This window comes from Podarcis pityusensis, assembly GCF_964106645.2.
Source record: "Podarcis pityusensis genome assembly, chromosome: 6".
NCBI lineage: Eukaryota > Metazoa > Chordata > Lepidosauria > Squamata > Lacertidae > Podarcis > Podarcis pityusensis.
Genome location: NC_138030.1, coordinates 11,831,999 through 11,904,087, shown reverse-complemented (window position 1 = coordinate 11,904,087; position 72,089 = coordinate 11,831,999). Strand labels below are relative to the sequence as shown.

The 72,089-nt window shown below is 44.7% G+C and overlaps 2 long non-coding RNA genes across 3 annotated transcripts; one reads left to right on the top strand and one right to left on the bottom strand.

Annotated features, from left to right (window-relative positions):
- Positions 1-25,952: 25,952 nt before the first annotated feature.
- LOC308480265 lies at positions 25,953-48,181 on the bottom strand. Of its 2 annotated transcripts, none has more exons than XR_013987971.1 (4): positions 47,931-48,181; positions 28,887-29,071; positions 28,352-28,486; positions 25,953-26,122 (listed from the first exon to the last, which is right to left on the bottom strand). It is a non-coding gene; the product is annotated as an uncharacterized lncRNA (long non-coding RNA). The 2 variants fall into 2 exon arrangements; XR_013987972.1 differs by having other exon boundaries at positions 48,063-48,181.
- A 13-nt stretch (positions 48,182-48,194) lies between these two features.
- Positions 48,195-50,499, top strand: LOC308480291. The gene is made up of 3 exons (XR_013988000.1): positions 48,195-48,287; positions 49,152-49,274; positions 50,032-50,499. It is a non-coding gene; the product is annotated as an uncharacterized lncRNA (long non-coding RNA).
- Positions 50,500-72,089: the final 21,590 nt, after the last annotated feature.

The window sequence follows — 72,089 nt, the reverse complement described above, 5'->3', positions numbered from 1 at the left end:
GGAATGCACATATTTCAAGGAAGGAGGGGAGTAAAGACTGCTATAGAAGAGATCTCTGATAAAACAAGACAAGAATAAAACATGAGAAGATACGCCAAGACACGGTATGGCAAATGACTGATGGGGGAGGGGAAAAAAAAACTTTCCTTTCTTTTCTTATGTGATTAACAAGAATCCCCTCCCCTCACGAGTCACGAGTCAGAAATGTCGTTTTAAGGACTTAAGCTGTGGATTTAAGGCTGTGTGGAGATAAACTTTCAAACCAAAGCATGTTTTAAGAAGAGCGAGGAATGTATAAGAGCTTGGGAATGACGCAGTTAAAAATGCCGTCGCCATATTGGGAAGTTCTGTTGGAGGTCTTGAGTCTGGGAGGAGAAAGAGAGAAATAGAGCTGTTTATATATTGTGGGTGAAACTCCTCAGAGGGACTTAAGAGCGACAGCTTTGCAAGATGGAAAGAGCGATGTTATCTATGAAGGCGATGATATATGGAAACCATCTCGATTTGAGGAATGGAAGAACGGAAAATTAACACAGGATTATTATTATTATTGGTGTTTATCGGCTTAAGGAGACTATCAGAAGAGATCCTAAAAAAAAGAGAAAATATATAAACAAGATGTGATGTGGAAACAGCAAGATAAGACTGGATAGAATTATGAACTCTGTTTGGACTGATTTGGACTGATTTGGACATTAACGCAGTAGCAAGAAGATGATCAGAATCCCCCTTCGGATCTTGAAATATGGGTCCCCCCAACAAAATTTAAAATTCAGCTTTGTAATTCGGAATTTATGTGATGTGATTTAATTTGATTTGATTGGCCGGTTAATAAAAATTATTTTTTTAAAAAAGAGAACAGCAGTCTTTCCTCAGCTCTTGGATGTGACTCCTCCATTAACAGATGATGGAGGACCAGTGGAAGTAGGACCTTATGCAATATTTAAGGAACACCTTGAAGAAGAGCAGATCTGTACCACAAAGGCCAGTGGTGTCCAAACTTTATTCAAAGAGGGCCAGATTTGATGAAGTGAAGGGCCGTGGGGGCCAACCAAAGGGCTGATCAAAATTGTTGACCTTTTTTAGGGTTGAAGTTGTTGAGGTCTTTTTTAGGATTTTACCCCAGGAAATAAACTGCCACAGGGGCTGGATTAAACTGACCGGTGGGCAGCAGACCTCTGAATACCATTCACTGGGGAACAACAGTGGGAGAGACTGCACTCATGCCTTGCTTATGGGCTTCTTTTGACATCCCATTGGCCATCTTGAGAAACACATGTTGGATAATATTTGTCTTTGGTCTGATCCAACAGACCTCTCCTTGTGTTCTCAATGCTAGGTTCTTAAACTGTGATATAGCTATATTAATTTTTTTTTTAATGTAACCACAAGAAATGCTGTTAAAAAGACATTTTTGTGTGTGAGAGAAAGTGTGCAATCATTAATATATCAAAGAGTGGGCCTTTAAGCTGTGCTGTGAACCTTGACATTTCTCTTCCCTCCCTCCAGCACTGAAATGTCATCCCTGGGACTTGGTTTTTGCCTGGAACTATACTGTGGTGAATATTCTTTTTTCTCTAAAATAGTAGAGGAAATGAAGTGAGACTCCTCCCCCACCCTATAGTCAATTTTCCTTACCCCAGTGCAGCACAATTGAAGATGCTAACATGGGAATAAAAGGCATCTTTCTATTTCTGTAACATCCTTCGGAGGCAGGCTAGACCTGCATACCAGCCTAGTATATCACTGCTCCCAATTCCCTAGCTTGCAACAATATACTTATGTCTCCTATTATAAAAAGAAAACCTTGAATTGGCCTAAATCAATCCAGCCTTATAGATTAGTTAAACAATTCATATTCACAGTGAATGCTATTTTTAACTTACTTCTAGTATGCTCAGATGTGAGTCAAACATATTCTTGAATCATTTAGACTTTGTAATTTGTCTGAGTAACTTCTATCCAGATTCACTTTTTTTAAAGAAATAGGAATTGTTTGTATTTCATGTAGTTCCATTAGACGGTGCTAAAATCGTTTTGTTTTGATGATGTTAAACTTTGTTTAATCAACATTGTTGCAGAAGTTGCAATGTATGTAATTTGGCCACCTGATTTATCAAATCCTTCCTTGAAGTTTGAAATCTTGTGAAATGCAGTATTTTTTCCCTGGAGAACTGACATAAGTTAGGGAAGATAATTATTCTTGCTGGTTTGTGCATTGCTGGTTGGCAACAACCATTTTGGGTCAGAAATCATGGAGGGAGGGAGATGGAACAAATCAAAAAGCAGGAGATCTCAACAAATCATTTCTTCCCCTTTGTCTCTCCCTTGTTGGTTGGCTGCAGCCATTTCAGGAAGAAACCATTGAAAAACAGGGGAGATAGGTAAGAAAACTGCCAGATCAGAAATGTTCCCAGTAATATAAATCATGGACTCATTATGTGAACACTTGTGTAAGGAACAATTTCCAGCAAATGGATTGTGTTTATTAAGCGGGATCTAAATCTGTGGAGTCTGTCATGAAGTTAGGGCACAATTCTTTATGTTCAGATAAGTGAATTTTTGTACTGTGAGCAGGCAGATAGTGGAACCTGTGCGTACATCATTTGGCAGCCTGGTTGCCATATTTCAAAAAGTGAAAATCTAGACACAAAAGTTGTTGAGTTTCTTTTGGCAAAAGTTGTTTTTTGGGGGAGGGGAAAATTTGAAGGAAAATTGGCAAATACTACATACATCCAGATTTCGTTGGGCATTTTGCTGATTTCCGCCTGGACATTGCTTCCGACTGCAGTATTCCAGATATGTCTGGGAAATTCCAGATGTATGGCAACCCTAACATAATAGCAATCATGGGTTGACTGCTCAGGCTACCAATTAATTCCTAGGCTCAATCCAAAGTGCTGATTTTGACTTATAAAGCCTTATACAGCTAAGGATATGAACTCCCCATGTGACCTGACCCAGACCCTGCTATCGTCACCTGAAGCCCTTCTCACAGTGCACAAGAGGTACAGAAGATTCCAACAAAAGAACAGGCCTTTCTAGTAGTGGCTCCCCGTCATGTATCAAAATGTTTGTGGCCTCGGCTAGACCTGCCTTCTATTTTTATAGATGCATTTGTGTGTTAGGGTTTTTTTTTATCGTAGTTCAATTTTAGTGTTTCTGGACTCAGCTTGACTGGTAAAAAAAAAAGCGATTTATATGCGTTGTAATGCGATAGAACATTGTGCCACCAGATGGCAACGTGGAGCCCCCTTTGTCTCTACCTGTTTTTCCTGTTTAAATTTACAACACTTTTAACTGAAACGCTTATTTGATGTTTCTAGATCTCCGAAGAATGGATGCTTTTGAATTATGGTGCTGGAGGAGACTCTTGAGAGACCCATGGACTCCAAGAAGATCAAACCAATCCATTCTTAAGGAAATCATTCCTGAGTGCTCCCTGGAAGGACAGATCCTGAAGCTGAGGCTCCAATACTTTGGCCACCTCATGAGAAGAGAAGACTCCCTGGGAAAGACCCTGATATTGGGAAAGATGGAGGGCACAAGGCAAAGGGGACAACAGAGGACGAGATGGTTGGACAGTGTTCTCAAAATGAATTTGACCAAACTGCAGGAGGCAGTGGAAGACAGGAGTGCCTGGCATGCTCTGGTCCATGGGGTCACAAAGAGTCGGACACAACTAAAAGACTAAACAACAACAAGAACAAGATCCAGCCTCTGTTTGCATTTGTAAGTTGTTTTGAGTAATTTTCATGAGTAAAGCATCATCATCATCATCAACTACCTCCAGAGCTTTCTAGGATTTCAGGCACCAAACATGTCCCATACATGTAAGCTCTTGGGTTGACTTCTTTTGCCATCTCCTGTTAAAAAGCTTCCAAGTAAGCATTCAGTTTTGACTCGGGAAAGCTGTGCTAGTGCCCCGAGTCAAACCAAACCTCCTGAGCCATTTTGGCATCATCTCTGCCAGACAGACAGATGTTGCTTCTTATTAAATTTTGAAGCAAAAAAGAACATGTGTAATTTCATTATCTTCCCTGAGTAGATGCCGATAATCTCATTCCCTCAAATGGAGAGTTGAAGCTGGAGGTATAAAAGGAGGAAAAAATGTATGACTGAGGGCACTGCTGAAGTGAGAGATATTAATTATCCTTCCTAGGTGGATGTTTGTCAGTTTCTTTGACTCACTTAATGAGGTGATAAGGATTTGTACAGGAGCCTTTGCTGAGACATATGCAATATTTCATACGGTAGAGATGTCTGCTAAAAACAGATCAATTCTGATTAGCAAAATGGAAGGAGCTGGGAGAGGAAAGAAACCAATTTGATCCTTCTGTTCCATTCCTTCTCCCTGCATGTTCTTACTTTTCTCTCTCACCTTAACAAAGATAGGTGATGGGGGAGAGAATGAGAATCTGATTTGGGGTAAAGCCAAAAGGAACGGTTGCTGTTGGAATAGTGAAAAATCAAGTCTTCAGCTCAGGAAACTTGAAGTTTGACCTGTGTAGAATGAGCAGAAAGTCTCTTTAGGAGGTCGTGCTTGCTGCACAGTATGAGGTGACCATAGAAAGGCAGAGACAACATGTTAATATTCCACACATATAAAGCATCGGAATTATAGTTCTGATGGGGGAAAATATCTAAAAGAGAGGACGTTTCCTCAACCTACGGTGAAAATTATTGATCGGAAATTTATGTCATGGAAGAAGATAAAAGCTAGAATGGGAAAAAATATGTTTTGCTCCAGTTTCAGTATTTATTTTATTATTAATTAAAAATAACTAGCCATTTTGGTAGAGTAGGTTTCGACACCCCCACGTCTTTTTCACACCCAGCCTCACGCTGCTGCCGTGGTACTTTTGCTTCTTTCCATGAACAAATATGGCTACTCCCCCTGATTCAGGGATCACATGGTAAATACATCACCACACTAGTTAGCCAATCAGATTTGGGTATGTCACGAGTCAGCTGGAAGTAACTGAGGGAAATGAAAGGCAATTGATATGAATAAGTGACTATATTTTTTCCAAACAATGCCCGAAAAGGAAGTTCATTGTGGGCCACCCTCGCTATATTTTTAAAGTGGGATTGTATCATTTTAAACAGTTTTGGCTTCCCCCAAAGAATCCCAGGAGCTGCAGTTTGTAGATGGTGCTGGCAGTTGTTGAGAGATCCCTATGCCCCCAAAGAGATACAATACCCAGAGTTCCCTGGAGAGAAGGATGGGTGGTTAAGAGCCAGTGTGGTGTAGTGGTTAAGAGTGGTAGTCTCGTAATCTGGGGAACCGGGTTCGCGTCTCCGCTCCTCCACATGCAGCTGCTGGGTGACATTGGGCCAGTCACACTTCTCTGAAGTCTCTCAGCCCACTCACCTCACAGAGTGTTTGTTGTGGGGGAGGAAGGGAAAGGAGAATGTTAGCCGCTTTGAGACTCCTTAAAGGGAGTGAAAGGCGGAATATCAAATCCAAACTCTTCTTCTTCTTCTTCTTAAGCCACTGTGAGAATCGTAGCTCTGCAAGGTGAACCCTCCTGTGGTTTTCAGCAACGGATATTCAAAAGCACACTGTTTCCAGCAGTGAAGGTAGAACATTGCTATCATGACTGGTGGCTGTTGACAGTCCTATGTTCCATGCATTTATCTAATCCACTTTTAATACCATCCAAGTTGGTGACCGTCACTGCCTATCCCGGAAAAGAATTCCAAAGTTTAGTGAAGAAGTACGTCAAAGTGCAAGTAGATAAATAGGTACTGCTCCGGCGGGAAGGTAAACGGCGTTTCCGTGCGCTGCTCTCGTTCACCAGAAGCGGCTTAGTCATGTTGGCCACATGACCCGGAAGCTGTACGCCGGCTCCCTCAGCCAATAAAGTGAGATGAGCACTGCAAACCCAGAGTCGGTCACAAATGGACCTAATGGTCAGGGGTCCCTTTACCTTTACTTACTTTCTTTTGTCTCTCCTAGATCTTCCACTCTTCCGTAGATGTTCTATAGGTAGGTCTAGTGTTATGAGAGTGTTAGAGAGCCAGTGTGGTGTAGTGGTTAAGAGCGGTGGACTCGTAATCTGGGGAACCGGGTTCACATCTCTGCTCCTCCACATGCAGCTGCTGGGTGACCTTGGGCCAGTCACACTTCTTTGAAGTCTGTCAGCCCCACTCACCTCACAGAGTGTTTATTGTGGGGGAGGAAGGGAAAGGAGAATGTTAGCCGCTTTGAGACTCCTTTAGTGATAAAGCGGGATATCAAATCCAAACTCTTCTTCTTATGAGGGAGGGAGAAACACATTTTTCTCCATAGTCTGATCATTTGGAGGGGGAGTTTGCTACGCTTTCATTCCCCCAAATAAATTATTTCACAGTATACTCTTACTCATTCCCCTTTTCTCATTACCCCCCTTTTTTTCCTGGCCATGTCTGTCCTAAGAGTTTTCTATGTATTAAACTGAACTTGCATAATTTCTGTTGCCTGTCCTAAGAATCAGGCAGGAATGGAAAGCTGTGAATAGTCTCAACTTTCTTGGCCTTTGGTGAAAATATCTCCACAAAATCTCCATTAGCAGGAAAGTACGGAAAAAGAATAATTCTACAGGTAGAGTTACCAGCATAAATAACCGAGCGAGATGGACCATGCATAATTCAGAGTAATTGAGTTACAGAATTAAAATATCATTTCCCCCCTGCTGTATAATGATATCATTCTCAGGAGATGTCACCTTAGCGAAAGGTGACAAATCCCTTGGCAATTCTAGGTGAGAACAGATACATTCATTTAACAGAATGAAGGAAGAGGAGAAAAGAGGCAGGGTCAGGTGACATTTATGAAGTTGGGGGTTAAGCAAATGATGAGAGGTGGCCCTGAACAGTATGTTAACATTCAGGATATAATTTTTACTTGAGAACAAGTGAAGGTTAAACTTTGTTTAATAATGAAGAATTCCAATCTGCAGAAAATGTCATTTCTGCAAGTAAGCCTACATAAGAGAAAGGGATCAGACAGTTTAAAAGATTTGCAATTAGATGCTGAGTATTTTGAAACTGTTGCCCCAGTCAAAAGCATATCTACAGTATTTGGAAGTCTTCTTCTTCTTTGGCGATCACTCATAGCTGAGTAAGATTGTCTTCCATAAATGCAGTTTTAACAGTGAGTCTGTAAGTGTCTGTGGAGGCCAATTCTGGATCCACATGCCCTTCCACAGTGGAGACAATAGGTTTCCAGGCAGGAGTTGATCATGGTGAGGGTTTGCCAAACGTGCCTTCCTCTTAGCGTGTTTCCCTCTTTTGTCCTGAGTTTGAGCATCTTCAAAGTCCACAACATCATTGGTAAAGCCTGTTCTCCAATTGGAGTGCTTGCAGGCCAGTGTCACCCCGTTGGTGTTTATACTACATTTTTTTAAAGATTTGCCTTGAGAAAGTCTTGAAACCTCTTTTGTTGACCACCAGCATTACGCTTTCCCTTTTTAAGTTCGGAATAGAGTAGTTGCTTTGGAAGACGATAATCAGGCATCCGCACAACATGTCCAGTCCAATGAAGTTGATGTTGAAGAATCATTGCTTCAACATTGGTGAGCTTTGCTTCTTCCAGTACACTGGCATTAGTTCGCCTGTCTTCCCAAGTGATGTGTGAAATTTTCAGAGACACCTTTAATGGAATCTTTCAAGGAGTTGGAGATGGGATTTATAAGTGGTCCACGTTTCACAAACATACAGTAAGGTTGTTAGTACAACAGCTTTATAAACAAGCATATCTACAGTATTTGGACTCACCACTTCTTCTTCTTCTTCTTCTTCTTCCTCCTCCTCCTCCTCCTCCTCCTCTTCTTCTTTAATGAACTTGCCCCTGTTAAGGCTCCAGGGGCACCAGGAATGACCTCATGTTGTGCTTCTTGCTGCTGTTTTGTGAACTGCTTTGGGACACATTACGTGGAAAAGCAACCTACAAACTGAAATGATAAATAAGGACAGGAAGATGGGCATTGTGAATGTATACCATTCACAGATGTATGATGACGCTCAGGGACCAAAAAAGGTTACATTGATACAGGATACCTCCAGATCATATCAAGTGGGATGCCACAGTGTTCCTCATCATCCTGATGGGTGGGTATTGAACCTAGATGGCACCCCAGAGGAACACAGGCCAACCTACAGAGTCTTTGCCACAAGTATGACTCTGGTGACATGGAAGGCAAAGTGTTGGAGCGTGGTGTCAGGAGCCAGGCTGCCATCTTGATAACACAGCACGCAAGTCGTAATTAGCTAGAAGATTTACTGCAATACAAACACTCAGCCTCAGACACCTATCCGCATGTCCATGACTTATGAATCAGTTGACCCTTCTGGGGAGTGATTCCGGGTAGGGCAGAATAGCCAGAACCTATGCCATTTCTGTTTCTGGCTTTGTTTTCTATCTAAGACCTTTCCTATATGTCTGCTCCTTGGATGAATTAACTCCTCTTCCAGTGTCAAACTGCTTTCCCTCCCACCTTCTGACATTGCTTGTGTCATTTGAGAGAGTTGGTTGCTCTCTAGCGCACTCTCTGCATTCCTGTCATTCTCACAGCGAGGGGGAGTTAATAAACTACCATTCACAGCTGTCTGGGAAGAATGCAAGCCTCTCTCTTGTTGGCTGATTCCTGACTCCTCTGGAGCTCTTATACCTTGGGCAGAAGTGTTCATGACACTTGGCCAATGGAAGCACAGAGAGAAACTAGGTTGGTCAGTGCATATCTTCTATGTGATATCTTTCTGCTTGGTGACTGGCAGCTGACTGAGTGAAGAATAGGGGTGGGGGAGAGACTTGATTCAGTTTGCATTTAAATGTGAACACCTAACTTTCACTTACTTAAATACTATGTGAACTGAAACACAGCAATCCCTAAAAATTCACACTTCCCTGAATTTTGCAATGCAGTTTGCCAACAAAATAATTTGTACAAAAATGCAAAAGCTAAGGTAAAGTCCTCTTTAGAAAAGAAAAATGCACATATCATTGAGAATAACATACACAAATTTATTTTGTTAGGGGAAATATAAACATTGGAGAAAATATGATTTGAAAAAATATTTATTTCATAAAATTTATACAGCACTCGGTTGTAAAAGATACTGGTTTACAAAAAGATAAAACTGGAAAATCAAGGAAAAAGGGCAATACTTTACAACATGTAAATGACCTTGCCATGGACCAAATCGGCTGCCATGTTCTAGGCCAGGCAGAAATTTTTCCACTTGGCAAATTGGCACCGGCCAGCTGGTTTTCGCCTACCTCATAGCAATAGTCACAACTTTGTAAGCCAGTTAGGCATTGGGTAAGGCTAGGCTTTGAATGGAACCCAACTTTTAGTGTATTGGCCCATTCCTGTGGAACACCCTGCCAACAAATTCAGCAGGCAACTTCCGTGCCAACTTTTAAATGTCTGCTGAAAACTCTTCTGTCTGCCAGGCCTATGCAGGCAATTCAGAATACATCTTTTCACAATGGTTAATGAATGTCTGTTTTTAGCCCTTTTAACTTTTATTTTTTTTATGCTTTATTGCTTTGTTGTTGTTTTTTATGACAAAGCAGTATACAAATGTTTTTTTAATAAATAAATAAATATTTGTATTGATTTTCAGATTTTAATTGTGTTTTTTTTATTTTTTATTTTTGCTTTTTTATTCTTTATATTTTACTTCATGGCATTACAATTTGAATCCACAGAATGAATGAAATTCAAATTGCAATACAATAAAGTACAATGTATATAGAAAACAAAAGAAGCAATAAAACCACAACTGGAAACCAAACAGCATATAGCATCGCGTATTACAATTGCTGCAGCAGGCAAAAAAAGTCATTAAGTTGTCCAGCAATTTTCAAGCAGTTTGTAGGGCAAAAAGTTTGGGTACCAATAACGTCACCATCTTAATGGTCAAACCATTAAGTTCTGAATCTAAAATCACCCAAATCTGCTTCTGTCAATAGGGAGTCTCTGCCAATCTTTGTTCCTTGTTGAGCAGGAGTACTATATAGACAGTGGTTATAGTCACACAACATTTTAAGATGTACACTTTAAAAATAAATATAATGTTAGGGGAAACTGGAGAGAGACCTGTTGGAATGTAATGTAAAAGTGCTGTCTAAAATGTATAAAATATTATTTGAATGGGAGACAAAGGATGAGCAAGTAAAATCCTCAATGATACGTCGGGCAATTGATATTGGTCATAATATAGACATGGAAGCATGGAAACGATTGTGGAATATGGATATAAAAATTACAGCATGTGAAGCGGGTGGCGCTATGGGTTAAACCACAGAGCCTAGGACTTGCCGATCAGAAGGTCGGTGGTTCGAATCCCCACGATGGGGTGAGCTCCCGTTGCTCGGTCCCTGCTCCTGCCCACCTAGCAGTTCGAAAGTGCAAGTAGATAAATAGGTACCGCTCTGGCGGGAAGGTAAATGGCGTTTCTGTGCACTGCTCTGGTTTGCCAGAAGCGGCTTAGCCATGCTGGCCACATGACCCGGAAGCTGTATGCCGGCTCCCTCAGGCAATAAAGCGAGATGAGCTACGCAACCCCAGAGTCGGCCACGACTGGACCTAATGGTCAGGGGCCCCTTTACCTTTACCTTTTATGGTCTAAGAGAAAATTATATGAAAATGATGTATCGATGGTATCTAACACCGAGTAAATTGGCAAAAATGTATAAATCTAAATCAAATAAGTGTTGGAGGTGTAAAGAGAAAAAAGGTTCTTTTTATCGTATGTGGTGGTCTTGTAGTAAGGTTAAAGCTTACTGGGAAATGATATACAGTGGTACCCCACAAGACGAACGCCTCGCAAGACGGAAAACCCGCTAGACGAAAGGGTTTTCCGTTTTGGAGGCGCTTTGCAAAACGAATTTCCCTATGGGCTTGCTTCGCAAGACGACAGCCCATAGGGAAATCTCAGGGACAGCGGGGAAGCGCAGCGCGTCTTCCCCACTGTCCTCGGACCTCCTCCGAAGCCTGGCGGCGGGGCGGGGACACCTCCTCCCGCCGCCGCCGGGCTTCGGAAGGCTCCTCCGAAGCCGGGCGGCGGGGTGGGAACACCTCCCGCCGCCGCCGGGCTTCGGAAGGCTCCTCCGAAGCCGGGCGGGGGGGAGAGAACACCTGCCACCACCGCCCGGCTTCGGAACGGTGCTCCGAAGCCGGGCGGGGGGGAGGGAACACCTGCCGCCGCCGCCCGGCTTCGGAACGGTGCTCCGAAGCCGGGCGGAGGGGAGGGAACACCTGCCGCCGCCGCCCGGCTTCGGAACGGTGCTCCGAAGCCGGGCGGGGGGGAGGGAACACCTGCCGCCGCCGCCCGGCTTCGGAACGGTGCTCCGAAGCCGGGCGGGGGGGAGGGAACACCTGCCGCCGCCGCCCGGCTTCGGAACGGTGCTCCGAAGCCGGGCGGGGGGGAGGGAACACCTTCTGAAGGCGGGCGGGGGGCGAAAGTCTTTGCTCCCCCCTGCCTGCCTGTCCCGGAGGGCTTTTGAAGGCAGGGGGGGAGCAATGACTTTCGCCCCCGCCCGCCTTCAGAAGAGGTCCAGGACCTCTTCTGAAGGCTGGCGGGGGGCAAAAGTCTTTGTCCCCCCCTGCCTGCCTTCCCAGGGGCTTTTAAATTGCCCCGGACAGCGGAGAAGTCCTCCGCTGTCCCGGGGTTTTTTAAAATGCTGGGGGTGGGAAGAAAAGCCCTTGCCCCCCCCCCCCAGCCTTCAGAAGAGGTCCGGGGACAGACTGTCCCCGGACCTGGTCTGAAGGCGGTTTCCCTAGGAACGCATTAATTGATTTTCAATGCATTCCTATGGGAAACCGTGCATCGCAAGACGAAAAACTCGCAAGACGAAGAGACTTGCGGAACGAATTAATTTCGTCTTGCGAGGCACCACTGTATAATGAAATGAAAAGGATGTTTAAAATAAGTCCCAGCAAAGGAAGAATGGATACAAAAACTTATGGAACATGCAGAAATGGAGAAACTTACTGGAAGAATAAGAAATCAAGATAACATTTTTTTTTTTTTTATGTAAGAATGGAAATGGTTTATTGACTAAGTACAGATAAATTGTAAACAGATAAAAACATTGGCAGGATTACTGTAATAACCTGCAGTTTCATAAGTGTATATATTTAAAGAAGATAAATGGGCAACTTAAGTTAATTTGGATATGCAGAAGATATTAAAAACAAATTTAAGGAACCACAGAAAGAGGGGGAAGGAAGTCAAGTTTTGAAATGTCAAAATGATTGTAAAATTAGTGAAATGTATAAACTTGAAAAGTACAAAATAAAAATACATTTTTTTAAAAAAAAGAAAAGAAACGGCTCTGTTAGATCAGACCCAAGGTGGTATTTGTTTGTTGTTGTTTAAAAGACACACACATTTATGTATGCATTATTGGGGTGGGGGGGGTGTGCAGTTTATTCAAAGAAGAAATGCCATCCACCTCATGCCACAAACCAAAACTCCCTTTGCAAATGCAAATATTTGTTGATATTAAACGATTCACAGAAACAACCTGCCACCTTTCGTCTCCACTGAAGGCTAAGGCAAATGAGATTTTCAGCTGGTTGGCGGCATTAATGGAAATGTTAGCTTCTTGTTACGTGTTGCCTAATAGCGGTGGATGTTTTCGTTTCTCTCACAGCCCTGGTACCAAATTCAAGAAATGATGATTTATGGACCACAAAAGGAACCACGGTGTAAGCTTTTCTGATCAGAGAATTCCCTGAGCTTGCCTCGTAACTGCTATTCCACACCACCAAAGGATATTGATGGATGGTTTTATGACTCATTTGGCAAGATCTATGAAGGCAATTACTTCATAAGGTGGCATTTTATCACAGTTGCTTTCGACCTGCTGTAGCTGACTCATTGATTGGAGTTAGTCAGGGAGAGCAAACGTTATAGACTTAAAGGTGTAAAACTGCTGATATTTGTATCTAAATTTTGAGCCTCAACGTTTTTGACAATTTGCATCTGATCTTCTCCTCTATGCTTAATTACTCTTTCATTAGGTGAGGATTCGTAACATTTCCTGGCTGTTGAGTCTAATATTAATAGAGGCTTCCAAATCTCGTTTACACTTTCAACCCTTTTTAAAGCGCTTGTTTGTCCATGCGTTCGGTTTTGCACGTACATAAAATGAGTGGAACTGAATTTTAAATTGATATAACTTGATGCTCCATTTCAACAGTCTATTCAATCAGAACTCACTGAACCTGTGCATATATGTGTGTGTGGTGTCCACAGCTGCAATGTTGTGAAGTGCAATGTACAATTGTGGCACTAGATGGCAACAGTGAGCTATGAACAATTCCGTGTATTTTTCAAAACTTTTTTTAAAAAAGCATTTCCACAGCTTTTAAAAAAAATATGTGTGTAGATGCCATCTATGTGTGTACATCAGACCTTCCCCCCATAAACGGTAAGGCATATATATTTGCCATCTCTGTGTGTGTATTTGGAACATTCCTCTTGGAGGTTGGAGGGCAGGAGTTGTTTAAAAGGAGTGAACAGCTCCCTCTTCCTGCAATAGCAAGGGTAAGCACCATGCTAAAAAAAACCTTCTCCTCTCTTGTAGTTGCATGATCCCAGCTTTGAACAGAGGTCAGAGTTTTCTTCCAATTGTAAAATTTAGTGATTCTTCCATCCCGATGGCATTTCACAATTCCCCATACTATAGTAGACTCCTTACAACAGTGGCCATGTAAGGAAGCTACTCTCTCTTGGTAGAAAACTAAGAAGAAGAATATCTGTTGGGTATATTAAACAAAATATATCACAGCACTTCACAGACGAGATAGGAAATTTGCATAGAAGCAGAGAATATATTTATGTTGTCAGGGTTCATAATTGCCTGGTTTGGAAAACAAATTTGTTTTCAAGCTTACAATGCTTGGGTGCATCCTATATTTTGATAAATTTTATGCCTACTGGTTTTTAAACTTTGATTTTATCGGTATTTTCATTATGAATCTTTTATGTCGTTTTACCGAAGCTGCTTAGAGGGGTTTCTTTCGTTAATTAAGTGGTATATAAATCTTGGGAAAGAAATGCATAAATAAATCCTGAGTAGAGCATTCTCCCAAAAGGTTTTTATCAGGGTCTGACCCTGCACCACAATTGGATAATTCTGTTCCCTATGGATATTTATTTATGGTAAATGGGAAAGGACCCCTGGATGGTTAAGTCGAGTCAAAGGCGACTATGGGGTTGTGGCGTTCATCTTGCTTTCAGGCCGAGGGAGCCGGTGTTTGTCCATAGACAGCTTTCCAGGTCATGTGGCCAGCATGACTAAACCGCTTCTGCCGCATTGGAAACCAGAGCTCACGGAAATGCTGTTTACCTTCCTGCCACAGTGGTATCTATTTGTCTACTTGCACTGGCCTGCTTTCGAACTGCTAGGATGGCAGAAGCTGGGACAGAGCAATGGGAGCTCACCCTGCTGTGTGGATTTGAAATGGAACAACGACATATTATTATTATTATTATTATTATTATTATTATTATTATTATTCAGCCTAAGCTGACAGGAAGCCAAACTACAGCAAACTGCTACGGGTGTTTCCTCCAAGGTCAGTGCTCAGTGGCAGCCTCTTCCAATATTGCCCAATCCCTCATGGACCACCATGGCTTGTCAGTCCCCTGGCCATTCATTGACTTACAACATAGCTCATGCAGCAGGTATATAAATAAAGCAAGTGTGTGATATCCCTGTTCATCGTGAAGGGATACTGCAAGTATTTGATAAAAGAACCAATTTGTCCTTTTCCCCAGTGGGTTTAGATTTGAGTTAACAAAAAGCCACAACAGAAGTAGTTGGTCATACATCAAAGAGTTTAGATCTAACGGGCCTTTGAATAGATAGTGTAAACATGTGGGAATAGAGGTTTAAAGCAGCTATGCTCTTTTGGAACAAGAGTTGCCTTTCATGAGTCTAGGCAGTGTTTAAATTTTAAATTGTTTATAAATCAATACTTTGAATGCAAGCTTCTCTGTTTGTTGATCCTCATTAGCCAGCAGATATACCCAGTGAATTTATATCTGCATGAGGACGGGGTGGTTTAGATCAATGAAAATTCAGCACATCGCAAAAGAAAGTTGGGTCTTAAAATACCATCTTCATGAAAATGCCTGCCGCAAGTCTTCTGTGAACTCCTTTCAACTTTATCCAAGGTAGCTAACTAAAAGTTTTCTGTGGTTAGAACAAGCGAGCAGTAAGAATGGATTTCTAAAGGTTCATTTTTCTATCCAGTGAAATAATTTTTTCTATCCAGTGAAATAAAATGTCTGAAAGCAGCTTACAATATAATCTGCCATTTTTGAAGTACATTGCAAGTATGAAAATACTACAGAGGGTGTTGTCCGACTTAGGCCTCATCTGCAATATACATTTAAAGCAGCAACAGACCACTTTGAAAACTCATGACTTCCCCGAGGAATGCTGGGTGCTGTAGTTTGCTAAGCGTGTGGAAACCTGTTAGGAGACCCCTATTCTTGTCACAGAACTACATTTCCCTGAGTGCTTTAATAGTCAATCCATCTTCCCAGGAAACTGTAGGAATTGCAGCTCTGTGGGGAAAAGAGGGGTTGCCTAACAACTTTGGGATGCAGGTGGCGCTGTGGGTTAAACCATGGAGCCTAGGACTTGCCGATCAGAAGGTCGGCGGTTCGAATCCCCGCGACGGGGTGAGCTCCTGTTGCTTGGTCCCTGCTCCTGCCAACCTAGCAGTTCGAAAGCAAGTCAAAGTGCAAGTAGATAGGTACCGCTCCAGCGAGAAGGTAAACGCCGTTTCCATGCACTGCTCTGGTTCAGCAGAAGCGGCTCAGTCATGCTGGCCCCATGACCCGGAGGCTGTACGCTGGCTCCCTCGGCCAATAAAGCGAGATGAGTGCTGCAACCCCAGACTGCAGTCAGGGGTCCCTTTACCTTACCTAACAACTTTCAGTGCCTTTTTCATGCTACAGTTCCCAGGCTTCTTTTGGTGGTGGTGGTGGGGGAGCCATGCCTGTTTAAAGCAGTAGGATACTGCTTGAAAGATATAGTACAGACAGGGCCAAAGTCATATTCATAAGGCTGGCCATAGACATTTGGCAGCCTGAGGTGAAGGGAAACATGGTGCCCTGTTTCAGTTCTTGTACAAAAGCCAACTGGACCAGCAGCTGAATCTGATTCACCTGTGTTTAGAGATCTCATCTTCCACTGCACCTGATGTCAAGTTTGGAAGTGGGCAGGATAGCAAATCTGGCACAAAGGACTCTCCTCCAACAGACAGGAATGACTGAGCAGGCTGTGGTGGCATAATCATGGGGCTGCTGCTATTAACCCATATAATCTGGTACTTTCGGTGATTGCCTAACTTTGCCTAATAGTAGAACAAACTCTCCTTTTAGGCCAACTGAAGTCAGAGGACTTTTGCTAGCCCAGTACCACCTACAGCATTGTGGCATCTTAAAGTCAAGCAGATTTATTGTGGCAAAAGTATCTCTAGATTAGAGCTGACTGTATCAGATTCATGAAGTGATATCTGCCTTTGGCATGTGGATGTACCTTACACACAGGTATAGAGAGGAGAAATGTAAATCATGGGGCCAAACTGCCATAGAGTGCAAGTCCTGTCTATGCTGGCCTTGCCAACCTGGTGCTCTCCAGATATTTTGGACCACAACACCCATCAGCCCCAACGAGCACAGACAAAACATCTGGAGGGTACCAGTGAGGAATGGCCTAGCTACAATTCTATGTAAAAGCTGTAACAGGAAAAGCAAAGTGACTTGTGCTGGTCCCGGGGGTAACCCGTGAAACACGGTCCAGGACCGGTCCATAATCCAAAGGTTCCACTGGGAGTCAGTCCGACAGGGCCAAGGCAGGAAACCAGGCAAGGACAGGTACAGGATCTCAGGCAGGATCTAGCATACAGCAATGTTGCTCCCGTAACCTGGGGCGGGGATCTACAGCCTTTTATCTTTGATGGGGTAACGGCCAGTCCTGATCCCCCGGTGACTCACCTCCCTGTTTCACCCGAAGGCGAGCACTCCTCCTGCGAGTACTCAGTTCTCTCCTTCTCTCAGACCTGAGTCTCTGAAGCTCGGGAGATGTCGGTGGGTTACTAGACCCAGTGGCCGCCTCAGCTTCTCCTGACCGAACCGGTAGTGGAGCAGCTGTAAGTGATTGCCCGGCTGAAGGCAACGAGGTAATCCCCACATCTGGAGCCAGGGCAGGCTCAGGCCCCTGACTCAGCCCAGCTGGTGCTTGTTGCAGGGGAACCTGTGCAGGCTGGGGCTCTTCAGAATCAGGCCCCAGACTCAGTTCAGATGATGCTTGAGGCAAAGGATTCAGTGCAGACTGAGTCTCCTCTGGTTCCGAGTCCAAGCCTGAGTCCCAGGCCATCACATGACCCTTCATGATAGCACTGTTTGATGCTAACATATTTAATTTGGCTATGTTAATAAATACCTGTTAATTTGGCTATGTTAATAAACACCTGTCATGGAACAGGACAATGGTTTCCTTCCAGTCTCACTCCAGCCCTCTTTGGTAAGAATCATAGAAACGTAGTGTGGGAAGGGACCCCGAGGGTCATCTAGTCCAACCCCCAGCAATTCAGGAATCTCAACGAAAGCATCCATGACAGATGGCCATCCAACCTCTCCTTAAAAACCTCCAAGGAAGGAGAGCCCAACACCTCCCGAGGGAGTCCATTCCACTGTTGAACAGATAGTAGTACTGACCTCAAAAGGACATAAGGAGAACCCTGTTGGAGTAAATGGACCAGCATCCTGTTCTCACCATGGTCCCCAACCATGTGCCCATGGGAAGCTCTCAAGCAGAACCAGCAACTGGTATTCAGAGGAATACTACCTCAACCACTATCAATAACATGTAGTGGTCAGAGTGCTGGATTAGGACCTGGGAGACTAGGGGTCAAACCCCACTCAACGATGAAACTCATTGGGTGACCTTGGAAGAGTCAATGCCTCTCAGTCAAACCTACTTCACAGGATTGTTGTGGGGATTAAATGAGGAGGGGGGAGATCAATGTGTGATGCCTTGAGCTATACTGGAAGGAGTGTCTCCACCCCCATCGTTCAACCCAGACACTAAGGTCCAGCACTGAGGGCCTTCTGGCGGTTCCCTCACTGCGAGAAGCAAAGTTACAGAGAACCAGGCAGAGGGCCTTCTCGGTAGTGGCGCCCGCCCTGTGGAATGCCCTCCCATCAGATATCAAAGAAATAAACAACTATCTAACATTTAGAAGACATCTGAAGGCAGCCCTGTTCAGGGAAGCTTTTAATGACTGATGTTTTAATGTATTTTTAATCTTTTGTTGGAAGCCACCCAGAGTGGCTGGGGAAACCCAGCCATATGGGCGGGGTATAAATAATAAATTATTATTATTATTATTATTATTATTATTATTATTATTATTATATAAAAGCAGCTCTCTGGAATGTGCTGGATTCACCAATGCATGTACCATTCAACATTACATCAGTAGCTTATGGAAACAGAACCCTGGAATATATGGAACTTGCTTCGGGTCAAGCAGGGTTCTTTTGAGTGTCAACTAGGAGAAAATACCTTTTACGCTCTTAAGCAGCAGAGCAGAGGAATGTTTTGTGCCCATTGTCCCGAGAGAACCAGCCCTTTAATTTCCCCATTTATTCGCTTTTATTTCTTTTTGTGCCACCTTTAACAATACTCTCTCCTTTCTGTTTAATGCACTCTGTGGAAGTCTATTTGCATATTGCTTGATTTTCTTGAAATGCAACATACCTGCCTGGCTCTGGAGACGATTAGTCACAGAGAAGGGAAGGAGAAACAGATTACATGCCTGAGTGTAGGGTGGGGAACTTGCTATGCAGAGAGGAAGAAGAGGTGGGGAACATCATATCTGAGCCCTTTTAAATTACAAACTTTAATTTCAGGGAGCAAATTCAGTGTGAGATATTTTTAAAGTGAAATGCATAATTACACACAACGCCTGAACTGACAGGGAGGGTTGAGAATTTGGCTAATGTCATCAAAAATTGTTCTTTTCCTTTATATTGCCAGTGAGGAGAGTTTTCTGTGCTGGAGTCTTGTGAGCTAAGGGCAGAGTCAGCGAGAAAGAGCTCTCTCTATAACCCTGTTCATGTACCCAGAAGACTTCAGGCAGGCATAAAGCTGAATATGGGGAGTGAGCACACTGCTCCTGCCCATAGGGTCTCCATTCCTGACCCCATAGAAGCGGGACCTCTAATGGGTCTGGCTGAATGCACGTCAAAGTCTCCTTGAGGCCAATAACTCCACCTTACTGGGTCCTGGAGGAGGCTGCTGAGTGCATTGATAGAATAATAGAAGCGTAGATTTGTTAATGAATTATGGTGCTGGAGGAGACTCTTGAGAGTCCCATGGACTGCAAGAAGATAAAACCTATCCATTCCGAAGGAAATCAGCCCTGAGTGCTCACTGGAAGGACAGATCGTGAAGCTGAGGCTCCAATACTTTGGCCACCTCATGAGAAGAGAAGACTCCCTGGAAAAGACCCTGATGCTGGGAAAGATTGAGGGCACAAGGAGAAGGGGACGACAGAGGACGAGATGGTGGGACAGTGTTCTCGAAGCTACCAGCATGAGTTTGACCAAACTGCGGGAGGCAGTGGAAGACAGGAGTGCCTGGCGTGCATGGGGGTCCATGGGGGTCACGAAGAGTCAGACACGACACGACTAAACAACAACAACAAGATTCGTAAAGTTGGAAGGGACCCCACTGGGCATCGAGTCCAACGCCCTGCAATGCAGGAATCTCAGCTAAAGCATCCATGACAGATGGCCAGCCAATCTCTGCTTAAAAACCTCCAAGGAAGGAGAGTCCACATCCTCCAGAGGAAGACCGTTCCACTGTTGAACAGCTGTTGCTGTCAGAAAGAACCAGAAACCAAGATTTGTGCTAGGATTTCAGAGCTAAGGGGTTAAGTCAGGAACCAGAACAGAGGAGCAAAGTCTACAGGAAAAACAAGAACAAAGAGCCAGGATGTTCATCCTTGCTTGGGCAAAGGCCTAGTCAAAACTGCAAAATTCTTCAAAACTGCAGTTCTGATAGGTTTACCAAATGCGGCAAACGGTCCCTAGATCCATTCGTGGTGTCTTCTGATAGTTATTCCCCCCTTTTCTCTGAACAAAAAGCTATATTCGTTCCCCTTCTGTGCCCAAAGAAGCTATGGGACATTAGTGTGCACACTGATAACAAATAAGGCAAATGAGTTACAGTATATATATATGGCTGTGTATGAGTTACACTTTGTGTTTAAGTGATCACAGGAGAATGAATACTTCACAGGCTGATCAAATCCTGAGTTAACAGTGGGGAAGACCAGTGTACAAACAGAGCAGATGCGGAACTGTCCAAAAGCTGAAAAATACAATCTTTTTTAAAAAAGAAAGTCCTAGTGCAGGAGTAGACTGATCTACTCCCAGTATAAAAAAAACTGGCAGTGATCTACCCATTATCATTGGAGGGAGGAGGAGCGTGCTGGGGAGGGGGATGGATTTCCCAGAGTTGTTGAGCTTTATAGGGGGAGGATTGCACAGAGTTTTTTAGCTTTGCCTCCGTAACTTTTTGTACATGATAAGGATCCCGCAGTCTACCAGCTGGCGATCTACTGTTAGATCACGATCTACTGGTTGGACATCCCTGGGGGATCTTCACACAGAAAAAAACAAACAAACTTTAAATAAGTCAGAAATTAAATTGATATAACAAAAGGGGGGAAAAACCACTATGGAAAATCACAAAGACATTTTTTTTTTTTGCTCTCCAGCACCATCTGGTGTTGCATGTTTATAACGCATTCAATGCACTGTTTTTTGACTAATGTAGCCGAGTCCCTAGAATGGCATGTAGGAGTGTGAGCTTATTTTCACAGCTGCAAGATAGAGTATATGGTTTGTGTGCATAAAATTCTGCACGTGCCAGTCTAGATGCATCATTGCATTGGCTGTGTAGCAGGAACACCAAGAACTGCATTTTCTTTAAATGCTCTTCAGTGACGATGCCTTCAAAAAGTCCCTGTTGATTGGTGAACAGGCACAAAGCACAGACTGCACCTTCTGCAGATGGCTCCGGTAATAGAAGATATCCTCCAAAGACTTTTCAGTTTACCTCTTTAGGTACCAATGTGACAACGAAACGACCATTTTCCTACTACTTGTTCTAAGTTATTGTAGGGCTGATTCATGAATTTATCTCTCAGGCATCATTTATATTACCAGTTCCTTTTGCAGTAGGCTTGGAAGTGCTGAAGCAGTTCTGCGAACATTTTTAGTTAGTACTTCATATTACAGCTGCAAAGTATGTCATTGCAAACCCTGGGTGGGGTGAGGGGAATCAGAACGAGGATGTAGTAAATAATGACCTGCCTATGCAGTGAAACATTCACAAGACGGACTCAGCACATGAAAATCCACTGAGTAAATCAGCACCCACTGACTTTTAAATTTCACCAAATGTTTATATAAATCATCCCGGTCACTTTTCAGCAAATCTGTTTATTTCACCGAAGCCCGGCAAATTACTCGACTAACTTTTATTCAAATTATTCACACCACTTTGCTCAGTGAGGCTCCGCAGGCCTCCAGACTTGATCATGTTTGAAATAAAAACCTTTGCAATTTGTAAACTGTCAGGCTTAATATGGGATCTTGGCATTAATAGGTTTTTATTGACTTCTAGCATCAGCAGAAGAAAAGGCTGATAGAGTGCCGTGAAGGAAATGAAGATACAATACTCATTTTGCTTATGTCTCCAGAGTCATATAAATTTGGTTGTTGAATCTGAAATACTCCAGCTTTATTGGCCTGCTCTTTCCTCCATGTACAGTGAAAAGAAGAAAAGGTGGTGAGTGATTTTTACTGAAGCTATTAAACCAGCAGGTTCTGGGCAATTTTTGAGTGTGTAGATGGATTAAAGGTTTGGCGTCCAATTATATGTCTATATAGATATATAGCGATTGATATATATACAGATATAAATTAAATCTGCAAGAATACACAATACACCCCCCACCCTCCATCACTGTACTTCTGCCAGTTTAGACTTCCTCTGTTTCTGCCTACAGCTCCACTTGCCCAGGTGTTTTCTCTCCCTCTCCCTCCAGACAAGTATTTCCTAAACTTGGGTCTCCAGCTGTTTTGGGACTACAACTCCCATTATCCCTAGCTAGCAGGACCAGTGGTCAGGGATGATGGGAATTGTAGTCCAAAAAGCAGCTGGTGGCCCAAGTTTGGGAAACACTGCTCTAAATGATGGTTGACTGAGAAGAATGAGCCAACAGAGTATTCAAGGAACATATTGGAAGCCTGGGAGAAGGAGTCTTCTGTTGAGGTCCACTGAGAGCCAGTGTGGTGTAGTGGTTAAGAGCAGTAGACTCGTAATCTGGTGAACTGGGTTCGCGTCTCCGCTCCTCCACATGCAGCTGCTGGGTGACCTTGGGCCAGTCACACTTCTCTGAAGTCTCTCAGTCCCACTCACCTCACAGAGTGTTTGTTGTGGGGAGGAAGGGAAAGGAGAATGTTAGCTGCTTTGAGACTCTTTCAGGTAGTGATAAAGCGTGATATCAAATCCAAACTCTTCTTCTTCTACTCTTGCAAACCATTTTTGAAAAAGCTTTTGCTAAATAAACAAAAAGAAAACACCCCCCCACACATAGATCATAACTCAAGAGCAGGTGGTTCATAAAGGAAAAGGGGGTTGAGGCCCACCAATATCCTCACAACACCCAATCCCTGGCTTAACCATAGCTGTCTCTATTCCATGCCTGTCTGCCTGCTTGGAGTCTACACTGCTGCTACCTGGCCCCATCCCCATAGAGTGAGTGAGGGGGGTGGGAATCAGCTTTCCCCAAGCAATTTCCAATAGAAAAACAATGTCCAGGCAGGGTGACGAGTCCCACTTGACTTCCAAATAGCCTTTCCCCCTTGAGATTGGAAACACCTAGCCCAGCCTTTCTCAACCTTGGGTCTCCAGATGTTGTTGAACTACAACTCCCATCACCCCTAGCTAGCAAGGCCAGAGCTCAGGGATGATGGGAGTTGTAGTCCAACAACATCTGGGGACCCACAGGTTGAGAACCGCTGACCTAGCCAATCAGAGCATGCTGATGTGCTGTGATTTCCATAGGATGGTTTGTTCCAGACCACACACTCAGAAACACAGCCTTCGCTGTTCTCCATCCAGACTACCAAGAAGCACGATCAGAGCTCAAGGACACATTCAGCCAGGCAAAAAAACCCAAGGAGGCAGCAAAACAGGCCCAGTAAGGAGTGTGGTCGTGGGGCAACGTGCCGCCTCTGAAGCTGATGTTCCCCAGCCCTATCATAAAAGGTTGGCAAGAAATAGTAACAATAACTGATCTAGCCCCAGAGAGAAGATTCCAAATAAAAGGCTGCTTGGTTGGATGGTGTAGTCATGTTGTTTACAGCGATCAATGATATTTTTCAGCGAGAGTAAGGGCTTCCCATTAAAGAAATTTTCCACCTGCACCTACAAAGGAGCTGTTTTGTAGTTCACATCATTTTGCAGCAATCAATGAGTGTTTCAGCAAGAGTCAGGGGTTTAAACATTAAAGCACTCTGCTGCATGGGTCTATAAGGCAGCTGACTTAGGGCACTCTGGGCTGCAAATTGCTGACCACGCAAGGCCAGAACCAGTGCTTTGTTTCTAGAAAAAGAGGTGCAGGAACTCCCAGCTTTTTGGGATGGGAAACCCTAAGTTCAGCTTTTTTTAGGGAGTGCAACATCCACAGGTACACCATCGCCCTTTAACGCTGCGGTAATCACAGCACTGTGCAGATTGCAAAGCTATGAGTGCCGTTCCGGCAGCAATGCTACAAAGGTGAGGGAACACATCAAAGAGGTGCCGGAACTCAGTTCCGGCAAGTCATGGCTGAAAAACCCCCAACCCTGGACAGAACCTAGTTTTGCACTCTCAGTAAGAGAAGTAAGGTAAAGGTATCCCTGACCATTAGGTCCAGTCATGACCGACTCTGGGGTTGCGGCGCTCATCTCGATTTATTGGCCAAGGGAGTCGGCGTACAGCTTCCAGGTCATGTGGCCAGCATGACTAAGCCGCTTCTGGTGAACCAGAGCAGCGCACAGAAATGCCATTTACCTTCCCACTGGAATGGTACCTATTTATCTACTTGCACTCTGACGTGCTTTCAAACTGCTAGGTGGGCAGGAGCAGGGACCGAGTAACGGGAGCTCACCCCGTTGCGGGGATTCAAACCGCTGACCTTCGGAGCAGCAAGTCCTAGGCTCTGTGTTCAGGTCACAATATAGCCGAGCATCATGAGCTGCTGAAAATCACATGCCAAACTAGGTAACGATGAGCTTTAGTGACATGACTGTATTTGATCTTTCCAAATGGCTTTTGAAAATGTGGCAGCACCATGGCACTTATCCACTGTTTTAGGGTTGATTCCCTGACTTCTTCTTCTTCACCTTCTTCTTTGGCAATCACTCGTAGCCAAGTAAGAATGTCACTCAGAGGATGACCTCCAAACCATCCTAAATATGTTCACACAAGTTTACAGAAAGGCTCCCTGACACTGTAACAGCTGCAATTTCAATGCTTTTTTTTTTTGCATGTGTGGATTATGGATCGCAAAGATTTTGTTTGGCTCACTTTGTGCAGTGCACTGACCTGCTCTGGTGTCCCCAAACTTGCTTTTGGACCAGAATGCAGTCAGATTGTGTATTTTTCCATTCCAAAATGTATACACAAACAATGCATATTTTACATTAACAATACATGCAAAATGCATATTTTAGTGGGGTAGGGGATACATTGAGAAGCAATGCAAGGCAGTGGAATATGTATTTGGCAGAAAGTGCATGTACAAAATGCATACAAAATGTGTTCAACTTACATGTGAATGTTTTGGATGTTCATCTTGCACATCCACCAGCACAAAATGCTTGTGACTGAATGCTAGTTTAACTGGCATGGAACAGACTTAGGCTGGTATGCCCACCCCCTAGTGTGAATGAACCAGCACATATTAATCACCACAGACAGCAGAGCATTCAAATGCAATGTTTCACTTGCCCATAATTATGTCCATTTCATTTACGCTTCTCAGCCTTCAGCAACAAATTGTCAAGGGTACAGTGATAATGTGTGTGCGTCCATGAGTGCACTTCTGAGATAGCATCAGACATGGCCCAACACACAACTTCTTAAAATGGCAACTTGGAGCTACTAAGAAAAATCTATTAAGGTGCAATCCTATCCACATAAAGCTGGGTGAGAGACACTGATTGAACTCAATGGGCCTTACTTCTGACTAGACATGTGCAGCTTTCCACTGTCAGAAAATTTAAATGCTCATTGATTTAATCAAACAAGAAACTTTCCTACAATTAGCCACATTGAATTGTAAAAGTAAAAGGTAATGGAACCATGGATGTTTATGTCCTGTCAAAGGCGACTATGGGGTGTGGCGCTCATCTCGCTTTCAGGCTGAGGGAGCTGGCGTTCGTCCACAGACAGCTTTCCAGGTCATGTGGCCAGCATGACTAAACTGCTTATGGCACAACGGAACACAGTGATGGAAACCAGAGCACATGGAAACACCATCTACCTTCCCGCCGCAGTGATACCTATTTATTTACTTGCACTGGTGTGCTTTCAAATTGCTAGGTTGGCAGGAGCTGGGACAGAGCAACGGGAACTCCCTCCGTTGTGCGGATTCGAACTGCCAACCTTCTGATCGGCAAGACCAAGAGGCTAAGTGGTTTAGACCACAGCGCTACCCACATCCACTGATTGTAAAAGTACCATTGAAGAGCACCATAGTGCTCTCATATATACCTAATCATTTCAATTGAGTCATGCAGGATATATTCTCACTGGACTGCACCATTTCAGTACAAGAAAGTTGCTGAAACAAACACGCACGCACACATCAGTGTCATATTTCAATATCGCATATCGAACAAGCTGCTGCAACTCTGAAGAACTTCAGAAAATGCACATACACACACTTCGCTGACAAGCTGGTTTTTCTCAAGTTCTAACAATAATCGTAATAATAATTTCCCATATTTATGAGACTTCCACTCCTGATCTCCAGTCCTGGTGAAAAGAAAACATATGTTACATAATTCATTAAACCCCAAAGGCTTTTTACATATATTACCATGCAAAAAAAAAATGTGTTAACACTCAGGGCAAACGATTTTCAAGATAATTAAGAAAATGAATTGTGGCAACGTTACTGCAAGACTTGAATTACAAAAATACTTTCCAATGATATTTCCTCATATTCGTGTAGGGTGTTTTTCTCTTTCCTGTTTGACTCAGAATTTGTAATAAAGAGCAATGCGATAAAGGAAGCGCTATCAGAACATTAAAACTTTTCCATTTCAATCAAAGCTGTTCCTGGTTACCAAATTATTTATAGGATACGCTTATTTTATAGCCCATCATAAAACCTTTGCAAATAAATACCATATATGTCTAGATAAAAGAGGTGCAAGAAGATTGTAAATGATGCGTGTGGAACTCCCAGCCCATATCTCATTAACTTTTTTGGCTTGTAATCGTTTTTTGTGTGTTAAGGTATAAAGTCCACCAGCCAGGTAATATATGAAAATGGGTGCATATTTCATCTTAAAAGTGACTAATTCAATGTATGGGGGGACAGGATCCAGAAAGTGCTACAATGAAGATTTGGAAAGAACCAGGGATGGAATATCTGTAGCTGATAAACAGCTTCCGTGATCAGCCAGTTTTATATAGCTATTGTGGACTTTTCTGGCAGGACTGCAATGCCTCAAAAATTTAAAGCTTATGCCCTTGGAAACACACATGGCTTCCTAGCAGTACATGTGAAAAGGATCTAAGGGTCTTGGTGGACCACAAGCATAACCTGAGCGAACAGTGTGATGCAGCCACTAATAATTAATTTCCATGAGGAATTTTTTTTTAAGGGAAACTGATGTGGACATGTGGAGAGCTGAATTTAAGACTGAAAAAAATGTGAAACCAAGAGAACATGAAATGGACAGATTCACTCATCCCTATACCCTGTGTATTAATACATGTAGCTGACACTTTTCAAAGAAATCTTTTCTGGCAAAGAAACATGGTTTGTCTTAGTCAAGCTAGAAGAGCTCGCTCAGGATAGTTTCTCCAGGGAGTGGTGACATAATAGATCAATCCCCTTAGGGTTTGGGGTTTTTGTCTTCATCATTATTATTTAATCAGTGCTCATTAAGCAAATCTCATTTGGTCTTGCTGACCTTGGCAGCATTACAGAGTCTCGTTTTCACATGGCTGAAATGGTGCTCTTAAAAAAACAAAATGAAATCTCCTCTGTATTAGTAACCAAGAAAATGATTCCAACCAAATTGTGTGCATTCTTCCCACTGTTCATTCTTTACCTGCTTTTATATCTCTTTTTGATATATTCTCCTTTTGATAGAATTAAAACTTGGTAGATCAGGGTGCTGTGGACATAGTGTATCTTGATTTCAGTAAGGCATTTGATATAGTCCCCCATAGTATTCTTGCAGAGAAGCTGGTAAAATGTGGACTGGATGAGATAACTGTTATGTGGATTTGTAGCTGGTTGACTGACCGAACCCAAAGAGTACTCATTAATGGTTCCTCCTCATCCTGGAAAAAAGTGACAAGTGGGGTGCCACAGGGTTCTGTCCTGGGCCTGTTGTTGTTCAACGTCTTTATAAATGACTTGGACAAAAGAATTGAAGGGATGCTCATCAAATTTGCAAATGTCACCAAACTGGGAGAGGTAGCTAATGCCACATAAAAAAGAACCAGGATTCAAAATGACCTTAACAGGTTGGAGACCTGGGCCCCAACTAACAAAATGAATTTCAATAGGGACAAATGTAAGGTTCTGCATTTAAGCAGGAAGAGCCAGCTGCACAAATATAAGATAGGGGACACCTAGCTTGCCAGAAGAGAATATTGCATATTTTATTGAAACTCTTTTAGTTCTCTTCTTAGTTCCTTGGGAAATTATACTTTGATTTCCTCCTGCCAGCTGAAGGCATAACACCTCCAGTTCATGGGACGAATTAGGCCTCCCCATTTGACTTGTGAGGTCATTTCAGTCTAGTCAGATCCACCTTCTCTACACCTAGCATCATAAAATAATGATATCCTAACAACAGCAACAGCAACAACCAAGTTACTGCTCCCTGTATTGAGTATGGGTGTATTTGGTTTCGCATACGGCTACTGGAAGTTTATATCAACTGTCCTGAAACTCTGGAACAAACTGAATTTCCCATGGTAAAACTGTACATTTATAAAGGTTGGTAAAACCAGTCTTACCTGATAAGTCTTCATCTTAAGCGGGTGTAGTTTATTTGCTGAGTTCTGCTTATTGCATTTTCTTCACAGGGTTAGGTTCATATTTTATTTTGTAGCTGTTTCATTTGTTTTACTTCATGTGCCGCACATCTGATGCTGTTGGAAGAGACAGCGAACAAATGATTTTGATAAGTAAGTAGCAACTGTGGGTTTGTCTCTCTCTCAACATGGCCACAACAGCCTGTACTGATTTATTAAGGAGGAGTGGTCTGGACTCTTGAGTTCTAAAGAAGTAAGGACCTCTGGCATGGTGGACTAATTCTTTCCATATGCTTTGAACTGTTTCAGCGAATGTGCCTGCCCCAGACGTTGTCGCATTGCGAGTAAGATCTGAGAGATGCCAGAGTGTGATCTTTTTTGTCAGCCACTTAGCTTTGGGGCATTCATTTTATTCCAGTGTAACTTTGCTGATGTTACCTGCATGTCTGAACTCGAGAATGGGCTTTTGCCACTTTAAACGGAAAGAAAGAATGCAAGAGACTATCAGAAAACTTACCAAATGTTTTATTCTCTCTGTAGTAGTCCCAACAGAATCAAAACAAGATCAGACAAATATATCCTTGTACTTTTAAGTGTTTCAAGGTTTGAGTTAGTCAGAGTCTGACGATCGCTGATGGTTGCAAAACTGGAAAGCTATGTTCTCCATGGACCCTCACTCCATCCCGGGCACTGTGACATCATCTGTCAGGGGCCAAAGTTATGGAGGGAAGCAAAAGAAGGAGTCATGACCACCAGCTCAAATGCCAGTTGCTGGGAATTCCAGGTGAGGAGAGTGATGTTGTTAGACCCTCCAAGTGTCCCTATTTTCCAGGGACCATCCCGGTTCCTGATTTGATCCCGGAATGTCCCACTTTCCTTTAGGACGTCACTATTTTCATCAGAGAATATGGAGTTATGTGGAGCCAAGGAGATAAGTAACTTTAAGGGTACCTCGGGTTACATACGCTTCAGGTTACAGACTCTGCTAACCGAGAAATATTACCTTGGGTTAAGAACTTTGCTTCAGGATGAGAACAGAAATCGTGTAGCGGTGGCACAGTGGCAGTGGGAGGCCCCATCAGCTAAAGTGTTGCTTCAGGTTAAGAACAGTTCAGGTTAAGAAGGGACCTCCAGAATGAATTAAGTTCTTAACCTGAGGTACCACTCTATACAACTTTTAGAAGACATCTGAAGGCAGCTCTGTATAGGGAAGGTTGTTTTTTTAACAAAAAAAATGTTTAATGGCTTATTATGTTTTTATATGTGTTGGAAGCCACCCATAGTCAGATGTAAAGGTAAAAGTAAAGGGACCCCGGACCATTAGGTCCAGTCGCGGACAACTCTGGGGTTGCGGTGCTCATCTCACTTTATTGGCCGAGGGAGCCTGTGTACAGCTTCCGGGTAATGTGGCCAGCATGACTAAGCCGCTTCTGGCGAACCAGAGCAGCGCATGGAAACGCCGTTTACCTTCCCACCAGAGAGGTACCTATTTATCTACTTGCACTGTGGCGTGCTTTCGAACTGCTAGGTTGGCAGGAGCAGGGACCGAGCAAAGGGAGCTCACCCCTAGTTGTGGGGATTCGAACCGCTGCTGTCGCGAATTCCTCGCGGCACTTTTAGCAGAATGCTCAGAGTCCCAGGTTCTTTAGTGCAGTATTTATTATTGTGAGCTAAATATATATACAAATACCTACAGAAGCAGTTCATATAATCACTGCATTCCATCGTAAGTCCATTCCCTCCCATTTTCTGTAGATCACTTTTTAAAGCCACCCAGACACCCACCCACATAATATTTAAATTGTATGCATTTTTATACACTCTTCCCTTTAAAAAAAAAAAAAGTCTTTTCTATTTCCAAGGTTTGGGAACTGTGAATTAGGTCAGTTAGCTTCAAAATATGTTCTGAATGAAATCCTCCTCCATCCCATTCCCTGCTTCTTATGACTATAAACTACACCATTTCAGATGCAAGGAAATCACATTCACCTTTGCAGCTATTTCTTCTTTCATTTTAGCCATGGGACGATAGTGCTCAAATAGAACAAAAGGACACTGGATTGTGGTGTTGTTGTTTTTTTCATGCAACACAATTGTTTCAATGGTAATTTCCTGCTGCCCCCTCTAATTAGCTTTCGATGGCAATTAATTCCACACAATGTGAAGTTCTCCTTTCGCAAACTTTTCCTCCTAGCAAATGATGGCAGCAATTCCGAGCAGGTGGGTGTTTTGTGCATCCTGTACATTTGAACTCATGCCTAAGTCTATGTGAATTGTACCAAACATTTGAAGAGTTATTCATTGGAAACAATGTTCAGTGCGTGCACAACTATTTTATTCCTTCCCCCCACCACCCCCGTGCAAATTCTTCACGGAATCATCCTGAGTTTTGCTGATATATCTGTCATTTTTAAGTAGTGGCTATGTACTCTGGCTTAACAGCATTTACAAACATGCTTTGTGTTGCTCAAAGGATATGCTTACTGTATACCTAAGTGGTATTTATACCATTTAAAATTGCAGCCCATTTCACAATGCAAGTCTCGTTGTTCCAGCATCTCAGTTTTAAAGATGTGTAGGAAATCAGCCCTGAGTGCTCACTGGAAAGACAGATCGTGAAGCTGAGGCTCCAATACTTTGGCCACCTCATGAGAAGAGAAGACTCCCTGGAAAAGACCCTGATGTTGGGAAAGATGGAGGGCACAAGGAGAAGGGGACAACAGAGGACGAGATGGTTGGATAGTGTTCTCGAAGCTACCAGCATGAGTTTGACCAAACTGCAGGAGGCAGTGGAAGACAGGAGTGCCTGGCGTGCTCTGGTCCATGGGGTCACGAAGAGTCGGACACGACTAAACGACTAAACAACAACAACATAATATGGAATGTCAGAAAGGCTTAAAAGTGCCAGGGCCCTCATATACAGGAATAATTCTCCTCCTGTGAACTTCAGTGTTTCATCTACTCTAGAAGGGTTTCCTTCTCCCTGCTCTTTTGAGTTTATGAACTGAAATTTCTCCCTCCATGATTAGGAACATTGGAAGCGGCTTTGTATCGAAATAGATCTGTGTTGTTTGCACTGACTCACAGCAAGCCTCCAGAATTTCAGGTAGGAGTTTCGCCCAGCTCTACCTGGAAGTCATGAGAATTGCAGTTTATGAACTTAATCCATTCCGGATGTCCGTTCTTAAACCAAAGCATTCTTAAACCAAGGTGTGCTTTCCCATAGCAGCAGGGGGTTTAATTTACAAATGGAACACACTCAACAGGAAGCAGAACATGTTCTGCTTCCAAGGCAAAGTTCACAAACCAAAACACCTACTTCCGGGTTTGCAGCGTTCTTAATCCAAGTTGTTCATAAACTAAGCTGTTCTTAAACCAAAGTACCACTGTATTGTTTTTTTGATCGTGTCTGTGAACGGCTCTGAGTAAAAAAATATTTATAGAAAGTGGTGTGTATGGTTTTAATCAGCAGATCACAGGCCTCCTTGTCACCTTTGACTAGAGATTGGATTTGGGGATTTAGGCATACTAAGCATGTGAGCTCTTTCTCAGTCTCTGACATCAGCACCGCAAAACCAAGAAAACAACTCATCCTGCTATCTTGTGCCAGTTCTAAATTTCCCTTCCCAAACCCCTTTCAATAGAAAGCTGGCTGGAAGGTTAACAGTTTGATTTCATGAATCGATTGGATTCTTCAAGTACTGAAGATTGTCTCGTTCACATATCATGAATGCTAGCTTGCACCAATTAAAATGGGATGAAATTGCATTCATCCGTAGGATCGTTGCATGCTTTGGGATACCTGTACATTCTAGTAGCACACTTCACCCTAAGGCAAAGTGCTCTGATGAGGGAAAGTCTGTTCACGTGCCCTTTGGCATGTGGAGAAGCGTGTTGGGTTTGCTTTGCATGTTTTGAAATGTGCTGCATGATATAAACAACTTCCAGAACCTGGAGTGTGCACATGGTGCTGATTCTTTCTAGACTGTGCATACATCTCCAAATGGATGGTCAGCCTGATGTGGTTTGACAGCACCAGTCACCTGTCTGGACCAGGAGGGGATGGAATCTAGGTCATTTGTTCTCCCTTTCTGCCTCAACATGCATTTTCAAAGCTGGCAGTCATCTGTTTGGCACATGAAGGAACAGAGATGCTCTAGATGGTTAGTTGCATTGTTTTATCTTAAGTTTTTATTTAGGGCATCACTTTATTGATTCTGTTTACATCAATTATATGCTACATTTCCAAAGCAGTTAGTGAAGCAACACACACACACACACAAATACAAATCCAACCCTTTGAAGTGGATGTTGTTGGACCTAAATTCCACCATCCACAGTCAGCATAGCTGGTGGTCAGGGATGAAGAGAGTAAATTTTGGAAGAATGTTCTTGTTGTTGTTCAGTCGTTTAGTCATGTCCGACTCTTCGTGACCCCATAGACCAGAGCACGCCAGGCACTCCTGCCTTCCATTGCCTTCCGCAGTTTGGTCAGACTCATGTTTGTAGCTTTGAGAACACTGTCCAACCATCTTGTCCTCTGTCGTCCCCTTCTCCTTGTGCCCTCCATCTTTCCCAACATCAGGGTCTTTTCCAGGGAGTCTTCTCTTCTCATGAGGTGGCCAAAGTATTGGAGCCTCAGCTTCAGGATCTGTCCTTCCAGTGAGCACTCAGGGCTGGTAAAATGCAGTCTTGACTATGCTACCACTCAGTGGATTTGTAACTGGCTGACTGACCGAACCCAAAGGGTGCTCATCAATGGTTCCTCTTCATCCTGGAGAAGAGTGACTAGTGGGGTGCCACAGGGTTCTGTCTTGGGCCCGGTCTTATTCAACATCTTTATCAACGACTTGGATGATGGACTCAAGGGCATCCTGATCAAATTTGCAGATGACACCAAACTGGGAGGGGTGGCTAACACCCCAGAGGACAGGATCACACTTCAAAACGACCTTGACAGATTAGAGAACTGGGCCAAAACAAACAAGATGAATTTTAACAGGGAGAAATGTAAAGTATTGCACTTGGGCAAAAAAAATGAGAGGCACAAATACAAGATGGGGGACACCTGGCTTGAGAGCAGTACATGTGAAAAGGATCTAGGAGTCTTGGTTGACCACAAACTTGACATGAGCCAACAGTGTGACGCGGCAGCTAAAAAAGCCAATGCAGTTCTGGGCTGCATCAATAGGAGTATAGTATCTAGATCAAGGGAAGTAATAGTGCCACTGTATTCTGCTCTGGTCAGACCTCACCTGGAGTACTGTGTCCAGTTCTGGGCACCACAGTTCAAGAAGGACACTGACAAACTGGAACGTGTCCAGAGGAGGGCAACCAAAATGGTCAAAGGCCTGGAAACGATGCCTTATGAGGAACGGCTAAGGGAGCTGGGCATGTTTAGCCTGGAGAAGAGGAGGTTAAGGGGTGATATGATAGCCATGTTCAAATATATAAAAGGATGTCACATAGAGGAGGGAGAAAGGTTGTTTTCTGCTGCTCCAGAGAAGCAGACACGGAGCAATGGATCCAAACTACAAGAAAGAAGATTCCACCTAAACATTAGGAAGAACTTCCTGACAGTAAGAGCTGTTTGACAGTGGAATTTGCTGCCAAGGAGTGTGGTGGAGTCTCCTTCTTTGGAGGTCTTTAAGCAGAGGCTTGACAACCATATGTCAGGAGTGCTCTGATGGTGTTTCCTGCTTGGCAGGGGGTTGGACTCGATGGCCCTTGTGGTCTCTTCCAACTCTATGATTCTATGATTTCCTTAAGAATGGATAGGTTTGATCTTCTTGCAGTCCATGGGATTCTCAAGAGTCTCCTCCAGCACCAAAATTCAAAAGCATCAATTCTTCAGTGATCAGCCTTCTTTATGGTCCAGCTCTCACTTCCATACATCACTACTGGGAAAACCATAGCTTTAACTAGATGGACCTTTGTTGGCAAGGTGATGTCTCTGCTTTTTAAGATGCTGTCCAGGTTTGTCATTGCTTTTCTCCCAAGAAGCAGGCGTCTTTTAATTTCGTGACTGCTGTCACCATCTGCAGTGATCATGGAGCCCACGAAAGTAGAATCTCTCACTGCCTCCATTTTTTCCCCTTCTATTTGCCAGGAGGTGATGGGCCCAGTGGCCATGATCTTCGTTTTTTTGATGTTGAGCTTCAAACCATATTTTGCGCTCTCTTCTTTCACCCTCATTAAAAGGTTCTTTAATTCCTCATAAACTCCCTATTTAGACATTCAGAGATATTAGATGTTAAATGGAATCGCTTGCAGAATTAAAATATGAACAGTGGATGGAAAATAAAATATAATATTAATAGAAGAATTATAGAATTATAGAATAGATAAAGGTAAAATGCTGTATAGAAGACCATGGAAGAAGGATGGGAAGTCAACTTTTAAATTATGCATTAAATTATGTATTTAATTTGATGTTAATTTGCTTAAAAAGAAAGGAAATTCAATAAAAATTAATTGGCAAAAAAAGGGGTCTAGCAACAACTGACAGGCTTCAGATTCTCCAACCCTGCTTTAATGCCACTTAAATCATAAAACTAAAGCAACTATCAATAGCATAAATAAGATCATTCAACTCTTAAAAGCTTGATGGAAGAGCAATTTTCTTTCTACTTTGCTGCTGGCAATCTTCCAAGTGATAGCATCCCTACTGAAAAGACCCACCTCCTTGAAGCTTCCAATGGAATATCCACGCATGATGGGATCTGGATTGGGGCTTCAGTAAATCTCAAGAACTGAGGGAGGAGGTGGATACAAGGTGACTACTTATTCACCATCCAGAATGGAGGGGGTGGCAAACACAGCACAAATTTGCATACAAAAGTTGCATGTGCTTATATGTGTGAGCGTAGAAATGCAAATTTAGAAATAATTAGTATAATTTAAATAGAAATGTGATGCCTCTCACTGTAATGAGGGAGAATGTGTGCCAGGAGAGCCACACCAGGCTATTTTTGCACCCTAGGCAAGGCTAAATACTTGCACTCCCCTCCTCAAAAAATAAAATAAAATGCTAACTTCAATTTTCAAAAACAGGTATCTGGTAGAAAACATGAACAGCCCCACACCTGGAACTGCTAGATTTGTTTTAAATTGCAAGAATAAGTAATACAATATTTGATTATCTTTCTCAGATTCAGAAGGAAAGGTGCAAGCACACAAACCATTTTGAATAATCTCACAAATTGCCATTTTAAAATTTAAGTCCCTTAAAAGTTTCACAGCAAAACATCACTTTGCGTGCCTTTTCCTTTGCAAGTTTTGTCCACAATTCCCTCAGGCTGAGGGCTGACGCTAGGGCATGTTCTGCGGCTATAGTTGCCAAATCAACTATGTCTTCCGCGACATTTCAAGTTTTTATATGTTTGAGCTTTCAGAAACTGTGTCAGGGATATGAAATAAAGTAAAATATCAGGAATGTATAAGATATAACTAAAACCAATCTTGTAATGGTTCTAGGGGTTGCTCATGCGTAAATCGGCGCCACACCTGGCTGGGTTGCCTGAGTGAACCCTTTCTGTCCGGACAGCCACTCGCCCGTGGCTGTCTCAATCGCTGGCAGAATCCATCAGTGGGCGTTTCTTGAACTTCTTCCAGCAAAGAAGTTCTTTGACGCCTAGTCTCCGCCTACTCTCCCTGCGTGGAAGCCTTCTGCGCAGGGAGGGTGTGGGCAGCGGAGGACCCGTGCTCTCCCCACTGGTTCCCGGAGAGGAGTCATGGAGCCACCTCGCCGATTCCCCCATCTGCCCCCCTTCTCCACTGGTGCTATGCTGATTTCCTTCCCCAGAAGATGTGCTGCTTCTCTCCCTCCCAGGACGCTCTCCGGAATCCCTCTGGAGCCCTCCCTCTCCCCCTGGCTCCGATGGCAGTTCCCTGACATCCACCTCCTCCCCAGGACCCCCTCCACCCCCGGCACGATTTTCCGATATAACCTCATCTCTTTCCTCGGCCGATGATGCGGGGAATCCCCTGAAGGAGCTGTCACCATCCTCTGAGGATTCAAAACCAGCCTCCCACCCGCTCAGATCTCTCCCCTCAGGGTGGACCTCCCAGTCTGATTCTTCTCCCTCTGACACCTCTCCTCCCTCCTCTTCGGAGGCAGGAAAACCCACAAAGTCCCCTTCGTCGTCTGTGGTTCCAAATTCTTCCTCCCAGAATCTCGCTAGTGGTTTTGGCTTATCCGGGAACAAACTGTGGAATTCTTCCACCAGATACCCGTCATTGATTGACTCAGCGGGGACTCACGTGTTTTCTGACCTGGGTTCTCCTTCCCAAGCTACCAAGTACTCCACCTGGTGACCTCACCACCTTGAATCGAGTATTTCCGTGGCTTGGTTGCGGTGTTCCCTCTCCTCTACCTGCAGGTGGGTGGTGACTCCTCCCTCCCGCCCTGGAAATTCCCACCCCTCCTTGTACGGTGAAAGTAGGGACCTATGGAACACCGGATGTATCTTCATGCTGTCCGGCAACTTGAGTTTGAATGCCACTGGGTTCACCTGCTGTGTTACCTCAAAAGGCCCCAGCCGCCTCGGCTGCAACTTCTTGCACCCTCCCTTTAGGGGTAACCCTTGGGTTGACAACCACACCTGGTCTCCCACCCGTATGGCCTTCCCCTCCTGACGGTGCTTGTCCGCCTGCCTCTTGTAAACTTCCTTGGCCCACTCCAGGTTCATCTTGAGTTGCTGGTGCAAGGCCTCCATTTCTTCTATAAACTGCTCAGCTGCGGGTACACTCCATGCTTCCTCCCCCCTCCCCGGGAAGGCCCTGGGGTGACACCCATAATTGGCCATAAACGGGCTCATTCCCGTGGACACATGTTCAGCGTTATTGTACGCAAATGCAGCCAAGGCTAGTTTCTCTACCCAATCGTTCTGTCTCTCGCTGACGTAGCAGCGTAGGTATTGCTGGAGTATACTGTTCGCTCTTTCTGCTTGTCCGTTGGTTTCTGGGTGTCTCGCCGTCGAGAAGCTCACCTCGACCTGTAGCAAGCTCATGAGCTTCCTCCAGAACCTGGAAGTAAATTGTTTCCCGCGATCCAAGATTACCCTCGAGGGAACCCCATGCAGTCTGAAAATGTGATCCACAAACAACCTGGCTGTCTCCTCTGCTGTCACCGCGTGTGAGCAAGCTATGAAATGGCACATTTTTGTCAGTAGATCGACTACTACCATGACTGCTGTCTTCCCCCTTGACTTGGGCAAATCTGTCATAAAATCAATGGACACCACCTCCCAGGGCCTTCCCGGTGTAGGTAAGGGTTCCAGTAGCCCTGCGGGGGCAGCCCTCTCTCCCTTTGCCCTCTGGCATCGGTCGCACCCCCGTACATATTCCCGTACGTCTTCCCTCACCTTTGGCCACCAGAACTGCCTGGTGATGAGCAGCATGGTCTTGTGCTGTCCAAAGTGCCCAGCTGTTGGGTTGTCATGGAGTTGTTTAAGTACCTTCCCCCTCAAGGTCTCCCCCGGTACATACAGTGCCCCCTTATAGTACAGTAGCCCTTCCTTTTCCTCAAACCCTCCATGGTCTTCCCTTCCGTCCCGGAGTTCCCTGATTTTTGCTTGAGCGAACGCGTGGTCTCTAGTAAGCCCGGCCAGTTCTCATTTCCCAACCAGCGTTCCCACACACACCCACCGGTCCTCGGGAAACACGTGTCGGATCTCTGGTGGTCCCTCTCCCTCCAGGTACTCCGGTTTCCGGGAGAGAGCATCCGCTCTTACGGTTTCCTCTCCCGGCACGTATCTGATCTCGAAAGAAAACTTGGCGAACTCCTGGGCCCATCGAATCTGTCTCTGGTTGAGCACCCACACGGTCCGCCAGTATTCCAAGTTCTTGTGGTCAGTACAAACCTGGATCTTGTGCCGCGCCCCTATCAACAGATGTCTCCATTGCCGAAACACCGCATAGATCGCAAGCAGTTCTCGGTCATACACTGTGTAGTTTTGCTCTGACTTGCTCAGCTTCCTTGAGAAAAAGGCACACGGCCTCCAGTCCTGCTTGGCCCCGGACTGCAAAAGGACCGCTCCAACAGCTCGGTCGGACGCATCCGTCTCCAGTCTCATGGGCTTCTCCAGATCAACGTGCAGGAGCTGCTCTTCTGAAGCAAACACCTTCTTCAGCCTTTCAAAGGATTGCTGGGCACTTTCTGTCCACGCGAACTTCTTTTTGCTACTGAGACAATCTGTTATGGGTGCTGTCAAGTGAGCGAAGTTCTTTATGAACTTCCTGTAGAAGTTGCTGAACCCTAAGAACCTCTGCACATCCTTCCGGGTTTTGGGGGCTTTCCATTCCAGCACTGCCTTCATCTTGCCTGGGTCCATAGCTAGGCCCTTGTTTGACAACTTGTACCCCAGAAACTCTACCTCCCTGGCGTGAAATTGGCATTTTTCCAGCTTGACCCACAACTGATGCTTCTGCAGTCTCTGTAGCACTTCCCTGACGTCTCTGACGTGTTGCTTCTCATTGTCCGAATAGATTAAGACGTCATCCAAAAAGGCTACGCAATTCTTGTACAGCAGGGGCCCTAACACGTGGTGCATGAATGCTTGAAAGCAGGCGGAGCCCGATTGTAATCCAAATGGCATAACTAAGTACTCGAAGGCCCCCAGGGGGGTGAACATGGTAGTTTTCCATTCTTCCCCCTCCCTTATCCTGATTAAATTGTATGCCCCCCCTGACGTCCAGCTAGGTAAAAATCTTCCCCTGCCTCACCTGTGTTAAAATGTCGTCAATCCTTGGCATTGGGAAGGTCACAGGTTCTGACACCAGGTTTAGGGCCCTATAATCCACGACCAATCTAGGCTGATTAGTCTCTTTTTTGTCCACAAAGAACACTGGACTGCCCCCCCACCCCCTTTGATTCCCTTATGAACCCCCTCTTCAGGTTTTTGTCAATAAACTGCCGCAACTCCTGCATCTCCCGGTCGGACATGGCATACAGCTTACCCACTGGCAACTGAGCCCCTGGGAGTAGGTTTGGCAGTCAAAGAGCCTGTGGGGGGGGTAGTCTATCTGCCTCCCTCTCGCTGAAGACCTCCAGGTCAGCATATTGTGGTGGCACCTCCCCCTTTTGTTCCACGGCCAGCCCAGCCACTCTGGCCACCGTCATTCTTGGGTTCTCCCCTCCCAGACAGTGTCCTAAGCAGTAAGCTGACCCAAGGGTGACTGACTGCTGATGCCATGACACTACGAGATCATGCAGTGCCAACCAGCTCATTCCCAGTATTATTGGGGGTCCTGCCAGTGTGACCACGTGAAAGGCAATGGTCTCCGTGTGCCTGGAAACCCTCATTCGCATTGGCGGGGTCTGGTGTGTCACTTCCCCTCCCAGAAGTTCCCTGCCATCGATGGTTGTCACCTGCAAGGGAAAATCTAGAGGCAACAGGTGGAGTTGGTGCTCCAGAGCGAAGTCTCTGCTGAAGAAATTACACAAGCTGCCCGAATCCAGCAGTCCCTTAACTGTGACAGGGTGCCCATTCGGGAGTTCTAGCACCACTTCTATGGCTATAGCTGCCTTGGGGGGGTCAGGCTGGGGCACTTCTATTGGTTGCTGACCTGGCTGCTGCCCCTGTTGGTTGGCAGCCAGGCGTTGGCGTTTCCCTGCACCTGCCCTTCCTCCCCCTTCTCGTCGTGGCCTGCAGCTCCCACCATCCCTTGCCAGGCCTTTCGTTGAGGGCAGACCTTAGCAAAATGTCCTGGTCGTTGACAGAGGAAACACTTCCTGGTAGTTTTCCAGTCCTTTCCCTCCCTTTTACAACCTTCACCGGAGTTTGAAACCTCGCGCGCGCCATCAATTTCCATTGGCTCCGCCGCCTGGGAAGGCTCCCTCGGTATCTCTGGAATGCGGTAGTCATGGAAACGTTCCTCTCTCATTTCCCGCTTCTCCTGCGCCCGCGCTTCTTGGAGTACGCCTATCGCGAGCACAGCCTTTGTGAGCTCGTCCATCGACCGTGGGCGGGGCGCTCGGGACAACTCGTCTTTCACTTCGGGGGACAGACCCGCCTCAAACAACATTTATATCGGTTCAGAGTCCAGATCCCACCCGAGCCGGTGGACTAACATCGCAAAACGCGACCAGTAGTTTCTGACGGACTGGCTCCCCTGCTTGCACCCCATCAGTTCCCGCCGTGTCACGCTTTGCTCCACCTCGCTGGAGAACATCGCGTCCATTCCCTGAAAGAATTTCTTAAGGTCCTTCAAGGCATCATTTTGCGTCGCCATTAGGGGCCTGATCCATTCGCGTGCCCCGTCCTGCAGATGCCCCACAATGTAAGCCACCCTCTCCCCGTCATCAGCAAAGTCATCTTTCTGCAGCTCCAAAGCGTACTGCACTTCCGTTCGGAACGCATTGTAGTCTTGGGGCTTTCCACCAAACTTGTGTACCAGCCCCAGTACCTTCCTTGCGATGGGGGTGGTTCTGACCTGTGCATCCTGAGCCCGTCTTTCCTCCAGCTGCGCCGTCAGGATAGCTACATGCGTCTCCAAGTCTCAGTTCCTCTCGACCAGACTCCGCACCGCAGCTGGTTGCTCCGTCTCTCCGGCTGTTCCTGTTTGGCTCATTGTGCTGCCTCTCCTGGGCTGCGCACAAGCAACGTCAGGGACTGGCGGATTGCTGTAATGGTTCTAGGGGTTGCTCGTGCATAAATCGGCGCCACACCTGGCTGGGTTGCCTGAGTGAACCCTTTCTGTCCGGACAGCCACTCACCCGTGGCTGTCTCAATCGCTGGCAGAATCCGTCAGTGGGCATTTCTTGAACTTCTTCCAGCACAAAAGTTCTTTGACGCCTAGTCTCTGCCTACTCTCCCTGCGCGGAAGCCTTCTGCGCAGGGAGGGTGTGGGCAGCGGAGGACCCGTGCTCTCCCCGCTGGTCCCTGGCGAGGAGTCATGGAGCCACCTCGCCGATTCCCCCATCTGCCCCCCTTCTCCACTGGTGCTACGCTGATTTCCTTCCCCAGAAGATGTGCTGCTTCTCTCCCTCCCAGGACGCTCTCCGGAATCCCTCTGGAGCCCTCCCTCTCCCCCTGGGCCCGATGGCAGTTCCCTGACAAATCTGTTGAAAACTGTGCCCTTCTGAGGTCTGTGGCCTAGGCAGCTGAGAAGTTGGCGTAACTGCAATTTGGCGGGTGCCCGGGCACTCACAGTCTTGCATAGATGCCGTGCCTGCCCAACCCTGGTCTCTATCAGAACACAAAATCATAACACCAGCCCTGTGTGCCAGCTCAATCTACTGCCCAGGTGTAACCGTTGCTGGACAATCTTAAGGTCCCCAATCTCCCTGGTTATTTTTTATTTTTATTTATTGAATTTATATACCTCCCTATACCTGGGGGTCTCAGGGCGGTTCACAGAATAAAATCAAGATATAAAACCACAGAATACATAAAAACAACAACCCAATAGCTGCCGCCCCCCCAAATATTTTTTTTTACAAGGTCATCGGATGTAAATCAAATCAACCAAAGGCCTAGTTAAAAAGGAATGTTTTTGCCTGGTGCCTAAATGTGTATAATGAAGGCACCAGGCAAACTTCCCTGGGGAGAGCATTCCACAGATGGGGCAGAGAAGGCCCCGTTTTCGTGTTACCACCCTCCAGACCTCACGATGAGGTGGCACATGAAGGAGGGCCTCAGATGATGATCTCAGGGTCTGGGTAGGTTCATATGGAAAGAGGTGTTCTTTGAGGTATTGCGGTCCTGAGGCATTTATTTTTCTTTATCCTTCAACCAGACCTAGAATGAGTTGCCATTCAAACAACTCACTTCTTCTGGAAAGTAAGGCACATGTCTACCCTAGGAAGAGAGGAGGTGATCTCTATAGAAGGGCTGGGGAACCTGTGGACCTCCAGATACTGTTGGACTTCATCTTCTAATATCCTTGACCATTAGCCATGTTGTTTGGGTCTCAATGAAGTTGGCAAGCAATGTCTGGATGGCCACAGGTTCCCCACCCCTGGTCTATGCCATAACGCTAAATCTCTTTCTCTTTCCTCCCTCCTCCTGGCCAGCCCTTAGCTGTGAATATATAGTGCCAGCGGAACACCAATTGGCCTCAACCATAATATCAAATACAGCATGCAATATGTAAATACAATTGCCATACTGCTCTTTGAGGCTCTCTCACGTTCAAGGATGGATTAATATTACTTATTATTTTATTTTATTTAGTGTTTGTTACAGCTGGAAATGGAGCACAACAAGGTTTTTCACAGTAAGTGCAGTCACCGTGTTAATGAAAGCTTTTATGACAATGTAACAATGAATTCCAACATTACCAACAAGTTTAAAAGGGTCAAGTGTCCAACTTCAGATCTTTCCATCATTCACAAAGTTGCAAGATGTATACCCTATTCAGATACCTTATTTCCATTTCAACTGAATAACATATTGTTGGCAGGAATGAGACGACTCAAGCATCTAAATAATCATAATGGAAAACAATTCTACTCAGCCTTGACTCTGATCCATTTTGCAATTGATTGGCTTCAGTTACTCATGATCTCTTTGTTCCACATTTGCTGAAATGTTGAGATCTAAGAAACTAACTTACATTTAGCCACATCAATGGCTGATCTTGCCTAGCATCATAGCTCCGATTTATGGAAGCGACTGATCTGATGTATCTTTCCTGGGTGTCTCAGGCTGACATTCCATAAAGCTCTACTACCTAAGTTGTTTCTTTAACTAACAATGCAAAAAAAGATTGAACTCCAAGCCCTCACAAGCTTCACCCCAGCCTTTAATTCATTTCACTTATATCACAGGACTTGAATTCTACAGCACTCTCCTGCTTGTGATGTCCTGCGACTGGTATTCAGTTGCATGGCACCTCCCTGAATCCTGGGAGCTGTAGTTTGTTGTGGGTGCTGGGAGTTGTAGCTTTGTGGGGGGGCTCCTGACAGCTGTCAGCACCCTTAACAAATTACAGTTCTCAGGATTCTTGGCAGGGGGAGGCGGGAATGTGCTTTAATTTTACAGGGTGGAATTTAACATAGCACTAAAGAGATAGTTCCTTCGGTGCAAGCATTTCTGCTTGTCAGAAGAAACCACCTCCCCTCTCTTTCCCTTGCACAGATTTGGGGAAGGAGGGGAAAGTTCCATTGTGCCAGCAAGCATCCATGTGCTAGCTTCCCCTAGTGGAATGGGGTAGTTGAATCTGACCAATCATGTGTAGGCCACCTTAGTGGCCTGACCACGGGGCTTTTTTCCAGCCAGAAGTCGCCAGAACTCAGTTCCGGCACCTTTCAGGTGGGCACCACTGCCATTATAATAGAACAAGGGGGGCGTTTATGGTGAGTTCTGGCACCTCTTTATCTAGAAAAATAACACTGCCTGACTCTATTGGAAAGGTCAGGGGTGGAGCAGACAGGGCAAACAGATGCACCCTCTACAAACTGTTTTGCCCTCACACATTTGGCTTAATGCCTGAACAGAACTCATGTGAGTGATGCTATTCTGTGTGAATGCTGTCTGGTTTGTGTGGTGCACACAAACCAGTGAGCATAAAAGAAGGATAAAGAATATGAATATAAACATTCCTTTCGTTCAACGTTTCACTGAATTGCAAGTCTCAGGTTAAGATTTACAGTGTTATGCCATCAAACAAGTTTTTGCATCGTAAATACAACTAGACCGATTTTAAGGAGATGTTCCTTCCGCAGGAAGCCTTTTAAATCGACACTTTCCACGATGCAATCCCCTGGGCGTATATGAGAACTTTGATATAAATGGTTTTCTCTGCTAGATTTCCTATGTTAGTTGTACTCCTTATTTACAGAATTGGGGACCTACCTCTCCCAGGTGCTTGATGCTTGTGTTTGTGTGGAGGTTGGAGGTCCCTTATTTCTATTGGCATGTAAAGGGGATGACTTCTCTGCAGTTAGTCAAATGACCTCTTTCATGTGTTGAAAGGATACAGGTGGGGATTGTGGGGGTGTGCTGGTAAGCTTCCCTTCCCACAAAGATGCGCAATGGCCATGCTGCCCTAGCTGTGAGTTTGGCCGCCATGTGAAGGGGCCATGAAGTTGTAGTCCAACAACTCCCATCAGCCCCTGCTAGTGTGGCAAATGATTGGGGATGACGGATGCTTTAGTCCAGCCACACCGGAATAATAATAATAATAATAATAATAATAATAATAATAATAAAAAATTTATTTATACCCCACCCATCTGGCTGGGCTTCCCCACAAAATATTTTTCTTCCAACAAAATATTAAAATACAGTAATGCATCAATCATTAAAAGCTTCCCTAAACAAGGCTGCCTTTCGAATATGTCTTCTAAAAGTCTGGTAGTAGTTGTTCTCTTTGACATCTGGTGGGAGGGCATTCCACAGGGCAATTGCCACTACTGAGAAGGCCCTCTGCCTTGTTCCCTGTAACTTGGCTTCTTGCAGTAAGGGAACCACCAGAAGGCCCTCAGAGCTTGATCTCAGTGTCTGGGTAGAACGATGAGGGTGGAGATGCTCCTTCAGATATACTGGACCGAGGCCATTTAGGGCTTTAAAGGTCAGCACCAACACTTTGAATTGTGCTCGGAAATGTACTGCATCATATTGGCAGATGTGGCCAGTGGTTATCTCAGGTGGTGCTTCCCCAATGCTGCACATCACCGCTGGTTACTGAGAATGAAAGGCAGTGAGGAGCTTGGTGACTTCTGAGTGCAATGGCAGGAGTGTTGGATTGGCACTGTGCTGGCACTGATTCCCCACTGTATCTCCCTCTCAGTAACTGAGAACAAAATAGTGCTGGGAAGCCAAGCAATGCCATTCTGCCCGCACCCCTGTGACAACCACTGTTGTATATTGCCTACTGGGGCTTCACAAGTACTGGCGTATGACCTTCAGACTCTTTCAGGGAAAGGAGATCCTGAATGGAGCACATCTGTGTACATACGTGTGTGTGTGTGTGTGTGTGTGTGTGTGTGTGTGTGCGCGCGCGCGCACATACTAGGGAATCTGCCTCATCTCTGCTCTCCAACCCACCTACCCCTTTGGCAATCGCTCTTTCCCATACCATACCTTTCCACCTCGCCCACCCCCTTGCCTATCCTCTCGCAGCTCACCACTCCCCTCACGGGTCATCCCAAGCCCCTCCACTCACAGCTTGCCCCAACCTCCACCTCCTTTGAAAGACACATTTCATGTGCAAGGTAAGTGCTTCATCCTGCGGCTTGCTAAACTTCTGGGTCAAGGGCCTCCCCCATTAAAGCTCATTGCAGGCACATTTAGTGGAAGGGGGAGGCGCAAAGTACACCCCCACACACACACATACACACACTTCATTAAGCAGCTCACCTGGGCCAGCCCGCCATTCTCTGTGCTGCAGCATGCATGGGAAGCCACACAAACTGCTTGGTGACATTTTACTTTTTGTATATAGGAAGATGCATACCGAGCCCCATCACATTGTCCCCAAATTCATGGTTGGCTGGGATGTACCCACCCATTCATGGTGGGTGTACTGTTGAGGGGGAAGAATGTTGTCATTGGGAATGGGTCAAATGAGTGCAATCCTACAGCTCCTCCCAAATGCTTCCAGTGTGTGAAGCAGGTTAGGTGAATCTCCACTATTCCCATCATCCCTGAAAAATGTTTCCTGTGGATTCAGCGGCTAGAATTGGGGTATCTTTTTCAAAGCTGGTAAAAAGAAAAAAGAAAAAAATATCTTGTCCCTTCTGGAAACGTTTTTACTTAAAACCCACAAATTCAGTGAACATTAAGCAAAATTATTTTCACAGATTACTATCTTCAGTGGAACCAAATCCATTATCTTTGGGAGACAAGTTGCTTTATGACATGTTTTAACACTCACATTTGTTGCATAATGTCTCAGCACTTTGTAAGTGGGCTTTATAAAATGCTTCTTGAATTATACAGCTGAGCTTTTTATATAAAAAAAACCTTCCTCACTCTGGGCAATGATCTCAAGTAGTTGTTTTAGATAGATACCTAATTCTAAAACAGTGTTTTTGCTAGCTTTCCAGGATTATGAATGGTGCTAGAATTTTTCTTAAGAGATCTATTGAGTAATAAGTACTCCTTTGCACCCTGAGATCTCAAAATTTTGGAGATCTATTTCAGAGGCATATTAACACTTTGAACCAGACAAGGGGTGTGGAACCTGCGACACTCCAGATATTGCTAGACTCCACCACCCACCACTGAACTTATTTTGGGCATTTGCTGGCACACCACTAATCCCGAAGTATTTTTGCCTTATTTACCCAGAACGCCTCGCAAACAAGAAAAGAAAGGGGGAGATGAAGGGAAGTTCTCTTTCTGCAGTTCTCTTACTGCACATAACTGTGGCATTGTGGGAAGTCTTACTATGAGAACTATTGCTTCTTTTCTCTTGCATTCTGGGAAGTCTCGCTCATAATCTTTTCTCTGCTTCTGCACATGAGTCTGAGAATGTTCTGAACAGTTCCCATTGAGTTCATGAAGCAGTGTATCCTGACCTGTTCTTAATGCATTGCTGACCACATCTACGGAACGTGATTGTTGTATTCTTTCATGTTATGTTCTTTCAATATCAATCTTTAGTTATAATTTAATTAGGAGGTTTCATGCCTGTCTAGTTCCAGCTCCGTTTCTCAGCCTTTGATCTATCAGTGATAAACGGTTATATGTAATTCCCACCTTGTACCTATGTTAACCAATCAGCAACAAGATGCTTTGTGTTTGTATCAACCAATCAGCCACAAGCACACCTGTGGCAATGTTTGTAATATTCAATAAAAGAGAGTTCCCGGGGCAGACACCTCTCATATGACACCTGCCACTCGTCTGTCGTGATTTTCAACCCAACACACCACCCCTGACTCTTGGCCATGCTGGTTGGGGCTGGTGGGAGTTGGAATTGAGTAACATCTAGAGAGCAACAAACTGTGTGGAGCAACAACCCTGTAGGAAGGTGAAGGGCTGGGCTTCAGTCATTAACAATTTTTGCAGGGGGTAGGATCAAAGAAACATAAATTGCTACTAGACATTCATATGGAAGTTTGAAAGGATTTGGGAGGAGGGTTTAGCAATCTAAACTGAAAATCAGGTTTGGGGAACAATCTAGGTACAGCCCTGGCTTCAGACTTTTTCAGCTAGGATCAGGGGCGTCTTACCTATAGAGGCTAGTGGCGCAGGGTGCCAGGGCACCAGGTTCTGGAGGGCGCCAGGGAAGAGGTAGAAGCTGGACAAGGTGCCTCCCAGCATCAGCTTGCTGCCCTCCCCCAGCCTCCACCTCTTCCCTGCCATAGGAGCTGCCCTCCAGCCGCTGCCTGCCTCCTCCAACCCCACTGGCAGTGCCGTCCTCCCTAAAAAAACTCTGGGAAATGGGGGGGGCGTGCTGGAGGGAGCTTTGCACCATGGCACCGGATATGCTTAAGATGGCCCTGGCTCGGATATAGGAAGAGGAACTTAAGGCTGTACTGTGATGACATTGGGCCCCAGAGAGATTGTCTAGAATCCCAAAGTCTACCTCTTCTCTTCCAAGTGCTGGAGAGGGTGTGGTAGTAAAAGATCTTTTTTGCCCATGTTGTGGGCATACTCAGTAATACCTTTTGGGCATGGGTGATTAAAGAGATATCCTCCACTACTGGTCAGATACTGGCTCTTGACTCTGGGATGGCATTACAATCCTTTGACTTGCTGGATGGCTCCCTACATTTCTGTACTGGAGGGAGGCTTACCCCTTCCACCAGGTGGGCAGCTGTTGCAGATCCTCATGTCGGGTTGCCATCCTAGGGCAGTAAAAGAAAACAGAATGTACACAGCCGGGTGGTCATTGTGGGAATTCCCCTTGGCTGCCTGGGCAGTTGGCTCGAGTTCCAGTATAGAACAATGTTATTACTGGAGTGGGTGCTGGTGGCACTGTGATCTAAACCACTGAGCCTCTTAGGCTTGCCAATTGGAAGGTCAGTGGTTCGAATCCCCACAACGGAGTGAGCTCCCATTGCTCTGTCCCAGCTCCTGCCAACCTAGCAGTTCAAAAGCACATCAAAGTGCAAATAGATAAATAGGTACCTCTTGGTGGGAAGCTAAATGGCATTTCCGTGCGCTCTGGTTTCCATCACGGTGTTTGTTATGCCAGAAGTGGTTTAGTCACGCTGGCCTCATGACCTGGAAAGCTGCCTGTGAACAAACACTGGCTCCCTTGGCCTGAAAGCGAGATGAGCGACACTACCCCATAGTCCCCTTTGACTGGACTTAACTGTCCAGGGGTGCTTTACTTTTATCTTTTACCTTACTGCTGGTGGCTGCCAGCATATGGAACATGGCTCTTTCTGAAAGCTTTGCACAACATCAGAAAGTGGCCAGAGTTGAATTTTAGCATGACAAATGTGAGGCAACAAAGTTTTGCTTTCTCGGTTTAGTTACCAAAATGACAGGGTCTCATCCACCACCACCAAGCATGGCTCGTTCTGCTGTGGCATATGCGTTGAGCTTACCTTTTGGTTCCGGCTGTATAGTCTTTTACCTAATAGGAACTCATGGTATTGTTTGACAGTTTATGTACTTGGTCTGCGATTGTTTGTTTTTACGTGCTCAGGTGTTTGCATGTTAAAATTTCCATTTCAAATATTTTTTATTTTTTTTTTTGCAGAGGGACACAGAATCATTTGAAGTACTGTCGATGCTTATGACTTGGGGGCAAGTTGGAAATGGGCGGGGGAGATCCACAACCAGATATTCTAATGAGCAAATGCCGCTTTCCTGGGGCAAAGGAGGCAGTTCAGATTGTGGGTCATGGTGCTGAATAGTTAACCCTTTCCCCCAAGTTATGTTCCCAGCCAGAATCAGCTCTCCAGAGGCAACGGAGAAAGAGCTTTGGCACAAGTATCAGTTCAGCTGCAACCAACCATTTTCCTTATACTGCTACTCAATAACAGCAGCAACCAAAGGTTAGTTGGGAGCTGCTCAGCTCCAGAGGCTTTTCTTCACCCACTTGCAAGCTACATGATATATATTTGATAAACTCAAGTCATTAGCATGTTAGCAAATATATTTCTCAGCACTCTTCACACAAAGATACCTTTAAAAAGACATGCTGGGTTGACCCTGCTTTGGGCTATTCCTTTGCCTTATGTAAACTTTGTTTTTGGGCTATTTCTTTGCTTTATGTAAACTTTGTTTATAAACCCTGGCTTATAAACTTTTCTTTCCCCTGCTCTGTAGCTCATCCACCTTGCTTGTCTGCTCATAATTTGGTTTCAAGCAGTGCTTTTCCCCCTAAAAAAATGTTTAGAGGTACAGTCATACGTTGTGTTGTGTCCGATCCATGTTGCGTCTTTTCACGTTAAGTCCCACGATAACCCGGAAGTACCAGACCGGGTTGCTTCTGGATTTTGCTGCTCGCGCATGTGCAGAAGCGCTAAATCACACTTCACGCATGCACAGAAGGGCCAAATTGTGCTTGCACCTGCACAGATATAACGCTTCAAGTTGCGGGCATTTCACATTACAGACGGGCCTCCAGAACAGATCACTGAAATACTGCCCTTCAGTGAGGCCAAGCTTAGATTCACAAAACGTTTAGAGGTATGCGTACCTCTGCAAAATCCCACCCCCCAAAAAAGCACCAATTTCAAATATATATAAAATTCATCCCTGCTTATCCCTTCCCTCTTCTCCCCTGTTGATCTTCTCTCTCCTGTAAAGAATATAAAGAAAAGCTTGGCTGGTGCATCAAGACCATCTACCACACATCCTGTTTCTCATGGTGGCCAAACAGACACCTATGGGAATCCTGCAGACAGGACCAGCATGCCATCACCCTCTCTCCACTTCTGATTCCCAGCAGTGATTCCCAGAGACACACTCCCTACACCAGTGGAGGAAGAACACACCCATCATGGCTGGTACCCACTGATACCCTTTGCCCTCCGTTAGTCTGCTGAATCCAGTTTCGAAGTCAGTGGCCAACACAACATATTGTGGGATATAATTCCACTATGTTTAACTATGTGCTGTTCGAATAACTTCTCTCCCCCCCCCCCTGCCCTGAACTTCCAACATTCTGGGTGGAATTCAGCAACTTTGTTGCATTGCCATGTGAAATAAATTTGGTTGTTTGCATGACTGCTTGATGTCATCACATTGCCTACATGATCAGAAGAAGAGTTTGGATTTGATATCCCGCTTTATCACTACGCTAAGGAGTCTCAAGGCAGCTAACAATCTCCTTTCCCTTCCTCCCCCACAACAAACACTGTGAGGTGAGTGGGGCTGAGAGACTTCAGAGAAGTGTGACTAGCCCAAGGTCACCCAGCAGCTGCATGTGGAGGAGCAGAGATGTGAACCCGGTTCCCCAGATTACAAGTCTATCGCTCTTAACCACTACACCACACTGGCTCTCGGTAATTGGATGTGACAGGTGTAAGAAAAAGCAGCTACTTGAGGGCCACCAGTGACCCATTCCTGGCTCAATGGCCATGTTCCATCAGATCCTGCCATTGGTCATTTCCCTGCTCTGTGTATTTCAATGGGAATTTGCTCAAGGGTGCATAGAGGATACCTGGTAGTAGTACATATGGAATTCATTCCCACAAAATGTAGTGATAAGCCTACCAATAACTATTAGCCATGATTGTAATGTTCTATCAGGGACAATATTATTCTGAATGCCAGTTGCTGAGAATCACAAGTAGGATGAGTGCTGTTGCTCTCACAGAATTCCCATAGGGATCTGGTTGGCCACCATGAAAACAGGATGCTGAACTATAGGGCCCAGTGGCCTGATCCATAGCTGACTGCGCCCAGTTCTTTTATTGCCTTCTTCTTTCTCTGAAGAGATAACCTAGAAAAAGAAAAAGAAAAAGAAAAAAGAATGGCAGCTTAAAACCAACAGATGCGGCTTTTTATTATTATTTTCTCTGAAAAGAAAATAAATGAAAGAGTGGATAGCTCATGCATGGCTGCTGTAAAAGTCCATATGCTCCTCAGCAAGAGTAAATTAATCTTGTACATGAGAGGCCCTCTTTCAGCCATCTATTGCTTTCTAAATTAAAAACACCCCCCCAAAATAAAACCCTGCCAAGTGAGGTTTATTGAGGTTTGTCCTCGAGCTATTTACACAGCAAAATTAATTTTGTTGATCAGGTTTCCTCCTTTGGTTGACTCTGTGATCTAATTCCTCCCATGTATGAAAAACCAGATTAATAGGAACCCAAGATGGTTTAATATATTTTGACAGCAAACACTTATCTTTAATCTTCTCCAGTTTGCTGACAGTCATATCACCTTATGTATTCAATGTATTCCCCCCTCCCTCTCCCAGCCTCAGTAATAGGGGCTTCTGTGCTAACAAGTTGCACAATGCCTCTGCGTGTTTGCATTGACTCGAATACATTTGATTTCCTCACTGACTGATAAGCGCATCAGACAGCAGTGCACAGCAGTGGGCTGGGAAAGATGCTTTTGTTCATCCCTGTTCATCTGCATGACAAGAGGGAGCATGAACACTCCCAGAGCTCTTGGGACAATCATGCAGATAACGCAGGAGCCTGGACTATCTTCAAAAGATGCAGCCGTCCCTCAAGCCAAGGAAGGAAGCGCCACAGTGATTACTTGCATGAGTGGAGTTTAACAGCCTTCATATTAGAAGAGTAAATACTTCCTAAGGATCCCTTATTGGCAATGCATGGACAAGTCTGTCATTTTCAGATTCTCGCAGTTCCTCATTTTGCTAATCTTACATTCAATTAGCCACATTTTCCACATCAGTTTAAAGCCCTTATGACTATCCCCCCAGTATTTTAGTGCACATTCCTTGTAATGGCTTACACACTATTCTAGGTATCTCCCCACCCCCCTGCCCTCCAATGCAATACAGTTTAATTTTCCCTAACATGCATTTTAATGCACACAGTCTCCTAAATACACATTTTTTGGTGGCCGCACAATTAAATCACAATATTCAGAAGAATTGGAAGGATATCTCTGTTTCGGTATGCATATTTGGTTCAGTAAATGCAATTTGGGAAGATTTGCATTAAAAGGTGAACTGAACTAAATGACCCTCCTATTCCAATTTGCAACACGGCACACATATTGATCACGAATTGGGGATGGCCATTCATCATAGCAGTAGGAGTCACATATTTGAGCTGAGAAGTACTGATGGGTCACTGTCTGATGTAGACTGATGCAATTGGGATGGAGGCCACAGTGCAAGCCTAACTTCATTCTATCTTTAAAGGGGGGAGAAATGATGCACTTCATAGCAAAATAAGTGTTCTCAGCTGTCAACGTGTCTCCTCCCCTCCATGCTTAAGGTGAACTACCAGTGTCTCATTTTTCTTAAAGTACCTTTGCGATTGATTTTCCCAGAATGTACTTACTTAATTTGCAATGAAACCTTGCATACTTGCCACGTATATGGGTCCTTAATTCTTACTAAATATCTCCAGGGCTCTCTCCAGGTCTGAGGTGATCTTTGGTAAAGTCCCATCTAGTGATGTACTTCAGGAGGTCATGGTAAGCTTACCTAGAGGCAAGAACCTGAACCAGTGCTGAGTTTTAATTGTCCACAGTTTAATTTTCCAGGGCTCTGCGGGAAATTAAAATGACAGCACCAAAAACAAGATGCTTTATAAAAGTATGTTTGTGGTGGGGAGAGATCAGATTTCAATGGTGAGCTCTGACAGCTTCCCCTGCATTTAGCTTACTAATACCAGACCTTAAATACCCCTAACTACTGAACTCTGAAATGGCAACCTTCATTGAATGTGCAACCCTAGTCATTGGGTGTGAGTGTGTGTTTATCTGCTATATGTTCTTATATCCCATCCATCAAGGCCAGCCCAAGACATTTTGGCATCTGAGGCCAAACCACAAAATGCCTCCCTCCGTCTGAAAAGAAGGACAAGAGGGGAATCAAGTCAACCTTGCTTAACAGGAGCCCAGGAGACCCCAGAGGGCAAACATCACCATTTCCTCCCCAGAGGTGGGAGGAGACCATCAGTGCCTCCTATTCTCCAAGAGGCCACTCTGAAGGTGGGAGGGGAAGGCTGCAAAGGAGACAGCAGATCTGACCTCCAAGGAACACACCACAGTCATCGCTGCCATCGTGGCAGTGACGGCAGCAGGTAATGGAGGCTGGATGTGTTGCTTCTGTGGATCTTGCTGCCTGAGGCAGTCACCTCAGCTTGCCTCATGGGCTGGCCAGCACTGCTGCCCATCCTCCTGCAGTAGCCCAGTGAAATGACGGCATACTTTGGCTGGCTCAGGGAAAACCAAAGGTGGTAAAAGAGCCACATCCAGTGCCTTGCCAGACTCGTACCAGCAAAGCGGAAGTGAGGGTAGAGGAATTATCTTGTGCTCCTCTGTCTTTTTCATCCACCTGCTCTTTTCCTCCACCTGCTCTTTTCCTCCCACTATAAACTGAGAAAGTAAAATACAGTGGTACCTCGGGTTAAGAACTTAATTCATTCTGGAGGTCTGTTCTTAACCTGTTGTTGTTGTTGTTTAGTCGTTTAGTCGTGTCCAACTCTTTGTGATCCCATGGACCAGAGCTCGCCAGGCACTCCTGTCTTCCACTGCCTCCCGCAATTTGGTCAGACTCATGTTTGTAGCTTCGAGAACACTGTCCAACCATCTCGTCCTCTGTCATCCCCTACTCCTTGTGCCCTCCATCTTTCCCAACATCAGGGTCTTTCCCAGGGAGTCTTCTCTTCTCATGAGGTGGCCAAAGTGTTGGAGCCTCAGCTTCAGGATCTGTCCTTCCAGTGAGCACTCAGGGCTGATTTCCTTCAGAATGGATGCGTTTGATCTTCTTGCAGTCCATGGGACTCTCAAGAGTCTCCTCCAGCACCATAATTCAAAAGCATCAATTCTTCGGCGATCAGCCTTCTTTATGGTCCAGCTCTCACTTCCATACATCACTACTGGGAAAACCATAGCTTTTACTATACGGACCTTTGTTGGCAAGGTGATGTCTCTACTTTTTAAGATGCTGTCTAGGTTTGCCATTGCCTTTCTCCCAAGGAGCAGGCATCTTTTAATTTTGTGACTGCTGTCACCATCTGCAGTGATCATGGAGCCCAAGAAAGTAAAGTCTCTCACTGCCTCCATTTCTTCCCCTTCTATTTGCCAGGAGGTGATGGGACCAGTGGCCATGATCTTCGTTTTTTTGATGAAACTGTTCTTAACCTGAGGTACCGCTTTAGCTAATGGGGCCTCCCGCTGTTGCAGCACTGCAGCCACATGATTTCTGTTCTCATCCTGAAGCAAAGTTCTTAACCCGAGGTACTACTTCCGGGTTAGCGGAGTCTGTAACCTGAAGCGTCTGTAACCCGAGGTACCACTGTACAAGGGAGATATTTGTGACAGCTCTTGAGCTGGTCTAAAACTTTCCCTGGTTTGTAGAAGGTGTTGTCAGGTGGCCGAGAAGGCCTTTTCCTTTACATCCAAGTCCCTTCCAAGTCAGCCCCTGACGTACACCCAATTTACCCTTTGGGTCTTAGTGATGTTTATAGGTCCATGGACATATAAGTAGCCAAGAAAGACAACAGGGAGAGGGCATGTGACATCAGATGTCCCTCCCTGAGATTCTGAGATCCACCTGCTTGACCTCTGGGGGGGGGGGGAAGATCCAGAGCAACATGTGGTTTCTGAAATAACCTCCTGGGACCCATAGGATTGCAGCCTAATTTTTTCTTTCATTGCTAGTTCTGGACGGCCAGCCTTGAGAATCAACTCCATTCTTGCAGCCAGGAGAGCATAATGAGAAAACAATTATGCTTGCAGGAAAACTGTGAGGCTTGACAAGCCTCAGGGTCTTTGATTGTCAGCTGATGTATTTTTTTTTACAGACATGTCATCTGAATGGCTAAAATGCGGCAGCACACACTCGACTACTCATCGAGGAAGATGGAGATGATGTCTTTTGATTTTTCAGCAAGGCGTCACTGAAATATGATTTACTAGGCTGTCAGCCTCGTTATTTCTGGCACGTTTCCAAATATGCCACAAAGGTCAGAATTAATTTATATAATAATGAGGTCACATCAAGCTATATATTGGAACATTTAGACAAAGCTGCCTCCAAACCCTTTTGGTCATGCCGTCAATTTTAACTGCATATTACAGCGTATTAGCAAGTTCAGAACGTCAATACATTTTCGTGGAAATGGGGATTTACTCTGCCGATCTGCTGGCTTGGAATAATTTCCCTCTCAGTAGGATACCGGGACTGGCTTTCATTCTAAAACAAGTAGGGAAATTGAAGGCTATTTTGTTGCCTTGTCCTCCTCCTTATCTTCTAGAATGAAGGGGGGGGGCGAACCACACACACAACTCTGATTAAATATTTTTCCAACCATTTCTCCCCAGAGGTCTCATTTACTACTAAGGAAATTTTAAGATTGCCTTTGAACTGCAGGAAATGGTGACACAAGCAAGATTTTAATGATTACCTGGTTACATTTAACATCCATAAAAATTCTCTTGTTTTGGAAGTTCAATATAATTGAAAATATATTGTTTTTAAATTATGCATGCACTCAGGAATTGGAGCAGAATCAAAACTCAAATCTCTCTCTCTACACACACAGCTTGCTCAGAAAATAAGACACTTGTGCAGCCTAGTTATCAAGCAAAATCTTTAAACAATTCATCTCTGTGTTGCACATGTACATCCACGCACAGAGAGAGAGGAAGAGAGATTTCAGGATAGCCAGCTCGCAGCTGCTGCAAAATACATCTGAATCCTCAGTGCAGAGAGGCCATTTCATTGATTATAGCTCTTTTCTTCTGAGAAGCTAAAAAATAAGTTAAGTCATGTTCTTACATGGCAACTTCTCCCCTTTTCTTTCTACCATACTTTTTTTGGGCACAAGTGATTCTATGCAGGAGGATGAAGTGTGTCCTAATACACACACATACACAAAAACAATTGGTATAGTTACTAAGTTTTGTGTAATTATATACAGTGCTTTTTTCTAAAAAAAAAAAGTTTAGGGGTACTCTCATTTTGACTCAAGAAAATCACCATTTTATAGTAAATGGACAAAAGTACAAAGATTCACAAAAATGTTTAGGGGTATGCATACCCCTGCGTACCCCCAGAAAAATGCACTGATTATACAGTAGGGGGTGTTATGTACTGAGTTGAATAGGATCCAAAATGCAGCAGTCTGATTGGTCCTAGAACAATAGGATTCAGAATTCAGCAGTCTGATTGGTCCTAGAACAATGCAGCAGTATGATTGGTCCACAGGAGCCACCCAATCCAGCTCCAGGTGGAAGTGAATCCACAACCTGATTGGCCTACAGGAGAATCCCAGAATTAGCCAATCACATGCAGCCCATTGTGTAAATAATGTATATAAAGCAGATATTGTGGGGGAACTTCCATTCCTCCTCACCACTATGAGCTGAATAAAGATCATGAAATCCACTCTCGACTCTGAGTATATTTCAGGGGGGAAACAGATAAGGACTCAGCTTAAATGCTTACAGTCCAAAATGCATGCCACGAGTAAACAAAAAGCAGTGGGAAAGGTGAGGAGTGGACAGAGACAATGCGGCAAGAACAGAAAGGGATCAGAATGACATTTCTATATGCTATGCCAGAGGTAAGCGAAATATGCCCCTCCCAATGTTATTGGACTACAATTCCATCATCCCTACCCTTTGCTGAGGGTGATGGGATTTGGTGTCAAAAAATGTCTGGAAAGCCATAATCAGCCACCCTGTATCCATATTGCCTCTCTGCACATTACTTTCAACAACAACAACAACAATTTTATTATTTGTACCCCACTCATCTGACTGGATTGGCCCACCCACTCTGGGCAGCATCCATCATATTTAAAAACATCACACAGCATTAAACATTTACAAAAAAAAACCTTCCCTATACAGAGTTGCCTTCAGATGTCTTCTAAAAGTTATATAGTTATTTAGCTCCTTGACATCTACCAAGAAGGTCCTCTGCCTGGTTGCCTGTAACTTCACTTCTCGTAATGAGGGAACCACCAGAAGGCCCTTGGAGCTGGACCTCAGTGTCCAGGCTGAATAAGAGGGGTGGAGACCCTCCTTCAGGTATGACAATAGAGTCCTCTCCTCATTCCCCAAATCCCCCTAGCTGTCTGCACTCTGCTGGTGTCCCCAGTTTGCATACACTCTTAAGAACTTTAGAAGGGCTCCGCAGGATCAGGTTGTGTACCAATCTAACCCCTTTACCCAGTGGCAGACCGACATTTGAGGGGCCCTGATGCTTGAACTGCCATGAGTGCCCCTTCAGAACCAGCAACAAGGTCTGGGTGACCACCATTATCTTCTTCAGTGGGATGTCAGATCACGGCACCTTGACAACTTATGTGCTCTCAGACTTTGGGATTGTTGAAATATATGTATCAAAAAATCAATCTACGTGGCTTAAACCAATGTGACTCAAATTAGGTCTGCTAGACCCAATTTTTCTTTAAGCAATGTGGGCTAAAGTTGCTTCTGGGGCCCTTCTGGGATTAGGGGCCCTTAAGATTAAGCTTTGTAAGTTTCATGGCAGATTGCATGTACCTGTTCCAACCATGACCAATCAGGTGCCCATGGAAAGCCCACAGGCAGGACCTGAGTATGATAGCACTTCACCCAACTTTTGATCCCCAGCAAATGGTATTCAGAGCCACACTGTCTCCAGCCACAGAGGTAGAACATAAGCATGGTGGCTTAAAGCCACTGACTTCTGTCTCTATGCATCTCTATGAGTCCTGGGTTCACAGGTCCCTATGATCCACTACTTTTCAACCATTTCTCAATCAATTACAGCTGGTCCTGCAATCATTGCATGCCTTTCTTCCTTCATGAGAATACCTTATCTAAGAAGAGTGTTGCCTACCCTTCCATTGCTCCCTCTGTTTTATCTTCGGTTCTCTTCATGTGTTCCCCAGCTGCTGTCCCCCTGGAAAGCAGTACACCTAGAAATCATCCTGTAAGTTTGGGCCGACCTAAGTGTCCTTACCCCTTCGCTTTCCTTCCACATGAGAAACCACATCCTTTTAATGGAATTGTATTTGCGTGCCTCTTTGAAAATGGGCACAGCATGGCAATATGAATTAGGGGGGAATTCGAGAATCCATATTATCTTACATTTATAAGTCATTTAAGTACAGCTGTTGTGCATTGATCTTGTAAACAGATGAGAACCAAGCAAAGAAACCAACATCGTTCTATAATGCAAAAACACAAAATTAAAAAATGGAACAGCTTTCAGATTGGAGTAGTTTTTGCGAGATTTCGGAAGATTGCACAATGCCAACAAAAAGTATAAAATTACAGTCATTGCAAAAGATTGATGAAAAATTCAGACTCAGATGTAGAACAAGGGTAGCTGGGGCATTAATATTTTAGAATGTTATTCTGAAATCCCTGCAGTTGCTGAAATATGGATGTTTATCTGTTTGGGGTGCCAGTTATCCAGACACACAGATCTTCCAGCTGTGAGCCCCAGCAATGCATTGTTAAACTGGGTATGTTTCCTATATGATTTGCCCATCTATGAAGAGAAATCTGCCAACTGAAAGCAGATCCCACCCACAAACAGGAGGATAGAACTAATGATGGGCAAATCCTCCCTCCAGCCTCAAATTAAATTTGAATTTTAATTTGGTTTGCCGAGTCGTCTTCTAAAAAATAAAACAGAACTGGGAAATAATTTACAGAGCAAACCAACGCACCTGTGTGCTGGGCTAGGTAGCAATGGTGGTTTGGGCAGGAATGGCCCAGCCTTTCTGGCCTTCAATGGCGTCCCCATGTGTGCAGAGTGACGGCAGCATCTGTTGACAGAGAGTCCTCACTTCTGCACGCTAAATGTGCATGAAGGCTAAAGTGCCACTGGCAAGATCTCCATCAGCAGCAGCCAGTGGAAATCCCCCCAAAAGGACTTTCAGAATCAGGGTGGGCTGGGCTCAGCAGACCAAGGATCCATTGAATTCTGAGTGTGCCTTGCCACATGACAACACTGGGCCCAATTTCATACCCTCCCGACATTTCTCCTGTGAAAATAGGGACATCCTATTCCATACTACTATTACTACTACTAATGTTATTATCTATATCCTGCACATCTGACTGAGTTGCCCCCGCCGCCCTGGGGATCTTCCAACTTATATAAAAACATAACTAAACACTAAATATTAAAAAAATTCTCCTATACAAGGCTGCCTTCAGATGTCTTCTAATGCATGTATAGTTATTTGTCTCCTTGGCTCACATAACTCCAACATTTTGTTGTTGTTGTTTAGTCATTTAGTCATGTCCAACTCTTCGTGACCCCATGGACCAGAGCACGCCAGGCACTCCTGTCTTCCACTGCCTCCCGCAGTTTGGTCAAACTCATGCTGGTAGCTTCGAGAACACTGTCCAACCATCTCATCCTCTGCCATCCCTTTTGCCTTGTGCCCTCCATCTTTCTCAACATCAGGGTCTTTTCCAGGGAGTCTTCTCTTCTCATGAGGTGGCCAAAGTATTGCAGCCTCAGCTTCAGGATCTGTCCTTCCAGTGAGCACTCAGGGCTGATTTCCTTCAGAATGGATAGGTTTGATCTTCTTGCAGTCCATGGCAATCTCAAGAGTCTCCTCCAGCACTATAATTCAAAAGCATCAATTCTTCGGCAATCAGCCTTCTTTATGATCCAGCTCTCTTCCATACATCACTACTGGGAAAACCATAGCTGTAACTATACGGACCTTTATCCGATTAATAATTATGAAATAATAATAATAATAATAATAATTTATTTGTACCCTGCCCAGCCACTCTGGGTAATGAAACACATAGTAATGAAAATATTGACTTCTTACCATACCCTCCAACATTTCTTTAATGAAAATATGGATGTCCTAAAGAAAAGTGGGACGTTCCAGGATCAAATCAGATTCTGTAAATCTAGGACTACCGCTGGAAAATAGGGACACTTGGAGGGTCTGTAATTTGGGCCCGATTGCAGCACCAGCTCTGGGCCGACACAGCGATCTGTCTGAGCCTCCCACCTTCCATCCCACAGACAACTGCAGTGCAGTGCTGGCCCCACTGCTCTGTCAATCAACACCCACCTGGGAATGGGGAGGCCTGAAGATCCATCCCTTAGTTGATTCAACCCCCAGTTTGGCTCCTGTTGCTTTGAGTAAATGCTTCAGTGTGCTATTATTTTTAAAGACTTCGATCCACTGGAAGTTTGTGATACCTACACCCTGTTGAAATAAATCTGGCAAGTTTCCTGCAACACACTTAGAGGTTAGCTACTACTTTTAAAGGCTTAGTTTTGACCAACAGTGCAATTTTATGGAAGTCTGCTCAGAAATGAATGAGTTTGAACCAAAACTTGTTAGTGATCTCTTATAGTGACTAATAAATAATACCTGTTGTGATGATACGTAAGGAAATGATTACAGGGTTTTTCATGGAAAATGTGTGATTGCCATTTTTAAAAATATAATTCAATGATAAAGATATTGCTGATGTCGTGCAGCAATCTGAGTATTCTTATAATCTTTCTAGTTCCTCGAACCTCCTAAAGTCGTGCTCCTTTACCAACCCTGAGAAGAGAAGAAAAAGTCCTGCAAAAGGGCACAAAGGTTCTATTTTAATATTTCATATGGACAAACATAAAAAATTAAAAGCAACACAAGAATGATTCAGGGCTCCTAAACGCCATTCCAGCACCAACATCTGCCATGCCTCACAAACATCACACAGAAACCCCCATTCTATTCAGAAAAATACCTTCACCCTTTCTGCTAAATTAAACTGCACTGTTGGATTGGATGGTGGCTTGCAGAATGTCGCATGTCCATAAGAGCCTGGGTGGCAAAAATGCTCATGTTTTGTTTATATAGGTAGGTCATTCTTAATAGAACTCAATATGCATTATTTATGTTTGCTTTTATTTTATTTTATTTATTTTAAAAAATCAAATATTTATGCATAGGGATGCATAAAGAATTTTTTTTGGGGGGGGATCTATCATGCAATACATCACAAACATAGTGAAAAACTTGTTGAAATGGAACCAGAAGCTAAGATGGAGCTTGTCATGTATGAAAGTGTTAATCTACAAGAGACTGAAAATTTAAGTGTGACATCTATGCCTTCACCACCATGCCGTTGCAGACTGTGGATCACAGCTTGGACCAAAATGGTCACAACTTTATCGATTATAGATTTAAGTTGGCTTTGGCATAGGTATGTCTCCTGTATCAGCCACCCCAACCGTTGACTGATATCTCCATCAAGGTTGAATCTGATTATAATAATAATCATTTATTATTTATACCCCACCCATCTGGCTAGGTTTCCCCAGCCACTCTGGGCAGCTTCCAACACAATATTAAAATACAGTAATGCCTCAAATGTTAAAAGCTTCCCTAAACAGGGCTGCCTTCAGGTGTCGTCTAAGGCTACCTCACTGACACAAATCTAATGGATGGTCCCACCAGGTCGCCATTTTGGGATTTCTGTCCTCCTGTCAGACCCCTGTCTGGGGCTTTGGACAAAACCCAACCTGTGCACCCCTTTACTAGGGTACCCTGAATTTGATCCTCCACCGCGGTTTAGTCTAAGGATCCAACCCAATCCCTCTCCCCCCCAAACTTGTGACAAGAGGACAAACTTCCAGACAGGACCCATTTGTCTGCAGGCAAATTCCTTCCTTACCCCAAATATGGCACCATAGCAAGTCATACATGTGTGTTGCCCACTGGGCAGGTCCATGACATACAGGGTGGATGGGTTTCACTGCACTGCCTGCCAGCAGCACAGCCATCTTGTATGCCCCACTGGAGGACCCAACAGAAGACTGCCCCTGTCAGGTCTATCACAGGGGCATCACCCCCCATAGCAGAACCTCAATTGGCCCGTTCAAATGCAAACATTTTTTGAAGTCAATCCCACCGGCTCTCACAGTCAGCTGAAGCTGCCCATGATGTCTGCCAGCTATCCAGTGGCCACAACTGCTGCCACTGTTTTTGGGAATACAGCGAGCAGTCTTTTGAGACATTTAGCTGCAGAGGCAAATATGTGAGTTTCACAAAGCGGATCTGAAATGTTCCTGCCCATTCCATGCACTTCATTTTCTAGGATTATGCATTATGTTCCCCAGTCAAAAGCACAAACTTAAAACCATGGAGAGACCTGGTCTGAATAGAGACATTGGATTCTTATCTCATTATACATGATATAGCTGTTGTTGTTTAGTCGTGTCCGACTCTTCGTGACCCCATGGACCAGAGCACGCCAGGCACTCCTGTCCTCCACTGCCTCCCACAGTTTTCTCAAACTCATGCTGGTAGCTTCGAGAACACTGTCCAACCATCTCATCCTCTATTGTCCCCTTCTCCTTGTGCCCTCCATCCTTCCCAACATCAGGGTCTTTTCCAGGGAGTCTTCTCTTCTCATGAGGTGGCCAAAGTATTGGAGTCTCAGCTTCAGGATCTGTCCTTCCAGTGAGCACTCCGGGCTGATTTCCTTCAGAATGGATAGGTTTGATCTTCTTGCAGTCCATGGGACTCTCAAAAGTCTCCTCCAGCACCATAATTCAAAAGCATCAATTCTTTGGCGATCAGCCTTCTTTATGGTCCAGCTCTCACTTCCATACATCACTACTGGGAAAACCATGGCTTTAACTATACGGACCTTTGTCGGCAAGGTGATGTCTCTGCTTTTTAAGATGCTGTCTATATGATATAGCTATTTTTTGCCATCTCACCCCTTGCTTTTTCCTGTAAGACCAATTGCAGTCGTTAACAGTCGTCAACAGATTTACCACACCTATCAGCCAATCACCCATTCCCACCACCCTTCTGAGTAATGCCCCTCCCCACCCTCTCACTATGCATAAGGGTCTGGTGACTTCTGTCTCAGTGTAACTGAAGAAGTGTTCATGCACACGAAAGCTCATACCCATAACAAACTTAGTTGGTCTCTAAGGTGCTACTGGAAGGAATTTTATTATTATTTTGTTTCGACTACGGCAGACCAACACAGCTACCTACCTGTAATCAAAAGCACAGACAGCAGTATAAATAATTGCAGATCTGAATCATTATGGGCAAGCCCATCTTGCTTAATTGAATAACAGCTTGCTGAGTTTTTTTTACATTTTTTTTGGCATTTAAAAAACCCCCAAAACTACAGATCTAACAACAGCACCTACCTGAAAACTGTGCTGGGGCGCTTATTTGCTACAGTGAAGTTTTTACTTTAGGTGAGAAAAATCACAAGTCTTCCTGCAATCAGCAGTGACTGCATGCACTGTTTCTGCATTCTTCTGTTTCCTTCTATTAATGCAGGACCAATTTAAGCATCACACTGGGTACTATATGTAGTGGGTGGGGATTACATACCCGATTCTTCAAAGTGGGGATGGCCAAATCTTTCCATTTCAGTTTCTCTCAGTTTCAAGTTCCCCTTTTTCCACATCAGTTTGCAGATTCTTCTTGAATCCTCATGAAAATCCAGCAGCATTTGAGTGCAAATTTCTCTTTATACACACACACACTTGTATGCAATTTAGCCGGACGTTGTTTGAAAAGCAATTTGCCTAATATAACAAATGTCCATGTGATCTGTTTTCAAATATATGAATTTTTATGTATTCTGATGTATGCAGGTATCCTGATATATGCATTTTTCTCACACATTATGTGACTGGAGAACTACATCGCAAAATTCAGAGAAATGTTTGGGTTGTATATTTGCTCAGAGAGGACAAATTAGTTCACCTTCAAAGCCCGATAGGGCTTGGATCCTGGCTCACTGAAGGACCCTTCTTCCCCCCTATATGAGTCTCCCAAGGCTTTGAGATCTTTTGGGGGAAACTCTCTCTTGGTTCCACCACCTTCACAGGCACATTTGGGAAGGACACAAGAAAGGGCCTTGTCAATGGCTGCTCCCAGGCTGTGAACTCCATTCCCTATTGACTTTCAGTTCACCAGCTTTCTTTGCTCAGACAGGCCTCCTAACTGGCTGTTGTGGCAGGGATATCTGAGGGTGGGTGTTGCACTGTGTTTGTTTGTTTTTCCTTGAAATGGTTTTAAGTGTTTTTAGTGCTATTTTTAGAAGGGTTGCTTATTTTTTTTTAAAAAAGTCAATATTTATATTTCTTGTATCTTTAGTTGCATCTCTTTTAATTGATACTGTGAACAAGAATAAATTAAATTAAATTAAATTAAATTAAATAATTAAATTAAATTAAATTAAATTAAAAGGTGGGAAGTAAGAAGCCACTCTCTTTGTGCTGGAAGTGTTAGACCCTCCTCATTTCTTGTCCCTGAATCTTTTAAACTTATTTTGTGTGGTTTTACTGAAATAAATAAATAAATAAATAAATAAATAAATAAATTTTGTACCCCGCCCATCTGGCTGGGTTTCCCCAGCCACTCTGAGCGGCTTCCAACAAAAATTAAAAATACATTAAAATGTCACACATTAAAAACTTCCCTGAACAGGGCTGCCTTCAGATGTCTTCTAAATGTCAGGTAGTTGTTCTCTTTGACATCTGATGGGAGGGCGTTCCACAGGGAGGGTGCCACTACTGAGAAGGCCCTCTGCCTGGTTCCCTGTAGCTTTGTTTCTTGCAGTGAGGGAACCGCCAGAAGGCCCTCGGCACTGGACCTCAGTGTCCGGGCAGAACGATGGGGGTGAAGACGCTCCTTCAGGTATATTAGGCCAAGGCCATTTAGGGCTTTAAAGGACAACACCAACACTTTGAATTGTGCTCAGAAACATACTGGGAGCCAATGTAGGTCTTTCAAGACCGGTATCATATGGTCTCGGTAGCCGCCCCCAGTCACCAGTCTAGCTGCCACATTCTGGATTAGTTGTAGTTTCTGGGTCACCTTCAAAGGTAGCCCCACGTAGAGTGCATTGCAATAGTCCAAGCGGGAGATAACTAGAGCATGCACCACTCTGGCGAGACAGTCTGCGGGCAGGTAGGGTCTCAGCCTGTGTACCAGATGGAGCTGGTGGACAGCTGCCCTGGATACAGAATTGGCCTGCGCCTCCATGGACAGCTGTGAGTCCAAAATGACTCCCAGGCTGTGCACCTGCTCCTTCAGGGGCACAGTTACCCATTCAGGACCAGGGAGTCCTCCACACCAGCCCGCCCCCTGTCCCCCGAGAACAGTACTTCTGTCTTGTCAGGATTCAACCCCAATCCATTAGCCACCATCCATCCTCCAACTGCCTCCAGGCACTCACACAGGACCTTCACTGCCTTCACTGCTTCTGATTTAAAAGAGAGGTAGAGCTGGGTATCATCCGCATATTGATGGACCCAGCCCAAACCTCCCAATGTTCTCTCCCAGTGGCTTCATGTAGATGTTAAAAAGCATGGGGGAGAGGACAGAACCCTGAGGCACCCCATAAGTGAGGGCCCAGGGGTCTGAACACTCATCCCCCCCACCACTTTCTGGATACGGCCCAGGAGGAAGGAGCGGAACCACTGTACTACGGTGCCCCCAGCTCCCAGCTCCTCTAGACGGTCCAGAAGGATGTTATGGTCGATTGTATCAAAGGCCACTGAGAGATCCAACAGAACTAGCAAACAGTTCTCACCTTTGTCCCTAGCCCGCCGGAGATCATCGGCCAGCACAACCAAGGCAGTTTCAGTCCCATGACGAGGCCTGAATCCTGATTGGAAGGGATCCGAATGGTCTGCATTCTCCAGGCATGCCTGGAGTTGTTCAGCAACCACCTGCTCAATCACCTTGCCCAAGAATGGAAGATTTGAGACTGGGCTATAGTTGGCCATACTGGCTGGGTCTAAAGATTTTAAGAAGCGATTTAATGACCGTCTCTTTCAGTGGGTCTGGGAATGCTCCCTCACAGAGGGAAGCATTCACCACCCTGCAGAGCCCATCCCCCAGCCCAGCCTAGCTTGCTTTTATTAGCCAGGATGGGTAAGGATCAAGGAGACAGGTGGTTGGTTTCACACATCCAAGCAGTCTGTCCACATCCTCGGGGGTAACGGATTGAAACTGATTCCATGCAACTTGACCAGACAGGGCTCTAGCACTCTCCTGCATATTTTTGCATTTTAAGACATATTCTCCCTCCAAAAAGATGCAACTCTAAACATATTCTGTCTCCAGATTTGCATTTATGCATTTATTTTGATACATTTTTTAAAGCCATGATGGAGGACGTGCAAATGTCGGTGGGTAACTCAGCTCTGGAGCCGGTTAGATTAGTTTGTAGCAGGATTTGCAAAGATCAAATTCCCAGAGCACCCCAATGTTTCAATGATGGGTTGTTGCATTACCTTGAAAAGTTGTGGAATCATATGTAGCAACACATCAAATGCAAAGGGCTGTGAAACAGAATTAATCACAGGAGCGCACAACGGCCCATTGACATGCTTCGTGAAGAAGTTGGAGAGTGTTCCTGAGATTAATCCCCACCTTTCCCTCCTACTCAGGAGAATGCGGCTATTTTAATTTAGAGATTTGGTAGATTTCTCCCTTTCTGAAGTCACGGAACCCTTAAGGAGCTTTTCAGGCAGGGCAGAGCTCACAACAGTTAATGATAGGACAAACTTGCAGAGACAGCCCGCTCCTGGGGAAAGGTGAGCATTCTGTCTCCTAATTTATATGACACCTCAAGGGGAGCTGTAGAGAAACTAGAGAGGCAAATCCCATAATCCTGGGCTCGCATTTATTGCTGCTGATAGAAAAGGACAGGGGCCGATATACTGTCTGATGAAATTTATTGTTTTGCAATGTAACTGGCAGAGAGTGTGAAATCGTGCGGATGTTTGTTTTATTCTCCACTCGCCCAACAGACTGTTAAAAACCAATGGACTCCTTCAAGTGTTCCCTTTTATAACATGATAGGGAAAGTAGATTTGCACAGTTTTGATTCTGAAGTTGAGAAAAAGAAATAGCAGCGAAAAACACTCAGATTGTGCACATTTTCAACACCATCACACACAGACACAAACACCACCACTGTTTTAGTGCCGTATTTACCATCCAGAATGTGTATTCGTTTTCCCTAGATTAGTCACAAAAACTGTTCCTACCCTGTCAGAGATCACACAGGAACTGGGATTATGCCACCGCCTGGAGAAGAGAAGACTGAGAGGTGGTATGGCAGCCACCTTCAAATATCTGAAGGGCTGTCACATGGAAGATGGAGCGAGCTTGTTTTCTGCTGCTCCAGAAAACCAGTGGCTTCAAATTACAAGAAAGGAGATTCTGAATAAACACGAGGAAGAACTTTCTGATGGCAGCAGCTGTTCGATAGCGGAAAGGAGTACCTCGGAGGTGGAGGACTCTACTTCATTGGAGATTTTTAAACAGAAGTTGGAAGGACATTAGTCAGGAATTCTTTAGCTGTTATTCCAGCATTTTAGGGGGCTGGACTAGATAACCCTTTGTCTCCCTTCTAATTCTACAATTCTATGATTCTGTGTCCCAACACTAGGCCTCTTCAAGATTTATGATTAACATTAAATTACTCTGTGAGGGGGCACAGCAGGAACAAGCCCACTAGTTCCCCCATAGTTGTTCCAGCTGCCCTCCAACTTACTGATAAAGACTGTTAGACGTGAGGATCTTGCAAAAGAAGCTCCCTGTGTGTTACAGAACCGTCCACAAACAGAGAAGACTTCACAGGCCTTCAAATCTGTGGCTGTCACTTCCCACAAGCATATAGGACAGAGATGGGAACCCTCTGGCCCATAGGCTTAATTTGGTCTATCAGACCTCTCAGTTTTGCCTGTGAAGCTGTCGTCTTCTTCTTTTTCTTCCTCTTCTTCAAAAACCTACTCCCATCTGTCAATTAACTGATGCCATCTGACTTCAGGCAAATGTGCTGAAGGGGTCTTGAATGAATCAGAGCAAACCCCAACTTTCTTTGGCTTTGCATCTCCTCCCTAGCTGCTGCTTGAAACACATTGTTCCTCTGAAATGCTTTTGAGATGCAAAGGCACCTTTTGAATCTGGCACCTTTGTTCCTCCTAGGAGCCAGCCTTTGTCCTTCCCAGGAGCTTCTGACAGCTGCTGTTAGCAGCTAGCAGCTAGTTGCTAAGTACGCTTAGCAACTAACTCAGGGCACTATGCACACCGCAGCAGCGAATGGTGATCAACCCCGTAAGAACACGAGAAGAACTCTGCTGGGTCAGGCCAATGCTCCATCTAGTCCAGCATCCTGTTCTCACAGTGGCCAACCTGATGCCTGTGGGAAACCTGCAAGCACAACAGCCCTCTCCACTCCTGTGGTTTCCAGCAACTAGTACAGTGGTACCTCTGGTAGTGAACGGAATCTGTTCCGGAGCTCCGGTCACATCCCGAGGAATTTGCAACTGGAGGTACTGCTTCTGCACATGTGTGTGGTGCATAGAGTGCTTCTGCACATGCGTACGTGGCGAAACCAGGAAAAATACTTCTGAGTTTGCCGTGTACATAGCCCGAAGGAAACGTAACCGGAGGCAAACGTAAATAGAGGTACCACTGTATTCAGAAGCATCACTGCCTCTGACCATAGAGGCCAAGCACAACCATCATGGCTAATGGCCATTAATAGCCTGCCACTGCTAAATGTTTGCGATGAGTGGGGGGAGTTTTTTGGGGTCTGTGTGAAGAATATGATGGATAAACAGTAGCTATAGCTTATAGATTTGTCTACATAAAATAATGCTACCATAAAAATCACCCTGCAGGTAGGAATGGAACCACTGCAACACAATGCCATACCCTCCAACATTTATCTGATGAAAAAAGGGACATCCTATGGTTTTCCCAGTAGTGATGCATGGAAGTGAGAGCTGGACCATAAAGAAGGCTGATGGCTGAAGAATTGATGCTTTTGAATTATGGTGCTGGATGAGACTCTTGAGAGTCCTGTGGATTGCAAGAAGATCAAACCTATCCATTCTGAAGGAAATTAGCCCTGAGGGCTCACTGGAAGGACAGATCCTGAAGCTGAGCCTCCAATACTTTGGCCACCTCATGAGACTCCATGGAAAATACCCTGATGTTGGGAAAGATGGAGGGCATAAGGAGAAGGGGACGACAGAGGACAAGATGGTTGGACAGTGTTTTCGAAGCTACCAGCATGAGTTTGACTAAACTGGGGGAGGCAGTGGAAGACAGAAGTGCCTGGCGTGCTCTGGTCCATGGGGTCATGAAGAGTTGGACATGACTTAACGACTAAACAACAACATTCCATATTATTATTACAGTCATACCTCAGTTTACAGAGGCTTCAGGTTGCGTTTTTTCGGGTTACGGACACTCCGAAACCCAGAAGTACCAGAACGGGTTACTTCTGGTTTTTGGCAGTCGTGCATGCACAGAAGCGCTAAATCACACTTTGCGCATACACAGAAGTGCCAGATCGCAACACGCGCATGCGCAGACACGGCGCTGTGGATTACAAACACTGCGGGCTGTGAATTTGCCTCCTGCACGGATCACGTTCGCAACCCGAGCGTCCACTGTTTTAATAATTTTATGACTGTCCATCTTACAGGGTTGCCCCGGAAACTTTGGGCAGGTTCCAACATATGTAAAAACACAATAAAGCATTAAACATTTTTTTAAAAAAACCTTCCCTATACAGGACTGCCTTCAGATGTCTTCTAAAGGTTGCATACTTATTTCCTTGGCTCGGGGGTCGCATAACTCCATACCCTCCAACTTTTCTCTGAGGGAAATAGAGGCATCCTAAGGAAAAGCAGGAGATTTCAGGATCCAATTAGAAACTGGTACAGCTTCTTTATTTTTATTTTTTTGCAATAATTTTTTTATTAAGTTTTTAAACAAACAAAAAAAGGAAAAACAACACACACACAAAAAAAATACAAAACTTAACAATAAAAACACAAAACATAACAATTAAAAACAAACTCTCTTTTCCATTTCCAATTTTAAATTACTTATTTTCTGGACTTCCTCATACCTCCCTCTTTTGTATTCCAATCTACATTGTTTGTCCAGCAATTTCTTTTCCACTTTTTTAATCCCAATATTTAATTTAATAAAGCGTTAAGATCTATAACTTCAACTTTTTTAAACCTAATCCTTGATCTTAATGTCATTCAACTTTAAATTTTTCCCTTTTGTTATCAAATTTCCATTTCTTTAAACATCTTTAATCTTGATCTTTAATCTTAATCTATCCTTAACTTTAACCTGTACAGCTGGAAACCACTTGTTTTTAGTCCAACATCACTCTAACATTCCTTAATTTTGCAGTGTTTCTGAAGATAGTCTTTGAATTTCTTCCAGTCTTCCTCCATCGACTCTTCTCCCTGGTCACGGATTCTACCAGTCATTTCCGCCAATTCCATATAGTCCATAAGTTTCATCTGCCATTCCTCCAGCGTGGGAAGTTCTTGTGTCCTGGTACAGCTTCTTTAAATCCGGGACTGTCCCTGGAAATTAGGAACACCTGGAGGTTCTGTAATGCCTCCAAGTTCCTTGCCCCAGAACCCCTTGGCCATGGTGTTAAAAGCATCTGAGAGGTCAAGGAGAACCAACAGGGTCACAGTTCCCCACCTCTCTCCCGTAAGAGGTAACCAGTCAGGGACAAAACTGGGTCTGAAACTAGACTGGAATGGATCTAGGTAATCTGCTTCCTCCAGGTAAATGTACAGCAGGCTTTGGATTTAGATGTAACGTCTAGAGTCTGTCATTTTCACACAAACCGTGTTGTATTGACACATTGACAGGAAAAAGGAAAGAAAAACAAAGGAAGGCAGTTATTTAATGACATACTATTTTCAAACACTTCTTGGAATTTATGAACTGAGGGGGGAATAACACATTTATTTGTGTGGGTGAAGTTTGCTACATGAAAAATGAACTCTCTCTATCTGTTGTTGTGGGTAATGACACAGAACACTCCTACACACAGTCTTTCTCTCTCTCTCTCTCTCTCTCTCTCTCTCTCACACACACACACACACACACACACACACACACTTTGTACAACACTGTTTGATGCACTTTAGAAGGGGTCCCTACTGACATTGTTAAGGATCGGTTTTCCAGTTCCCAACATTTTATATCTTTGCCTTCCCCCCCACACCCGAAGTAAAGGCATGAAGCGAAGTTAAGGCTATAAAGGGACATGCTTATTAACTTAATGATCCATATGTTCTATAAAACATATACAGCTAATGCAGATACTTTAGGATTGGATTACTGCAGTGCACTCTGTGTAGGGCTTTCCTTATACCTGACCCAGAAACTGAAGTTAGTGCTGAATTCTGCGGCACACGACTGCTGACAGGAGTGAGGCCCTGTCGGCATACGACACCTGCACTGAGAGACTTGCACTGGTTGTCGATTTGCTACCAGGCTAAGTTCAAGGTGGGACGCGGGTGGCGCTGTGGGTTAAACCACAGAGCCTAGGGCTTCCCAATCAGAAGGTCGGTGGTTTGAATCCCCGCGATGTGATGTGCTCCTGTTCAGTCCCTGCTCCTGCCAACCTAGCAGTTCGAAAGCACGTCAAAGTGCAAGTAGATAAAGAGGTACCGCTCCGGCAGGAAGGTAAACGGCGTTTCCGTGCGCTGCTCTGGTTCGCCAGAAGCGGCATAGTCATGCTGGCCACATGACCCGGAAGCTGTATGCCAGCTACCTCAGCCAGTAAAGCGAGATGAGTGCTGCAACCCCAGAGTCATCCGCGACTGGACCTAATGGTCAGGGGTCCCTTTACCTTTACCTAAGTTCAAGGTATTGCTGTTGTTATGTGAAATTTCCAACAGGCCA